Below are 71813 nucleotides of genomic sequence, written 5' to 3'. Positions count from 1 at the left end.
AGACCATTCAAGATGAAGTGGCCAGTTAACACCTCTGCAGTCATAGGACAAAAAAAGAGAGAAGAGCAGGAGGGGCCCAAAAGGTCACATGCCCCTGCCCAAATGCCGGGGGAGGGGGAGAGGCCAGCAGCCAGGGAGATGAAGGGGCGGGGCCAAAGCCAGAAGGGAAGAGGTGGGGGGGCAGAGCCTCTCCTCTTCCAGCCACACTGCCTGGGACACTGCCCGGTGCGGCACAGTGGCTGCATGCTCCCAGGCAGCTGCACTCTCCCAGGCAACTGCTGCGCTGCACTGAGCAGCATCTGGGAGTGGCTCCATATGCCAGGGGGAGCTGGCGCAGCGGGAGGACAGACCTCCCTCCGCCCCCAGGTAATGTGGGATGGTGAGAGTGCGGGGGCCCCCGGGCTGGGGGCGAGGAGTCATGTGGGGGGTCACGTGCTCCCCCTTTAGCTGGTATCCTCCCGGTGTCCCTCCCACATGTCACCTGTCCGAGTGTCTTTATTAAGTCCATGATATTTAGTGTCTAGCAAAGCTATGAATTTAAGCTCCCCAGCTCATCTTTTGAAGGTGTTGTGCAGACTTCCTTTGAGGATAAGGACTGAGTGGTCAGATACGGGGTGATCACTTTGTGAAAAATGTTCGTCCATGGATGATATGGTGATTTTCTTTTATAATTTTTCTGTCTGAGTTCATTTAAGAGCATAGTGATTGTTTTATTTCACTCAGAGAGTTGTCATTGGGGCTTTTGGTGCACTGGATGAGATACACCACATGTTATGACAGGCATGTGTAGGACCCATGGATCTTGAAAGGTGTATTGTGGGGGGTACTAATCAACATAATTTGGTCAGTCATGTATCTACAGAGTGTACTCCTCTACTGTCTTAAAAGGCATTCTCATTATTTCACTGCTTCAGTGTGATACATCAGGGCCAGAGGGCAGCAGGATAGTGATAGATGGGAGGTACATAAGCCCCAGGATGATCAGGGCCTTACCTGCGGACTGAGGAAAGGTTACTACAGGTTAATTAGAGTACTGGAGCCAATTAATGCCCTGCCAGAGACCTAATAAAAACCCCTGCTTCAGTCAGACAGCCAAAGGTAAGGAGAGCTGAGGACTGTTATTGACCAGAGGATCAGAGTACCAGGGGAAGGGAAACCCTGCCCAAGCAGAGCAGAGGGACTCCCCCAGCACAGAGGACCAAGAGAAACCCTGCCCAAGGGGAAAGAGAGTAAGCAGCCTGCGAAGATGAAGGGGTTGGGACCCAGAGTAGGGGGCAAACCCAGGTCCCTTCTCCACTCCCCTTTTCTCCCTCACTAGGGCACTAGCAGAGCTGTCAACTCCCAAGAATGGGGGCAAGGGGTAGCACCCTGACCCATCACACCAAAGAAAAGCGCAGGACCCACCTACAATAGCCGCAGCCATTTGCCACAACAGCTTTAGCAGTAATATTATTGGTATAAACTTCATGATTCATTGTTTTACAATTTCAAAGGATGTAAGAATTTACTCTGGGCTCCAGCTTGTCAAGCAAGATCTCAACAATCTCATACTGTGCACAAATCTGGTTGGGGAAGTTATTTTTCTATTCTACAAGATGCTGAAATGTAAATACAATGTGCCCTGAATGTACTTGGTTTTGAGTTAGTTTCAGTTAAAAACTTCAGAGAAAACATTATAAAAATAATAAAATGTATCAGGTGCCCTCTTTGTGCTTTATGTAATGAAAGGCATTACCTCTTGCCTTCTGTAAGGACCATAACATAGCCATAGGTGGTTTTAAGGAGAAGTAAGGTACACAACATGCACCCATTGCCTATCATTTTCCTCTTGCTCACTTCAAAGGGAGGGAAATGTTTTCTCAGCCTACACTAGCTACCTTGTTTGCTTGGAAAGGCGAACCATCAAGACAAGAACATTCACTTTTCTTACCCTCTTCAACAAGCTGATAGTAATCTCAACTGGTACGATTGCTCCCTCTTTAATATATTTTTCAATTAGTTCTCCATACTGAGAGCCTGGTCTTTTTCGTTCATCTCGAAGGAGATCGCCTGCAGAAAGGTGAGTGTACCCATATTTCTGAAATACATATAACAATAGTGTTAAGCAGATGAAGACTCCTCTGAGTAAGTACATACACTAAATTAACCTAGCTGTTAAAATTAAATTACATTATCCTATTAACAAAAAGGCAGGCTTACAGCCAATAATAGTTTGGTAAAAAGCATTCTATTTTCAGCCTCTTGTCATGATTTCACGGTATACCCAATATGTGCAGGAAGCCTGGCAGACAGTAGGACCTTGGGTAAAAAATTTAAAAAATGGTTACATGACTTTTGAAAATGAGACATGGGCTCCTTAGGCCTGGTCAACACTAAAAACTTAGGTTGGTTTAACTACGTTGGTCAAGGGTGCGCAAAATCCACACACCCCAAGTGGCACAATTAAACTGATCTAAATCCCCATGTAGACAGCACTAGATTGAAGTTTCTGCTTCACAGGGAGGTGGATTATCTTTGCCAACAGGAGAACCCCTCCCGTGGGTGTAGGTAGTGTTTACACTGTGCTGCTGTAGTGTTTTAAGTGTAGACAAGCCCTTAGTCACTTAGACACCTTTGAAAATTTTACCCCTTGTAATGAATTAGATGTTTAAAGTAAACCAAAAGACTAAAAGACACATGTTGCAGTTCCACCCAAAATACATGGCTATTTAGATATTCACTGGCAATGTTAGCCAGTAGATTAAATTTTAATTTAGCAAGTGAAAAGGAGTCAAAACAACTCCTTTACTTGGTAAGCTTAAAGGCAGGCTTGTATTTTAAAATAACTACCTACCTTTGCTGCAGATATGGGACTATTATATGTTTTGACTAGAGTTCTTTATTTAGAAAGGCAGCATGCTCCAAGCACAGTGCTGGAAGCCAGAAAGACCTGCTTTCTACTTCTGTCTATGACGCCTTCTGTGGCCTCGGACAAATCACTTATACTCTACTGTAAAAGCTGTGTGAATAATGGATTTTTTGGTCTGTTGGCAATTCCGAGAAACTGCTAAAAATAGTTTTCAGAGTGGTAGCCGTGTTAGTCTGTATCATTCTTTTTTTCAAAAGAACCAAACAAAATGTTTAATTTCATTTGAGCATTTTTTACATTTCTAGTTCTTTTTAAAATAAAAAGAAAGGAAATTTCAAAGTGAAAAGTTATGTCAAATAAAAAAAATTGGAGGAGTCCCATGGCACCTTAAAGACTAACAGATTTATTTGGGCATGAGCTTTCGTGGGTAAAGAACCCACTTCTTCAGATGCATGGATTGAAAATTATAGATACAAGCATAAATATACTGGCACATAAAGAGAAGAGAATTACCTAACAAGTGGAGAATCAGTGATAACTAGGCCAATTCAATTAGGGTGGATGTGGTCAACTCCCAATAATTGATGAGGAGGTGTCAATACCAAGAGAGGGAAAATTGTGTTTGCAGTGAGCCAGCCACTCCGAGTCCTTATTCAGGCCCAAATTGATGGTGTTAAATTTGCATATGAATTGTAGCTCTGCAGTCTCTCTCTGAAGTCTGTTTTTGAAGTATTTTTTTGTTGAAGGATGGCTACTTTTAAATTTGTTGGGGACATTACAGACTGTATGTACTATATGCTAACCCATAACCAAATACCAGGGTCCCCCCATACTCTGTGTGTTGCCCCCAATGACTAATGACTGACATGCCAAACTCTGTGTATCATCCTTATTTAAATATTCTCTAATAAACATATTGAATTGAATGTCCAGAGAGATTGAAGTGTTCTCCTATTGGCTTTTGTATGTTACCATTCCTGATGCCTGATTTGTGTCCATTTATTATTTTACATAGAGACTCTCTGATTTGGCCAATGTACATGGCAAAGGGGCATTGCTGGCACATGATGGCATATATCCCATTAGTAGATGTGTAGGTGAACGAGCCCCTGATGGTGTGGCTGATGTGATTGGATCCCATGATGGTGTCGCTAGAGTAAATATGGAGACAGAGTAGGCAACAGGGATTGCTTCCTGGGTTAGTGTTTCTGTGGTATGGTGTGTAGTTGCTGATGAGTATTTGCTTCAGGTTGGGGGGCTATCCGTAAGCGAGGACTGGCCTGCCTCCCAAGGCCTGAGAGAGTGAGGGATCGTTTTCCAGGATAGGTTATAGATCGTTGATGATGTGCTGGAAAGGTTTTAGTTTGGGGGCTGTACGTGATGGCCAGTGGTGTTCTGTTATTCTCCTTGTTAAGCGTGTCCTGTAGTACGTGACTTTTGGGTACCCGTCTCGCTCTGTTAATCTGTTTCCTCACTTCCTCAGGTGAATATTGTAGTTTTAAGAATTCTTGATAAAGATCTTGTAGGTATTTGTCTTTGTCTGAGGGATTGGAGCAAATGTGGTTGTATCTTAGGGCTTGGCTGTAGACAACGGATTGTGTGATGTGTCCTGGATGGAAGCTAGAGGCATGTAGGTAAGAACAGCAGTCAGTAAGTTTCCAGTATAGGGTGGTGTTTATATGACCATCACTTATTTGCACTGTCATGTCCAGGAAGTGGATCTCGTGTGTGGACTGGTCCAGGCTGAGATTGATGGTGGCGCGGAAATTGTTGAAATCCAGGTGGAATTCTTCAAGGGCCTCATTCATGTGGGTCCATATGATGAAGATGTTATCAATGTAGCATAAGTAGAGGAGGGGCGCTACGGGATGAGAGCTGAGGAAGCGTTGTTCTTAGTCAGTCATAAAAATGTTGGCTTACTGTGGGGTCATGCGGGTACCCATAGCAGTGCCGCTGACTTGAAGGTATAAGTTGTCCCCAAATCTGAAATGGTTGTGGGTGAGGACAAAGTTACAAAGCTCAGCCACCAGGTGTGCCGCGGCTCATCAGGGATACTGTTCCTGACAGCCTGTAGTCCATCCTCATGTGGACTATTGGTGTAAAGAGCTTCTACGTCCATGGTGGCCAGGAGGGTGTTTTCAGGAAGATCACCAATGCATTGTAGTTTTCTCAGGCATTGGTGGCGTATGCTCGTATCTGTAATTTTCACTTCATGCATCTGAAGAAGTGTTTTTTTACCCACAAAAGCTTATGCCCAAATAAATCTGTTAGTCTTTAAGGTGCCACCGAACTCCTCGTTGTTTCTGTGGATACAGACTAAGAGGGCTACCCTCTCTGATAAAAAATTGGAAATGTTTCATTTACAAAATGTCATAACAAAATGTTTTGATTTTTAGTTAGGGGTGGGTTTTTTTGTTGTTGTTGACCAAAACAATCTGGCAAAATCGAGGTGAATTGGCAAAATGTTTTGGTGTCATCCAACTTGCATATTTCCCAAAAAATGTTTTGGTCAAAAAATTTCACCCAGCTGTACTCCAGTTTCCCTATTTGCTACATGGGGATAACATTACTAACCAAATGCCTAACAGCATTGTGAGAATGAGTTAATGTTTGCTAATGCTTTGGGGATGTAACATACTAAGTAGTAGGAACTATATGTATATTAGGTAGTTTTGATGAAGTTGTCCTGGTTTCTTTATTCTTATTTTTTTTTAAATCCCCATTTTGTATGCATTTCAGTTATATGCTTACACTGAAACCAGAAAACTCAGCACATATGTTGAGCCAAGTGGCAATCTCCAGGGAGCGGGAGAGTGTCAGGATGCGACAGGGGTAATCCACAAGAGAAGCTAGTGTCTTCCCCTAGTGCTGATGTGCCAGTCCAGGCTAAGCAGCTAGACTGATGCTATTAGAAATCTCTCAATATACTGTATAGAAAGAAATACAGCAGGGAGTCCATACACAAACATATCATACAGATAGATGTTTAGACTAAATACTGCCATCACCCTTGTATTTTGTGGTCAATTAAGGCATTTAAAAAATATTGAAATGCTCTAACATAAAACCTCACCAAAAAGCATGTGCTAGACCTATGCTTTTCTAAGGCACCCGTCAACACAGAATCTAGACACCAGAAGTAAAATACGTGTGTGATCATACTGTACAGAGAACAGACTTCAGAGTTCAGAATGATAAATCCCAGCAGAAAAAAAGTTAAAAGGAGAGTTTTGATAGCTGTACTAGTGTCAGTTAACTACAGAAATGTCAAGTACAAAAGGTCTTTTTTAAAAGTAAGTTTTTAATATTACATGAAACTTTAACAAGATTACACAGTTAGTTCTATAAAACAGGTATTAGAGACATAACCTAGGAACATACCAAAGTAAATTACAATTCTAAGAATACAAAATAGAGTACGAATGTATATCTTTACTCTAAGTTTTAGTACAGAACAAAAAAAACAAACAGATTTTAAAGTTATCCGCTTGGCTGCAGTGATAGTCACAGCAGATTTCAAAAAAGGAGCCTGCGCAGAATAATAATGAGCATACTTCCCTTTTATGGCTGTGATCTTGGGATTTAAAAACTTGGCTACTAAATAAATACAGTAAACACATTACACAACTCACCAAGCAAGCTTAAAAACATTTCGTTGCTTTCCAACTCTACCCACAGAAGCCTGGAAAGGCAGTTTTGCTATAATCACAATTTAAGAAACTATATAATTACTTAAATCCCCCAAAACACTGCAGACAGCTGGAGAAAAAAATAAAGCATGAAAGATTTTGCCCTAAATGACCATGAAGAGAAACTCTAGCTATGTTCTCTATTACTTTACTGTACTTTTATTCAAACGGGCGTTGCATTTAGATATGCTTATTTACATATTAACTATGAACTGCAGAATCCATAAACCAGAGTAAAGCTTTGTATAAACAAGAAGTTTTACTGTCCAGAACCAAAATTAACATGTAGCTCTTCTTGCTACAATTAAAGAATTATGATATCTTTAACATTATGTTAAACATTAAGGAGAAAAGAGGAAGAAAAAAATAATCCCCTTGGTTTCATGGGATTACAGCACCATTTAATTTTCCTCAGCACTTTTTCTTTTCACGCAAGAAGAAATATTGACTCAATCTTTGGAATTCTCTTTGCAACAGCAAACTAAAATAGTTTTAAATAGTTGAACAGGAAAGAGCAAGACAGAAGTATTTTAAAGTGAGCTTGTTAAACAGGGATATTTCTAATTACATTAAATTCTAAACTGGAATGCTTTTCAGAATGGATCAGTTGGGCTACATAACAGACAGCCTGCTCCTCCAAAACTTGTTAAATTTTCAAACACCTTCCAGCCATCTCCCATGCTGCCTCTCATGCTTGGGAGGAGCTCCCTGTAAATATCCATAAAGCTACCTCATTATCTTTCTTTCAACTCTCCTTCACTGAGATGTCTATGAAAAGCTTATAAGTCTGCTGACACCACTGTCTGTGATGCTGACCAGTACTGTCCCATTGTATCTCCTTGTTTCACTGTTTCCATCTGTTGTCTATTGTCTTATACTTAGACTGTAATCTATTTGGAGCAGGGACCATCTTGTTGTTCTATTTGTACAGCACCTAGCACATCCATGGGGTCTTGATCCATGATTGAGGCACGTAGGTGCTATGGTAATATAAATAATAAATCATAGTAACTCAATGTTAAAACATCCATTTGTTGACTTTGATGAGAACAAAATCCAAAGGAAACAGTTTTAAATCTTGTAAATAAATGTGGCAGAGTCTTGATTTCCAATCTTTAAATGGAAGACTGCTGAGAAGTGATATTCAACAGGTTGCTGCCTGTCTTCATGAAGCTCTCTCTTTATGGCTCTCAGAGGAGTGCTCCCTCTTGTGTCATGCAAGGCAAGTATTTAGAAAATGAACTGGAGCTAAAGAGATGTATTTTCTCTCCCAGAAGCCAAGAAAGGAGATGTCTTTGGCAAAATGTTTGTCTTTCAGGGGTGTGGGTGTGTTTTTTAACACCTCTGAAAAACAAAAGATAGCTTTATTGGCAGGAGAGCCTAACACTGCTCGTTGGGAGTAGAAGTTTTTTGTCATTCATTTGCCAGTGTAGACATAGCCTTAGCTCTATTTGTTATGTCTCTTACTCCCAGGGGTGAAAGGACTTACCTGTACGCAGGGCGGCCAGGCTCCTGGACAAGGTGTGTGGGTGTGTGAGACAGCGCGTGCTCTGGGCCCCTGGAAGAGGTGGGGCCTCAGGAGAAAAGGGCAGGGCTGGGGCCGGACTCCCCTAGCCAGCCCTTCAGAACTGCCTGGCCCATGCCACCCAGGGCTCCGGCTGTGATTTAAAAAGCCAGCTGCCTCTTTTGCCTCTCACTCCCGTCAGCAGCCCCGCTGGTACGGTCCTTAAAGCGCTGCCGCAGCAATGCTTTATCATCGGCTGTGTACCAGCCCGTACCGATGACCACTTTCTTACCGGTACGCCGTACAGGCCCCTACTGGCTTACTTTCATCTCTGCTTACTCCTAAGGATTTCCCCTTCCTAGGTTTAATACTAGCAAAGTTAACATGTAATACTTTTCTGGTAGCGTATACAATTCAAGCAGCAGTGACTCATTTGACTCCCTCCTCCTCAAGTGGTCTTTATCCAATTACTTTAGGATACCAAACCAAAATGATTTACATTTTTAAGTATGGGGCAGCAGCCACATAAGCTACTTCGTCCCTGAGGCTGCATTAATGGCTTGTAATTATATTCCCTCCAGCTTTACAAAACTTCCCTATGGTTGTCAAGTATCAGAGGGGCAGCCGTGTTAGTCTGGATCTGTAAAAGCAGCAGAGAATCCTGTGGCACCTTATAGACTAACAGACGTTTTGGAGCGTGAGCTTTCGTGGGTGAATACCCACTTCGTCAGACGCAGGGTCTGCGTCTGACGAAGTGGGTATTCACCCACGAAAGCTCACGCTCCAAAACGTCTGTTAGTCTATAAGGTGCCACAGGATTCTCTGCTGCTTTTCCCTATGGTTGACGCTTATTTGTTTGCTGTGTACCAAGGACAGGATTTGACCCAAAGTAACAAAAAGGCTTTTTTGAAAGTTACAAGCCTTACATCCCACAAATAGTTTTTTTTTTTTTTTTAAATTAAGTTGAGTTAACAGTTCATAACTTATGGTTAAAACCCTTTTGTGGCTAAAATCTTAAAATAGAGAGACAGTATCCTTTTCTCTCTCGGTCTCTAATATCCCGAGACCAACACAGCTACAATACCACTTTATGAAATCTTAAATGTCAGTTTTTGGTCTGGACCAAATTTTTATAACCAAGTTATACAGTATGGAGAACTAGGGTATAATGGCACAGTGGAGAAACTATAACAGTACTCTGCCACGCATCACTAGAAAACAAACAAATGCTAGTGCCAGGACTTGCGGTTTCTCCTTCTGTAGATTAAGTAATATGGGTGTTTTTATGGTTCTTAGTCATTGCTTTCATGTGGGTGTGGACAAACCTCCATCACTTACGGCACTCATCATGCATAAAATATCCACGTCTACTCCATTTTAAAAGGCTCTATTTGGAGCCTTTTAGCCTTAAATACAGCATAACTATCCAACAGAACAGAATTTCATCATCCTGATTTTTAAAGAGGTCTGCTTCCGTATGTAAATAATTGTCAGGTGTTATTTATCAGCTATTCCCCCCACTCTTCTAAACATCTTTTCCACCTTAAAGTACTGTTAAACTAAAACAAATTCTAAATATTTAGAAAAGTTGCGTGAAATTCTATAATTTAATCATGTAATTGCTTAATGCCAGTTTGAAAATCTTTGATAGCAGAAAAGACAAGGATTAACTTAACACAGGACACACATAAAGCACATAAAGAGTCACTCTGCATAACTTGTGACCTCCATCACATTTAGCTGCAGAGCAAAATTTCACTTCTATTTTTGCTTATAATATAATTTGACTTTCACAGTTTACAGTGGCACAGAGGAAATTATCTGCCCTCGGAATTATCAACTCCCTGGTTGTACTGGTTGTATGTTTAGATCATAAACTCCTTGGAACATGAGATTGGATCTTTGGCTGACAATTTGTGTATTTAAACTACTGTAAAGCACCAGATTTGGTTTGAGATTGTTCTGGACCAAAAGATACAGAGAGTTTTTCTAAGGCAGGTTGTATGAAATGAAGACAGTTTAGACATATCATACTTTCTCATTCCCCAGTATTCTGCACTATAAAGTAGTGTTGAAAGTACACAACTCTGATAACAATCTCAAACCAAGATCTATTGACACAGTGCAGCCAAGAGGATCTGACCACCATCATTACTAGGAAGCGTTCAGATGGAAACTGATTCCACCAGCAGAGTAGCAATAAAATTGACACCTGAAGGCAAGCAAAAATGAGGCTGCCCGAAAACAAAATGACAAAGAACTGTGGAAGTCAACCTGAAAAACCTGGGGCACAGGTGGGGAACCATTGAAAGACTTGCTAGAAACAGACAGGAGTGGAGGAGCTTCATCACTGCCCTAAACACCAGAAGTGTAATAGGAATATGATGATGATGATGATGAAAGCATCATATACCTCTGAAATAGCAAACCAATTGTGCCTTTTATTGTAACCACCCTGCAGTATCTTTGCAGGACATTCTCTTAAATTTATGAATGGTTTATGTATGATTGCGTTCCACTCCACGATGGGGGGTTACCAACAACTTTTCCAGGAAATACAAACAGTAGTGGGCAATTAAGGCACGTAATTGAGGGGACCACAGTTGTGTTAGGTTCTGTACAAAAGATACAAAAGATATCTTGAGGAAAGGGGTAAGAAACAGAGGACACAGAACATATGCCTACAATGCAATAAAAGACCTGCAGCATGGCCACAGCTGGCCTGTGTTAGCTGACTCAGGTTCATGGGACTAAAAGTTGCAATATAGATACTTGAGCTTGGGCTAGGGCTAAAGCCTGGGCTCTGAAACCCTGCAAGGGGGATGGGTCTCAGAGCCTGGGCCCAAATGTCTACACAATGCAATTTTAACCCTGAAATTCAAGTCAGTGTTTGTCTATACTGAAAAAATTGCAGCAGTGCAGCTACACCACTGTCGTGCTTCAGTGAAGACACCTACTCCAGTGGGAGGGGTTCTCCCATTCAAGTAGGGACTCCACCTCCCTGAAAGGCAGTAGCTAGGATGAAAGGAGAATTATCCCACTGATTTAGCAGTGTCTATGCCTGGGGGATAAGGGATTACTTTAACTGCATCACTCAGGGGTGTAGATTTTTCACACCCTTAAGCCATGTAGTTATATCGACCTAATTTCCTAGTGTAGACCAGGCCTCAACTGACCCAGGCTCTGAGAGTCGATGCTGTGCGTTTTGCAATGTAAATATATTCAAAGAGGCCCTGGCAGAAAGGTAAGGGGAAATGGGACACGCAGGACTCTGGCAAGCACATTCTCAGCTCTAACTAGGGCTGTGATTAATATTAATCACGAACATCTTCCCGCACCCCCAATCTTACCTCTGCCCAGGGTACTGTGGATAACTTGCAATCAGAACGTGGCCTACATACACAAGAGTGTGTGACCTATCTAGTTGGTACCTCTGTGCTTCTACCACACACACCCTTGCAGAGATAGCCCATTTCCCCAGCTTTGCACTGAAGGAGCGAGGCCCCTAGAGGGTGGGAGTTCGGTCTGGGTGCACAGAAGGGAAATGTGGGGACTCCAACGTGCACTTGGAGAAACAAGTGAGTTTCTTTTAAAATACACCAAAAAGAGCCTCTTGAACCTTTAACCAAGACTGAGAGCTAGAACTTCCCTAACCGCCTAGAAACAGAACCTGAACCCCAGGGAGACAATTATAACGGGCCGCCTCCCACCCCCATCGCTGGGGTCCCCATGTTCAAGCCCCCACTCAACCCTGCAGGGCCATGAAAGTGAGATCCCGCACAGACTGAGCCACAAGACTACCCGTCCCGTCATGCTCCGCGCCGCCTCGCAGGGAAGATACCAAGAGCCCCTCGCCGCGTTGCATGCTGGGAGGTGTAGTCCGCTCGCGCTCTGAAGCGCCGGCGCTGGGGAGGGGTGTGTTCCCTGGGGTCACTGAGACCCTCCCCGCTGCGCTTCTCACCTCCACGATGCGGGCGCACTGGGTCCCCTTGCCAGCTCCGGGCCCGCCCAGGACGAACACAACCAGCGGCTTCATGAGGAGGAGGCTGCGGCGAGGAGCGGCGGCGGTTCGCAGGCAGTGAGCGCGAGGACCGAGGCGAGCCGCTACCACCAGCAGGCAGCGATAGAACATGCACGGCACGGGGGGGGAGGGGAGCGGGGCCGGGAGACAGGCCCAGGCCGCCAAACCGCCCCCGGCTGTCACACGCCGGCTGCTGACGTGTGAGGGAAAGTGCTTCCGGGTGCGCAGGCGCGCGGGCAGCTGTCTGCGGCTGGGGTGGGGCGGGGTGGGGAAGTGATGACGTGACACCTGGCTGGCGGGCGGCGCAGGGGCTGTGCCAAGTGCAGGAGGACCCTGCTGAGAGCGCGGCCCGTTCAGCGGCGGGGGGAGCACAAGGCCAATCCTGGCGGGTGTTCAGACGAGATCCGGGGGAAGCAGTGACACATCCCGCCGCTGAACGGGGGGGGGGGTCTTGCTCCCTTCCCGGCTCTCGGACCGCTGCGCGCTGAACCCCTGTGAAAATCCAATCTGGCTGCTGATCTACCCGTTTCCCCAGCTTTGCACTGTAGGAGCGAGGGCCCTAGAGGCTGGGAGTGCAGTCTGGGTGCACAGAAGGGAAAGGTAGGGGTTCCCCCCATGCCACTCAGGTATTCCTAGCCAGCATTGTCCCTTTTTTGAGGTAGAGCGACCAGACAGAAAGTGTGAGAAAGGCGGGGGGGGGGGGGGGGGGGGGGGGGTAAATAGGAACCTATATAAGAAAAAGACCCAAAAAACGGGACATCTGGTCACCCAATTTTGAGGTAGCTACTATAGCTGCCTCGGGAAATCAGTAAGGGTGCCCAATAGGCACTGCCATGCCAGCTGTTAGGTTTTCCTGGATCACAACACCAGGACATCCGGGAGGACCCTGAGGCTCAGGCTCCTCCTGGATCCTGGTTTTGGCACCTCAGTGGTGGCACTTCTTATCAGTGAGCACCTGTTCAGGCGCACCCAACTAACAGGAATTTCAAGTTTAGTGGTGTTGAATAAAAGCAGTACAGTACAAGTTCTGTATAAGTGCCAGGGAATCTTCAGGAAGAATGATATAATGGCAGATTTAGTGCTTGACCTTGCAGTAGGAGGCTTCTGGGTACACATCTAGCTCTGTTGATCTGTTTCCTTATTTCCTTGTGAGGGTATCGTAGTTTTGAGAATGCTTGGCAAAGATTTTGTAGGTGTTGGTCTCTGTCTGAGGGGTTGGAGCAGATGCAGAGATACCTCCTACTGCAAGACAAGTCCAAGAAAGAAACCAACAGAACTCCACTGGCCACCACATATAGTCCCCAGCTAAAACCTCTCCAACGCATCATCGGTGATCTACAACCCATCCTGTACAATGATTCCTCACTTTCACAGGCCTTTGTGGGTAGGCCAGTCCTCTCCCACAGACAACCTGCCAGCCTGAAGCATATTCTCACCGCACCATAGCAACTCTAACTCAGGAACCAATCCATACAACAAACCTCAATGCCAACTCTGCCCACATATCTACACCAGCAACACCATCACAGGACCTAACCAGCTCAGCCACACCATAACCAGTTCATTCACCTGCAGGTCCACCAATGTAATATACACCATCATGTGACAGCAATGCCCCTCTGCTATGTACCTTGGCCAAACTGGACAGTCCCCACGTAAAAGGAAACATGTACACAAATCAGATATTAGGAATGGCAATATACAAAAACTTATAGCAGAACACGTAAGTCTCCCTGGACACACAATAGCAGATTTAAAGGTAGTCATCCTGCAGCAAAAAAACTTCAGGACCAGACTTCAAAGTCCAGACTCCAAAGAGAAACTACTGAACTTCAGTTTATTTCCAAATTTGACACCATCAACTCATGATTAAACAAAGACTGTGAATGGCTAGCCAACTACAAAAGCAGTTTCTCCTCCCTTGGTTTTCACACCTCAACTGCTAGAACAGGGCCTCATCCTCCCTGATTGAACTAACCTCATTATCTCTAGCTTGCTTGCATATATATACCTGCCCCTGGAAATTTCCACTACATGCATCTGACACAGTGGGTATTCACCCACGAAAGCTCATGCTCCAAAACGTCTGTTAGTCTATAAGGTGCCACAGAACTCTTTGCTGCTTTTACAGATCCAGACTAACATGGCTACCCCTCTGATATTTGACAACAATATGAGTTAGCCCTGAGTTAGCCTATTTGTTTGTTGCAGTGAGAAATTATGTTTCCAGTTGCTAGAAGGCTGAAAAGATCCACCCAAGCCAGAATATGGGTTTAACAAAACCCCAGACAAAAAACGTGCTGGGGACAATTGTGCAAATGAAATTCCAATCTCCGGTGTGCCTTTCTCTTTCAGCCAGCAAACCAACCTCTTTGTCCATTGTGGGTTCCAGAGTGGTATCTTTCCCCCAAATCCATTCTGCCCCCAATCCTGCCCTGCAGCCCTACTCAATAGCCTCACATTCTAAACTTCTTATGATGAGAGGAGTCCCATGTAAAAGCTATGGGAATGTTTGGATTTCTTATAAAATAATTAGGGGTGTGTCTCTTTAAAACTCTAACCTCAGACAACTCGCCTGTTGCTGTGGCATCCAAACCACGCCTCCCTCTCCGTCCCCAACCAGGGCGCCTGCGCAGTAGCGCTTGCTCAGTGGGTGACCGTTTAAAGCAGTAGTGTTTTTTAAATCCCCCTTTGCTTGCGCGCGCTGGGCGGTTGGTTGCGCGGGGTGTCCCCTGATTGGTTGAGCGGGCCAGTGGACACGGCGTGCTGATTGAGCGACCGCAAAAAGAAGTGGGCGGAATGCAAGCTGCGCCTCCTGATTGGGTAAGAGGGCTTGACGGGGCGGGGCGGCGCGCGGCGCTCATTGTTTGGAGGGCGTCGTGGGGGCGGGAGGCTGGCGGTGCCGCCGTTGGAGCCGCCACAGGCAGAAGGGCCGGGAAGGGTCCTGCTCAGGTGAGTCAGTTACCGGGCTCCCCATCTTGACCCGCGGCATTGCCCCTACTTGCGGCGGCAGTGGGGGGTGAGGCTGGGGCGCCCCGCCTAGAGGGGGATGGGCTGGTGGTTGGGGACCGCGAGGCACTGGGGTCTCGGCCTGCGGGTCTGCTGGCCTCCCGTTGGCCTGGGGTGAGGGGATGCCAGCCCCCCACCCATACCTAATTCCCGGTCCAGGGACCTCTCCCCCGGCCTGGCTCATCCTGGTCCTGCGTGGGGGCCCGCGCGCGGGCTGCGGGCTGATTTTATTGGGTGACGCGCAGGCTGTGGTGGATTCATATGTCAGCCCTAGTAACCTTATCAATTACCTTGCAAAGTCCTCTGGCTGGTTATCGGCTTTGATGTAAATCAGTCACTTGAGAAGATGTGATTTGTGTTCTTGGTGTTTTCTGTGTTTTGTTTATTTGTGTTACTGTAGTGCCTGAGAGCCCTAGTCATGGGCAGGGCCCCATTCTTTAATGTTCTTTCTTTTGTTTTCCTTGCAGGGGATTGAAGGCAGCAGTCATGGAGGCTATTTATGCTGTTTCAGATCACCAAACAGATTCTAGGTATCTGCTCCTCTGCAGCGAAATTACTTTATGGAAAGCTTTTTTGATTTTAATATTTTTCCTTACAAGGAGTTCAAAGAAAGCACAAATGTCTTGATTCTTTGGACTACAAATAATGCAAGTTTATTATCTCTGCAATGAGCGATATGCCGTCATGAATTATTTGTATTACAGTAATGCCCAGTGACCCTAATCACGATAGGGCCCCCCACCCCCTTGTACAGAGTGCTGCACAAATAGATTTTAAATGGCAGTTTCTTTTCTGAAGATGTTACAATTTAAGGCCCTGTTCTGCAGTCTGATCTATGTAGGTGGGTCCCTGTGCCTCCACAGAGCCTCATCCTTACAGATCAGCTTTCACGATCAGGCCCTAAATATTGTAACTAGTGAGAGTTCTTATGTTTAAAATAACTGAGTTTGGTGACCGATTATCTTTGCCCTTAAAGAGCAGGACCTATTAATAACTGTGGGAAGGGGGGAGTGTGTGTGAGAGAGAGGGTGTGTGCAGAATGGTTCAGGCAGTGTACTTTTTTAACTGCCTGATCCCCTAACTAATTTATTTTTTTTAAACAAATACTTAGTTGGAGAATTGGGCTCCACCATTATTAAATACCCATTGAAAGTCCATTTCGTAGTACACAGCTGTGCATGTTATAGAAACCATCACGATAGAAATCCTAGTATCCATCTAAACAGTGAGGCAAATATGCAATAAAGGTTTAAACTGATTTTTTTATTATAGTTATAAATTGTCACTTATTTCTGATTGCATGGAAGTAGTGAGACTTGAATGTGGAGAGGCTAGAAGCTTGACAAACCAAGATGGGAGAGAACTTTCCATGCATAAAAAGAACAGGAGTACTTGTGGCACCTTAGAGACTAACAAATTTATTTGAGCATAAGCTTTCCATGCATAGTGACAGATAATGGGCAGAAGGAGAAGGAAGATGTGGAGATGAGATGACAAATGACACTACTTGGACAAACATAATTCAATTCTACAGAAGGCCACTTAATGAAAAAACATTAAAATTTTAAAGTTGCTGTTAGTGAGTGGCCTTCCTAGAAGTAGCACCTCTAAATAAACATTGGGAAACATTGGTGAGGAAGTTTTGCAGTGGTGTGCTGCTACTTTGGTGAACATAGGACCTCAGTTTCCAGACATCTCAATCTATTGCCTTTCACTAGGGTGACGACTGTCCTATTTCTGTCTCTTTTTCCACCTCTTGCTATGTATGGAATGTTTTCCCTATATTTTTTGAGCAATCCACAATCTTGTTATTTCAGACAGTTATGGACGAAATTAATCTCTGCAGGCCCTGTAAGCTAACAAAAAATATATACAATAATTAAAAATCAGTTATTCATTCTTCTGGGCTTCCCAGTGCATCCTACCTTCATATGACTCTCTTTGGCATAGGGAATGTCTAAATTTTATGTCTTGTACAGTGTGAAGTACATTTTTACACTTAAAAAAAATTTTTTTTTAATTGTGGCATGCTCCAACTTCTGTCTGTCTCAGTAGTTGCCAATAACCCACAAAACCCTAAATCAAAAACACTACATACATTCCACAGTTGAGCCCCACTTCTGCAAAGATCTATGTGCGGGCTTTACTTTAAGCTCGAGTCAGGGTGGATAAAAATTGATTGTTGATTAATTGCAGTTAACTCACGTGATTAACTAAAAAAAATTGCAATTGATCAGCTTTAATTGCACTGTTAAACAATACAATACAAATTGATTAAATATTTTTGGATGTTTCTCTACATTTTCATATATATTGATTTCTATTACAACATAGAATACAAAGTGTACACTGCTCACTTTATATTTTTTTATTACCAATATATGAACTGTAAAAATGATAAAATAGTATTTTTCAGTTCACCTCATACAAGTACTGTAGTTCAATCTATCGTAAAAAAGCAGCTTATAAATGTCAATATTTTTTGTGCTTTGTTTGTTACATAACTGCACTCAAGTGAAACAAAGCAAAACTTTAGAGCCTGCAAGTCCACTCAGTCCTGCCTCTTGTTCAGCCAATATATATATCATTCTGCCATATATTTCATGTTATAGTAGTCTCCGATGATGACTCGGCACATGTTCATGTTAGGAACACTTTCGCTGCAGATTTTACAAAACGCAAAGAAGGTACCAATGTGAAATTTTCTAAAGATAGCTACAGCACTCAACCCAAGGTTTTAGAATCTGAAGTACTTCCAAAATTTGAGAGGGATGAGGTGTGGAGCATGCTTTCAGAAGTCTTTAAAAGAGCAAAATTCCAATGCAGAAACTACAGAACCCAAACTACCGAAAAAGAGAATCAACCTCCTGGTGGCATCTGACTCAGAGGATGAAAATGAACATGCATCGGTCTGCACTGCTTTGGATTGTTACTGAGCAGATAGCGTCATCAGCATGGATTCATGTCCTCTGGAATGGCGATTGAAGCATGAAGGAACATATTAATCTTTAAAGCATCTGGCATCTAAATATCTTGTGACACCATCTACAAAAGTGCCATGCAAATGCCTGTTCTCACTTTCAGGTGACATTGTGAACAAGAAGTGGGCATCATTATCTCCTGCAAATGTAACCAAACTTGATTGGCTTGATTTGCTGACCAAGAAATAGGACTGAGTGGATTCGTAGGCTCTGAAGTTTTAGATTGTTTGTTTTATTTTTAAATGCAGTTATTTTTTGTACTTAATTCTACATTTATAAGTTCAACTTCATGATAAAGAGATTGCATACAGTACTCGAAAAATACTATTTCTTTTGTTTTTTACAGTGCAAATATTTGTGATAAAAATAAATATAAAGTGGGCAAATATAAACTGGATGCTTATGTGTCTAACTCACTTTCTGAAGTGCAGTATTTGAGCTGTAAACAGTACAGGAAGTATTGGTCCTTAATTCAACAAGACTTTGTTAAATTAAAAAAAAAAATTCTGTGAGCTTGTTGGGCTTTGCACCTTTTTAAAAAGAGAATCTAAAATGCAGACTTAAATTGACTGACAGCATTTTTTTAATGAGAACCAATCCTCCATCATAACCAGCATGTGAGATGAGTGGACTGAGGTAGGGCATCAGAATAGAGAAATCTCTTTCTTGTGGCAGCTAAAAGAGTGTGAGGGGGATTTACATGTATTGTTTTGATTAATGTAAAATATTTTAATGAAGGAATCCTGAGTTGGTCTTTAGTCAAATGTTAGCAGTGGGTTATGAACAGTATTATATGGATTACTAAAAGATTATTTCTGTCAACTTGGAGAAATCTTAAAATAAAATTTGTAAGACTTTGTCAAGAAATTTGAATGGCTACAGCTTTTGAATACCTGTTTGTGGCTGTGAACTTGGAGTTCTGTAGTCACAACACTCACAGTAATACTCTTTCTGTGTAATATGCTGTTTGACTTCAGATATAATTATGTTTCTTTAAATATGCTTCAAAACATGCTACTTTTTAATGGAGCAAATCCTATGTAGAACTATCAAGGAAACTGGAAAGATGACCTTTTGGCAAGTTTTTTCTTAATCTGAATTTAAAGTGAGAGCTGAAAATCACTTATTTCCTGGTATGGTTTATTCTTTCTAATGTCTTATCTAGAACATCTTCATTTCCCAAGCTTTATCTAAAAATAACTAGTGCCTTGGCATTCACACCTAAGACCATATGAAGGAATTGTAGTAATTAACCCTTTAAAATGGCAAAATAAATGAAATCTCATTATCGTCCTTGTCTGTTTCCTAGGAAAAGTTTTATTTCTTCAGCCAATATGACGTTCTTGTGAGATGTTGGTGGGGGGTTTTTTCTTCCTTCATCTTCTGGCCCGCGACCTAAACCAAATAAAGTGCAGCTTAAAAGATTAGGCTTAATATATTTCTGATTATTTTTTTTCTTTTGCAGAATTGCTTCAAGCAGGATGATACCATTCAGTTTTCCTCTATCAAAATGTGCACTTTGGGATCCAACACCTGTGGGAAATGTTATTGGCGCGCACATCAGTTATTACAGGTATGAGTAAGACTTGTTCTTCTTCAAGATACAAATAATTAAATTACAAGGGAGCTCTTCTGAGTATGTGCAGAACACTGTTCTATAAGTTGCATCCTAGGTATTCAACCTTGTTACAGACTATTCCAGTATCAGTTCATCATGTGTGGATGGTAAAGCTTTATTGAATTGTATTGTGCTGAGGAAGATTAACCTTTGTAGGGATCTGTTGGGATCTGATGGGATTTTGATTTCCCCAACCCCACCCTGCAAAAGCAGTTCTGTGCTGGAACTCTACAGCATCTCAGTGTGGGACTGCGAGGAAGGGCTGTTGGCAGCATCTCTTTCTCCAATGGCAAATATCCATCTTTGTTAGTTTTGTCAGAAGCAGTAAATACTTGTCTTCTCTGCTTGCGCTTCTGGGGAGAGAAAAGAGGTTTGCTTAACACTGCATTGCTTCCATAGTTTTAGTAGGAACTGTCCTCCCAGGGAGGCAAAAAAAACAATGGGGAGGAAATCACAGTGAGCACAGTATAAATATCTAGCTAGAGGGTTTCTTCCTTCTGAAGGACTGGGGAGTCCCTTCCTTGTGGATCAGCACTATCAACAGGTTTGAGAAGCCCTGGTGAAAAATACGCACCCCTCAAGGGAGAAGGTGGAAGGAAACTATAAAGTATAATGATGATCGCAAACCTCTTGTTTCTTTGAGCCAGTTGTCCTCTGCCGCTACATGTCTGCAGGAAAGAGTGATCCTGATAAAAGCAAACTCCAAAATGCTGAACTAAGTTAAAACTCAACATGGAAATCCTAATTAAGTGAAATGTTTACAATCCTGTTAACATGTCAAAAGTTCTGACAAATACTCTTTAAAATAAGTCAGAAGGCAAATCCTGGCCCTCATCAGTTCCTAGGGCAGTATGTGTCAGATCTGGGATGGAGGGAGGGGAGATGGGAAAACTTGTTTGCACTGGCATGCCCTTGAGAATAAAAGCTGTGACCCTCATGATTTAAGAGAGTCAAATGGTAAAGAGGGTGTCAAGTTTGGTTATTCAAACAAAGTCCATTAACATTAGGAGAGGAAAAATCCTGCAACACAGCAGTGCAACAGCAGAGAGAATACTCTTTTACCAGCCGAAGTGAGTACTAGTTGAAGGCAACATGGTTGCCTTCTGGGCAACCTAGAGATGCTATGGGTGCTTCACAAAAAAATAAATCTAGATAACTGCCTGTCAATGACAGAAAAATGTTCTTTTAATGGAGGATTAATCAGATTTGTACAAAACCTTCTTCTTTGAAATTAAGCATAGAACAAAGTGAGGCATAGTGTGCAGGGGGCATTGGAGTAGTTCAACGTGTTCCTTTTCAGTTGAGCAGGCTGTACTTGTGTTACACCTCTGCCATTTATGGATTGTTCTCACAGTATTCCTGAACCCTTTACAAGGTAGTTCCAAAATAGGCATTCATTGGTTAAAAATATGTTAGACTTAAAATGTAACGCTTTCCTAACCATGACCAAGTAGGATTTGGGCCACACATTACAGCATTCTCACAGACAGCTTCAGTCTACAGTCATCTCTTGACCTTATGTTCTTCACAGACAGCTCACAATCAAAACTAGACATGCAGCTTCAAGCTAAAAAATTTCTAAGAGACTTATTGCACCTAGATTCTACTATTCTTCCTGTTACTCTAATATCCAAATCTCTTCCTGTTTAGGGCATACGATTGTTTCATTGTGGTAAAATATTGGTTTATTCTTTGAAGTAGTTTATTCAGGACAAAAAATTTATATATTTAAAACTTCCTAACTGTACCAAAAATATTCTTGTTATATAATATTCATAGAAATCATTGTTAATGTTGGTATTAAACACATTCATTGTCTGTCTCTCCTTCCCCCCCCCTGCCCCCCCCCCCCCAAGAAATCCCAAACTGTTGATGATGGAGAAAGCTCTTCGTCTTGCCTATCGCCATGCTAAGCAGAGTGAAAGAAAGTTCTTTTCCTGTTTTTTGCTTGGGACTCTTGCAGTGGATGAAGGTAACTTTTTTTGTTTTTTAACCTACATGAATGTTTTATTAAATCGTTTGTCACTGGCTTGCATCTTTCTGCATTTCTGGAGATTGAACAAGCCTCAGTCAGTGAACTGAACTTGATGGTTTTGGTATGCTAGATGCAGTATACTTCTCCACTTCCACTCTTTTTACCATGTTTTTCCCCACCCCAGACGATGAAGGTGTATCACTGACAATAGACAGATTTGATCCCGGTCGAGAAGTAACTGATGGTTCAGGGAAAGTCCCCACAGCACCTCTTCCTGGAGACTTCTTGATTCCATGTACAATTAGTGCTCAGGGATCTTCCTCTGGAGATCTTATAGTGCACAGTTCTGAAGACTTCAACTTAGCTTTTAAGGTAAGCCACTCCTAGAAACTTTCTGATCTCTTAAAACAGTGACACAGAGAGAAGACTAGATGGCTTTCGGTATCTTTTCACCTCCCTGCCATTCATCTAAATCCAAACTAGAAGAGCAAAGGCCAGAAGATTACTATTTAATGGCCAATGTGAAGAGAGCTGTTCTCAGTCCACATCATGATTGTCACCAGTAAGCTCCTTTTTTGGCAATCTCAATAGAAATTCCTAAGACAAGATGAGCATGAAGACAAAACTCCTTTTCGTTCCTAGCTGAAACTCTCTCTCTCCCAGAATGGTGGGATAATATGGGAAGAGCTCGTTTTATTGATGGTGTCAAATCATTTTTGTGGCTAACTATTTCCATCTTCAAGGCAATATTGAACACTAAAGATCCACAAAGTGCGCAAAAAAAAAAAAAAAAAAAAAGCCAAAAAACGGAATCCTAAACCCTCATTAGTGGTTGATTTACAGTGTATAAAGAAAGTAATGCATGATTTTGAGTGGATTTTTTTGTTTATATATAAGGAACATCAGTTCTTTAGCCCTGACCCTCAAAAGCCAAAGAGAAGAAAAGAATCCTCTTTGGGTATGTCTAAACAGCAGTTAGACACCTGTAGTTGGCCCTTGCCAGCCAACTCTGTTTCATTGCAGTGTAGACTTCTGAGTTCTGGTATTGTCCTATCTTGCTGGGGTCCTTGAGCCCAAGCTGCAGTCCGAGCCCTCAAGACTACACTGTAACATAACAGCCCCGCAGCCTGAGTCAGCTGCCACAGGCCAGCCGTGGGTTTTTCATTGCAGTGTAGGCATACCCTTTGTTACTGGAGAAACTGAAATAATTACATCACAAGAGACAGCAAGATAAGACAGCTTTCCAAACCTTCTGTTACAATAGGACGGGATATCTAGTTACACTGATTAGTTTTGCTGTTTTTGAGAATTTTATTTCAAACTCTGATTTCAACTGAAGTCTGAGAGCTAATCTTAGGTTTCAGTCTATTAGGATTTTTTTATCCTTCTCTAGTTCTCCAGTTGGTCCTTCAAGTAAAATGAGTAAGGCAAGCCCTGATGATGATGACTTCCCCCCCCTCCGCCACAGTTAAAAAATAAAGCAGAAAAATGCCTCATTCTTTTTTGCATCAAAAAGTATAAGTAGTAAAAGTTTCTCTGATCATCTTTAAAGAAAGAAAGAATCAATTATACTATTCCTGTGCTTAAAGTTGAGTATGTGCTTAAGTCTTTATAAGATCAGACCCCAAGATGAGTTTGTGTGATTAGTTTAGGACCCAGTTAATTTAAAACAAAAATGTCAGGAATGCTTTGGTAGGGCATGTTGCACCTTGTTTTGTTTGTGCATCCCTTAATACCCAAAGTATTGAGAAAGTTATCTAGACTATGAAAAACATTTAACGTGTTAGTGTGTAGAAACAGTATACCAGTAACTACAGATATGGTACATAAACAAAAGATAAGTTACATAGATAACTTGTGAAATAATGTGGTAAACTATCAAGAATGTGTGTAAACAGGATAACAAATGTAAATCTAGTAGGCTTAACAGCTGAACTAATTTCCTTTTCTACAAATTGTATAAATGAGAGCTGTACATCTTTAAATATTTTAAGCCTAGCTTAAGTAAACCTCTTCCTTGCCAAACTCTTCTGGGAGAGAAGGGATATTTGTTTTTCCCCAAAGAGGATACTTCAGCAAGTATAGCTGCTGTTCAAGGAAGCAGAGAATCTCGGGTAGCTAAACGTTTTTTCCTGCTACCCTTGCCTTGTGACTGTACTTATAAGGTGACTCTTCATATCTTGAAAAAGCAATTTGTTTCAGTGAATAATTTCCTTGTGATTGCACATCCATTTGTGTTATGAGGGTTTCTTGGATGCAAGCAATTGTCCTGTTGGTAGGTTTTTGATAAACTAATTTTTTGACTCTCTGTTTGTCCTTGTGAATTTTTTGTGTGTTCCAATTTAACATAGCTAACTGCGCATTTTCATATATATAGGATGCATTTCATATTACTATTTACTATGTTCAATACAGTCATGAGCTGTTTGAAGAAGGCGCTGATCCTTTGTGTTTAAACAATTCCTGGCACGATGTTGGCCCTGATTCATGGCAGAGGCACCTAGGCATTACTGTAATATACCTATTATGTATAAATGAGGTGTATAAAGACTAATCTCAGCACTTTTTGCCTCTCCTAGGGACTCGAACACAGTTTGTGCAGTAGAGACTCTTTGGATCTTTCCAAACTGCTCCCCGTAAGAGTTCACATTGCTTCAACAGAGAACATGGACAATCTAAACTTTGATTTTCACTGGGCAGCTGTTACTATAACAAATACTTTAGAATACACTCCTGTAAAATCTGTCCCAATTATTCCTACAGCCCTGGCAAGAAACTTGAGCAGTCATATGAATATTGCACAGATTCAGGGGACTTATAAATGTGGGTAAGTTCAATGTTAAAACTTTCAGGCATGAAGTGCTAGTCAGTTGAATGTCCTAGGATCAGTTAGGTGGTGCAGGGAAATTATCTCCCATTTGTGTCAATGGCTTAGCCTTCTGCTGTCTTTATGAGGAAGCAGGAAGGTATAAAGAATATTATTTCTGATTTAGCTTTCAGTATCTTGAATAAGAAAGCTTACACAGTGAGCACAGGAAGCTAGTCCTCCTGGAACAGGAATCGGGACATTCTGCACCGTTCTATTCAACTAGAGCCATTGCTTTTGACTTTAATAGGGGGAAGATCAGTCTACAGGACGAAAAAGAAAAACAATGATAGTTTTATTAGCTTTAAAAACAGTCTGTAGTGTTTTTTTAGATTATCGTATCAATATAAGTGCTAGACCCAGAAGTGAAGATCAGACCATTTCACTCAAAGCTCACCAATGTTAAACGCATTTGTAAGTACTCACAATAAGATAACATTAGAGAATCTTTATTTTTGTCTGATTGTTCTATTGTTAATAGGGTGCACTGAGAACTTCATTTATGATCTACATCCAAAAATAAAATAGTTTGAGCCTTCAGTGCTGTCAGGATTTCTGTCCTGGATCCTTGACCATTCAAAATGTAGACTCTTCCCCCTCCCCCCCCACCTCCTTTTATAACTTAGAATGTGACTCATCGTACTACTTTTCTGGGTTCATCAGCGCAACCAGTATATTAAGCTGACTGTAGTGGTCTCAATAACAGCTTGGTGAGTTATTGATAGCTAGGAAATAAGCTTGAGAATATCCATTCTTTCCCAAGATATGAGTACTTTTGCCACCTGAAGCTTTCATACAGCATCTTCTGAAAACACGCTTCCAGCACAAGATTTTGTTCTTACTTTAAATGTTGTTCTGGAGTTCCTGAGTCCTAGAACAAACACTTAGCCTGTTATGTTCCAGATACCTTACAATGGACCAAACCCGAAAACTACTTCTGGTGCTGGAATCTGATCCCAAGGCTTATGCTCTGCCATTGGTTGGAATGTAAGTATTTGGCTAGTTTTGTATAATGCCTTCTCCTGATACTAGTAAAGTTTTGTCATTTACTTGGATGAGTGTTTAGTGAAGGGTATAACAAATCCATTTCTAATGGCAGGTTTTTCCTTTTCCCTTTAGTTGGTTGAGTGGCATCACTCATATCTACAATCCACAGGTCTGGGCCTGCTGCCTGCGTTATTTGTTCAGTTCTTCAATTCAAGAAAGGTAAATGGCTTAAACTTTATTTGATGAAAGTCTTGTTTGAGCTACTTAACATCAGATGCTATGGAAAACTTGCTTTTGGTTTGATCGTGTGCACCCCTTGGTGGAATGTTGGCTCTATATAAGTGTAACTGGGTGAAATTGCGTGGCCTATGCTAGTAAGGAAGTCTGACTAGAAGATGATGTAATGGTGCCTTTTGGCCTTAAAATCTATTAATACAAAAATAAATTACTAATGTTCCTAAATATTAATTTCAGAAAATTGGCAAGTTGGGTCAGTATCTGTCTAATTACTTTTGGGAGGGGGGAGAATAGGTGTTAGTTTTTAAAATGGAGGACTGCGCGTCCCAGTTCTTATTTTCCTGACTCTTAAGGGGCTGATCTCTTCTCCTTTCCATTCCCCTTTGCAAACAGACATTATTTTAACAGTTCCTAGTACTCTTTTCTCGTGTACCAGTTTTTGGTTTGTTGTCTACCATTTTTTTACTCATGTTGTCCTTTCCTGTTCATATAATCCTTCCATGAACTTCCAGCACTAGAAATCAATGCTTGTTTTGGAGTCTTAACACTAGCAATACATACCTGTTAGCTATTTGTCACTGGTAGTGTTTTTTCCCCAATCCTTGTGGGACAGAGTGCCACTCTGTTCCTGTGGGTTAAAAAATGCACTGCACTTCATGATTAAATGCTAAGAATGTAGTTCTGTGACCTGTTTGTACCATTCATTAAAATTAGAATTTATTGGCCCTGAAATTAAACTTGAAAAACACAGTTTGCCATTATCTGCCCCCGAAGGGACAGTCAACTTACAGATATGTACAAAATTTCAGACAGTTCAGATTTATGACAAGTGTTACTTGTAACAATAATATCTATAATTGCTTAAACTGAAAATTTTAGAGGAAGATTTTGCTATTTCTCTGTATTTGATTGCACTTCAGATAGTGTACTCTTTCTCTGTATAGTCAAGTTAGCAAGGGGGTAAACTGTCTAACTAAAGACCGTTAGACATTCAATGGGGGAGAAAAATAACTTAATTTTTTGTTTTTGTGTTAAATCAGGTTGTACTGGTTTAAGGGTGCTCTATCACTTAATGGAATTTTGAAATTAGCCACATCAAAAAATTTTGACTTTTCCCTCTTGATTGTCTTTGTTCACTTCTCACAAACATAAAGAAATAGCCAACCTGCAAATGAAATTATTTTCACGATGTTTGAAAACTAACTTATGAATAAACTGTACCGTCTATAGTCTACATTACTTTTTCATTTGTTCTTGATCTTGGGTTTCTTTGTTTCAAATCCTGAATTGGACTTAAACATTCAGTGTTATTCAGCTGTAGAAAATGTTAGCATCCTCCCCAAACACTCATTTCAGTATGTTCAATAGAAGAGTTCTTCTGAGTATGTAGAAACAATTGAAATACTTTATTTAAAATGGAGGTTCACTGCTTGAACTTTTAGAAGCAACCTAGCGATCAGTTAAGATGCTACAACATTGGATCTTAAAGCACAACAGTTCTGTCTTGACATCTGTTCTGTGAATGAGTTCCGCCATATTTGGATGCTAAGTGATCTAGAATAGCGTTTTGTTTTGTTTTTTAAAAAGCCCACTGTCTCCTTACTGTTCTCTCCATGTACAGCATCAGTGAAAGGTCTAGCTGTTTTTGTATGTAGTTCCATACAGAATTCAGCTAAAAATGAGTATTGATATGTTTCATCTTGATTAGCCGGATGTTCCTCAATTTTCAGTGAACCATACAGGAAGTTTAGTTGGCCAAGTGGATTTTTCCTGTTTTGTAAAAATAGGTAACTTTTTTTTAAATGAATGATTTTTCTTTTACCTAGGGTTCTTTCAGAGTCTGGAAGTTTCCTGATTGTTCTCTATTCGCTGACCCACAAGGAACCAGAGTTTTATGAGTGCCTTCCGTATAGTGGGCAAACTGAACCAGGGTTTCAGCTACTAACAAGTAAAGAAACATTACATCTCTTCAAAGTAAGTGGCTTGGTTGACTAATACATCTTCGTGTATGTTGTATTTTGATAATTAAAAGCTACATTGTAGCATAAAGTTAGAAATTACTAATATGACTTGCACAAATACAGTTAGTGTAGCTCTAAATCTAAGTTTATTACAGTAATTACTCTAATTTCCTAAGTTATGAGAGACTTATAACCCAAGATGTCTTCCAAAGTCCGCAAATTGTTTAACTATCTAATCATAGCAAGTGCGAAAAAATATTCTGCATATGGACAAACACCAAGAAGTTAAACTTGTCATGGCACAGCCCCTCCTTATGTATGATCAACAAAACTCTGGGACATAACAGATTTAGAAGTAATATAAGCAGTGTTATGCCACTAGTTTGTGTCTCCCATGTACACTGTGTAGGTGGAAGAACAATCCTGGCTGTTGCATGATAGTTCTGGAAGAAGTAGTAAATTGTGTTGCCACACCCCTTTCCATTTTATAGGACCTGAGCAAAAATGGGAAAATGTCAGGAATAGTGACTGGTTTGTGGCTTTCTTGCTGTTTTTAAGAGTCCAACTGCTATATATAAGTACATGAGAGATGAGGTAGGTGCAGTAATATCTTCTGTTGGACAGCTTCTGTTAATGAGAGAATCAAGCTTTTGAGGTTGCTCCAGAACCTTGTGTCTCTAATATCCTGGGACCAACACGGCTACAACAACATTACATACAACAATATAAGTATATCTTCATTGTACTATTTTCAAAGGAAATTTAAATTGCATCAGTAGTATCCAGCCTTTTCAGCCTGAGGTCCAGAAAGGTTAAGGGGCCACAGTCAATACCTTAACTCTTCTCTGGGCTGAGGCAGAGCCAGTCAAGCTCCTGGCCTGCTCAAAGTAGGGCTCCTACTTCCTGGCAGGGAAGTAGGTGGAACAACAGTCTGAGTTACTGTCTCCTGCAATGCTGAAGGCTGCCAGGAAGGGAATTGCCGAGCAGCTACAACAAGGAAGGGACAGCAGCTGCTCACTATTCATGGTTCACACCAGATCTGCTTCTAGAGCTGTGGGGGAAGCAATGTGAGACAGGTGGGAGGCATCCTTACAGACTCCCTGTAGTGATGAGCCTGATTCATAAACTTGAGTGGCAGATTTGCAGGGTATTTTACAGGGAATGTATTTTTTAATTGGTAACCAAATACAAACTTTCTTCTGTTTTTGATAGCCATTATATAGCACGTTGGGGCAGCTAGTTGGATGCCACTGACTTGCTTCAAATTTCATTAATGCAACCCATTATTTAATTTCAGAATGTTGAACCTTCAGACAAGCACCCTATTCAATTTGAGCTGAATGCAGAAAAACAGAATGCAGAAACTGAGTTCTTCAGCAAAGTTTCCATGAATCTTTCCATTAGAAGGTGAAGAATCTCTCTCAAGTGTCATATTTACACAGTCTGTTTCCAGCATCTGTTATTGGGTGAAATTCTTAACCTGTGTTATGCATTTCAGGCTAGATGGTAATAAAATGGTCTTATCTGTCCCTAAAGTCTATTAATTATGGATCACTTGCACCTTACCTAACTTAATGGCTTTTCATGAAATAAGGTCTACAAGTTGACCATATGTTTCTAGAGAAACTCCTGCATGTACCTATACTAGATATATTATTGGCATTAAAGGCTTTTACACACTTAAGTGGATGTTTCCTAAAATATAGATCTCCTCTAGTGTGCTGTATGACACTTAGAGTTGGTGAGTTCCAGTTGTCCAAAGAGAAATCTGTAACAGAAAACAGCTTGTATTCGTAAAATGCCTTTTTCCTTATTTGTCAGAGCTGTGAGATACGCATAGCAGGAATCTTGGTTTTTATAAATCTATCTTGCCATCAAAGCTTGTAGCTAACAATAAGATGGTCTTTATTCTACTTAATGCCATATTATATATCTTTTTCCTCAACTCTTCCTTCCCTGTCAGTGTCTTACAGTGGGCCTGATAAATCAGTGCCTTGACTTAAAATGTCATCTGAAATACTTGTATCTGTCAAAGATTCTTTGACTAAAAACTAGATGATAATCCAGAAAGGGATATTTATTTTTTCCACAATTTATGGCATCCTTAGATCTCTTTTTGCCATCTCACACTTCCTAGCCAGTCAGAGGAGAGATGTTTGTCAGTGGTTCTTCCAAACTGGTAACAGTACTGCTCTGTAGATCTCCTGGTATGGACCACAAGTGAGAAATAGATAATGTGAGGATTCATGCACTCTGTCAATGTTAAAATACATGTTACACCAGGGGTCCTCAACCTCTTCGTCTGGCAGGTGCCAGACGAAGGACTGCTGCGGCAGTGGAGCAAGCAGTGTCATCAAGAGGCGTCCCCGCTGAAATGCCGCCGAAATTCGGCGGCATTTCGGCGGGTGCTCTCCCGGGGGCCAAGATGTGGGCGCCACGTTGGGGACCACTGAGTTACACAAAGGTCTTCTATTTTTTAGTCCTCCTCAAGGCTCTTCCCCCAGGAAATTGTCAGTAAGTGATCATGACTCAGGTGTGGAAGATGAAGATTTATCTCCAAGACCAATTCCAAGTCCTCATCCAGTGAGTCAACAGGTAACTTCAGTTTTTCTATACTGCCTCTCTTCCAGGGATTCTGGGCATTTCTAAACATTATAGATGACTATTTCCTAACTCAAAAAGTGTGGCAGGGAACACATGGGAATTCTATATTTGACCGATATTATATTTCTAACAGATGAAGAGGAAGTGATCTGAGAACTAAAAATTAATGGTAGCTTGGGTTTAAGTGATCATGACTTTAGTCTGTTTGTACAATATACAAATGCTATCAAGTCCAGACCAATGATATATAAACTTGGTACTTTACTAGGGACAGTTTCACAAAGCTGAAAACAATTATGACTCAGATCAGCTGAGAAAAATAACTTAATCAGAAAAATGTGAAGAATAATTGGGAATCATGTAAGAACATTTTATAAGATGCCCAAAAAGCCACAATCACACAAATGAGGAAGAAGACTGTACTGTTTTAAAAAAACTACCTGTTTTAGAGGAGAAATGAAGATAACTATTTTTTTTTTAGTTATCAATATAAATCAGAAGTTAGGAATTGTAGACAATAAGGGAAGCAAAGGGAGATGAGAAATTTATGGCCAGCAGAGTTAAGAATAGTAAAAAGGAGTGTGGTTTTTGTTTGGTGGTTGGTGTTGGTTGGTTTTTTTGTTTTTGTTTTTAATGTATCCAGAACAAAAATAATCTCAACAATGGTATTGGTCCATTACTAGATAATTCTACTATTTCTATCAGTAACAATGCAAAAAAGGCAGAAATGTTCAATAAATCTTTCTGTTCTGTGTTTGGGGGGAAAACGGATGATATAGTCTCGTCGTATTGTAGTAACACACTTTCCATTCCAGTAGGATCTATGGAGGCTAAAGAAACGAGTTAGATATTTTAAATCATCAAGTCCAGATAACTCGCTCTTTTAAAACTGTTGAAGGCAAACTGAGGAGCTCTCTGGATCGTTAATGTTGATTTTTTTTTGTCAATAAGTCTTGGAGCACTGGGAAATTCTGGAGGAAAGTTAACGTTGTCCCCATTTTTTTAAAAGGGTAAACAGATGTGCTCTAGGAATTTATTTTGGGGAAGTTCTATGGCCCGTTATACATGTTAGACTAGGTGATCGCAATGATACCTTCTGGCCTTGGTATCTAATCTCAAAGTGATTTGACAAACATAGTTTCACCACACCTTGGGGGAGGGAGACATGACTTTTGTAAGCTATCTACTTGGTAGCAGAACTGGAGGACCCAATAATCTTGACTCCAAGTTCGGTCTAATCCTTATTGCTGGTAATATAGTTCCTTCTGATGAAATGCTGTAAAGTGCATTAGCAGTTGTGAATAGAAACTCTCTGGTGTTAGGCGTGAACCTGCAGGGTAAAGCCAGCGGAACCATACTTGCCCTGGAGTTGTTAGGGAACAGCATTATCTTCTCCCTTTTGGCAAGGGGAGAGGCAGCAGAAAAACTGACTAAAGAGTATGTTTCTGGGTGGGAAGATATGAAGGTCCCCTGTCTAACAGGAACACCTGTTTTTTCCTCTAAATTCTGTTCTGTGCTCCAAAAGCTATAAAATACACCCATTCAAAAAACTTAAATACCCAGAAATCAGTAAATACCTAGTAATTCTAGACTTTAACTTAAAATCCCCAACCTTCAGATTTTTTAGCTGCCTGGGCTGGGAATACTGTGAAGGGCACATTCCATCCTGAAAGGGAAGGACCATGCTACTCGAGCAGTCTTGCGGTTGTTTCTCTCCCAAACACCCATCCCCCAGAGTAACACATTGACTCTGACTCTGTTAGACCCAACATTTGGGCCTCCTTAGTGGCAGGAATTTTGCCTCAGAACAGGGCTTTTACAGAATTCCTGTCTTCCCACTCTTGGCTTTCTGTTGCCTTGAGTGTGTGAGGAAGAAGGCTTATTGACCTGAAGCACTGTTTTTCTGTGTCATATTTATTTTGGCTAAAAGTTGCAGAGAAGTTGTGCTTTTAGAAACATAGATCAGATAAGGTGACATGATGGTTCCCAAGCTAGCTTGACTTCACTCTTATAACTTTCTCCTATCCAGGTTACTAAGATCCTTCCTTCGGTTCCTGAACTCTCCCTTGTCTTTGGCAGCTTCATGGAACCAAAACCAATGTCTCAGCCTATGGAGACCATGAATAACAAAAATCAACCACTGCTGGTACCTCAGCCTAATAAAAAGACCTATTCAACAGGACCATTATACCAAAATCAATGCTTTGATAACAATAAACAAAGCTTCAGCACCCATGCTAGACATTCTTCATTGAGAAGGTTACAGAGCCAATTAAACCAGATAACTCCAACTTTAAAACTTTGCAGAGGAAAGCAGTTGCCACTACAGCAACAGCCTAATTGTAGGAGAGTTGGCCTTCAAACAAGAAAGAGTTCTGGATCTTCTTCCTCTTCATCATCCCCTTCCCCTTCAACACCTTGCAGTGGGCCCTCTCCTGATACATCTGTGCATCAACCCAGGATGCCATCTGAAAGGCTTGTATCAAATCCTGATAGAGCCACACAAAGAAAAGGGGAGCCTCCAGCAACGAGACCCTCAACATCTAATTCTAAGCAGCCTCATTGTGCCACACAGCCTCTCCAGTACAACTTTGCTTTTTCACATCAGAACTCAAGAAGACCAACAGAACTGCAGATGCCTGTCCCTCAAGTGCCATCTTGCTGTCCAGCTGGTGTATGTAGTTGTCCACTTCATGGACATATCCAATACAGTTCAACAAATGCTTGGCAAGGGCTGGTTAAAATGGGCACCAATCATGCAGAAATCCAATCTGATGTTCCTCAAGAGAGCGCGTGTTCAGTTTTCCATCAAAATGTCACTTGTCCAAATATTTGCTGTAGTCCAATACATACCCCAAGTAGTTCTGTTACTCATGGGTACAATGGGAAAATGAGGAGTTGTTCTTCCCTTGGTAGCAGTTTATCACCTGGATCAAGACTTTCTTCGCATCCAAGCCCTTGCCATCTCCAATCTTGTGCAGCACATTCAGAATGCACACATGCACCTGCCCCTAAAATGGGGTCAGATAATGGAATGATGGGATTATCTCCAGATGCTTACAGGATTCTTACAGAACAAGACAGGCAGCTGAAATTACTTCAAGCTCAGGTTTGTTCGGGAGGTTTTCTCTTCTGCCCTCTTACTGATAGATACACTCTGGTAAATGTGTTCTGAAAATAACACTAATGAAAATAACTTGGTTATAGCTAACTATTTTTGGTTGGAATAAGGGATCCTGTCAAATTGGGACCCAGTTCTCTCAGTAGGCAGCTCTACTAATGATTGGTCTCTGTTAAAAGCAAATTGAAAGCAAATTCATTTGATTTTTCTAATTAGATTATTTTGGAATTACAGTCAAGTAACACAGGTAAATATTTGCTCTGCTTTTAGTAAACTGTTTTGTATTACTAGGAGATAGCTGTCTCTACCCATCCAGAAAGTAAACTGCACAGTTAAATGAGCCATGAACTAGTTTGGAATTCCATATAAATATATAGTGAAAGCACGGTGCATTCTAATGTGTTTTCTTCCCCCGTAACCAAATTTGCAACTTAATAGCTTATAACAGACTTGTGTGACCTCTTTTGAGAAGCACGAATACCTCCATTGTTTACAACATGCTGTTGAAATTGAGCAGGGTCAAAGCACTGGGGTTGGAAGTGTGCTTTTCTTTTGGTCGTCCCATGGAATTCCATTCAGGATAAATTAAGTTGCCATTTTCCTTCTATCATTTGCATTCCTCTGGCAAATTGTCAGCCTGCCAAAATGGTAGGTGAACAAGAACATTCTAAAGAGCCAGGCTGCTTCCAGAGCAGCTGTAGCAACAGGCGGTGGAGCCAAGCCAGACTCTTTCTCCCACTCCTCCTGATTATACCCCCTTCCTCCTCCATGGACTTAGCATGAGGTACCAATGGCCCATTCTCTTTATCAGTCTGACCCCCAGGATGATAGCCACCTCCTTCTGCAAGCTAGTGTAGTTCAAGTGTCAAGTTGAAGGTTCGGGGTTCAAATCCAGTGGATGATGCAAGAGGAAAGTGGAGGGACTATAGTAATAACAGAACTGGTTTGGTTTGGTTTGGTTTTTTTAAAGAAACTAGGAAATGACATTGAAATAATATTATTTAGGTTGCAAAGATAAGCACTCCAAGGTCGATGCTAGATTTTTGGTTGCACATGAAACCTTAAGTCTGCCCCCTTATGCATATGCATTATGACACAGTATTTAATTACACGATCATGTACTGTGTTTTTTCCACAGTACCCCGGCCTCCTTTAGTGAACAGGATGGATGCAGAAGGGGTAAATCTGACCTTTTCCAAGCTTTCATGTCCTTAGCTTTGCAACCTAAACAATGTTTTTTAACATGTTGGGAAGAGGGGAGCTATACAAAAGAAGCTAATGGTGGGGGCTTCTATTTGCACTATGCCTGTTAGGTACATAAAAGTTTTTTGGAGTAGTTCTGCCAGGAAAATAGACCCTAGAAATAATGCCAAACTCTCTAACGGTAACTAAAATACTGTTAAACTTGTCTTGTATTGCAACATAATCAGAATTTGAATCCAAATCTTCATTAATGAAAGTCTGGTATGGTAACTCGCTGTCAACTAGCATCCTGAATTTATTGTACTTGCAGTACAAGTGATACTCTCCTGATAACTGTTCCAGATCCAGCGTTTGTTGGACGCACAAACTCTTCAGCCTTGTGAGAAGCAGTTGGAATTTGTTGCCATGGAAACACAATCTTCCCAAGGTTTACACATGAGAAAAAGTGTGAGCATTGCTGTAAGCACAGGTAACACTTTTTTTTAATTCCTTTTCAGAATGATAATGATATAAACCTGTTCTTAATATTGCTTCGACTTGTGCCTGATTTTCAGAAGTGCTGAGCACCCACCCCGCTAGTCATACTCAGTCCGTTGTTAGGGGCTAAGCACCTCAAAAGACACGCCTGATTTTCTGGGAATTGTCATGCAAGGTCAGACAGGAGTTCTTTTTGACAAGGAGATGAAAGCTTTGCATTCAACCCATGACTCAGTCACAATAACTTCGGTCCCTTTCTTTGTATGCAAAATGATGTACATTTTCTTGCTTTAGGTGTAATAGTTCTAATCCCCTATGGCATACTATCAAATATTTATCCAGGACAACATTAAGGTTCTCCATTTTTTCCCAATACTATTTGTTAGGTATTAATGTCATATCCTTCTTCAGGGGGAAATTGACTCCCTTTAATGTCAGTGAGTCACACAACTGAAGCCAGTAGGCCATAAACTAATGTATCTGGTCCTAATAACCTTTTTTACAAGCTTGTGGCTGGTTGTGGAGTTATCTCCCACTCCAAATCTTACAGATGGGCACATCCCTTTCTTAAAAAGTGAATTTAGAGGAGTACAAGACTAATTGTATTCCTATCTAGTCGTTTCATTTGTTAAATAAAATGCCGCATTTATTTGCTATTGTACATTTAAGTAACACTTCTTAAATTGAAGAACAATGTTAATTTTTGCAATTATTTCATTAACTAATGGGGTCACTAAATGAAATTTAATAGGCAGCAGGTTTAAAACAAATAAAAGGAAGCTCTTCACGCAGCACACAGGCAACGTGTGGAACTCCTTACCTGAGGAGGCTGTGAAGGCTAGGACTATAACAGTGTTTAAAAGAGAACTGGATAAATCATAGTGGTTAAGTCCATAAATGGCTATTAGCCAGGATGGGTAAAGAATGGTTCCCTAGTCTCTGTTCATCAGAGGATGGAGCTGGATGGCAGGAGAGAGATCACTTGATCATGCCTTTTGGGTTACTCCCTCTGGGCACCTGGCATTGGCCACTGTTGGTAGACAGGGACTGGGCTAGATGGACCTTTGGTCTGACCCAGTACAGCATTCTTATGTTCTTACGTTAACTAAAGGCAACTTCCTCAGATTTTTTTTTTTTTTTTCTGAACGGTGTTTTAGAACTTAGATCATAAGAATAGGGTTGGAAGGGACCTCAGGAGATCATCTAGTCCAACCCCCTGCTCAAAGCAGACTAATCCCCAAATCTCTAATGATAGAACTGCAACCTGTTTAGCAGGCCAATGCTCAAACCACTGAGCTATCCCTCCCCCAACTAGTCAATTTAAAAACAAAAACTAGTGAAAATAAAACCAAATACAGCAATGGCTTTTATTTCTGTATAACTGTAGAGCAGAGGCAGGCAACCTATGGCATGCGTGCTGAAGCTGCATGCAAGCTTATTTCAGTGGCACTCTCACTGCCGGGTCCTGGCCACCGTCCAGGGGCTCTGCATTTAATTATTTAATGAAGGCTCTTCAACATTTAAAAACCTTATTTACTTTACATACAACAATAGTTTAGTTCTATATTATAGACTTATAGAAAGAGACCTTCTAAAAACGTTAAAATGTATTACTGGCACGCAAAACGTTAAATTAGAATGAATAAATTTAAGACTCAGCACACCACTTCTGAAAGGTTGCTGACCCCTGCTGTAGAGAATTAATTTATTGGAAAACAAGTGACCTTTTTGAAACTTAAAATCACAAACTGCATTAATTTTCCTCTGCTAGGTGCTAGCTTATTTTGGAATGCACCATGTGAAAAGCAAGAAGACTCTGTGTGTCCAGTTAAACAAGATGACACTGAAATATCTAAAGAAGATATAAGCATTTCTGTTAACAGTGAGCAAGATACAAGTAGTACAAGTATTGTCTCCTCATTAAAGGCTGTTGACATACCCAGCTTTGTAGAAAGTTGCCATGTTGCAGAAGAAGGAACTAACCAGGTTGGACTCAGGTAAATATTTGATTTGAAAAATCTTGTTTGTGGGTTAATAGTACTTGTTCACTGTTTAGTTTACTCGCCGTTTAAGTAATGTCATGTAGAAGCAACTGACTTTTTTACAGAACATTGTCGGTTGGCATCTGACTTAACTAAATGTTCTGTATAATTCCTTTTGTCTTTAATCCCGTCTCTGAAATCAGTTGTGCAGACGTACCAAATATAGTTGCCTATGGCAATCGGGCACCTTTGGTGGCAGCTGTAGCTGATGGCAGCAAAATCCCCCTAGGTAACTTTTTTTTTAAAAAAAATGCAGTGATCTTCCAAGCAATATTCTCATCCTCCCCTTAAATCACAAGGGGAAACGCTGCTATGCTTAGCATTTTCCTACATGAGTTCTCCACTGCAGAGGGTTGAAGGTCACGTGACTTGGTTATCTCCCTGGATTCTTTTGTGTTTCACACCTAATCACTGACTTTTTTTTTTCTTTCCCCTTGTGTTCTCGCTGTACTAAGTCAAAATATAGAATCTATTAATGTGGCACTAGAATAAGCCATTTTGATTACTTTTAAACCTCCCAGTCATAATTTTACAATGATGATAAGAAAATGTAACTCAAAGCACTTCCGGTATTAGAATGAGATTAGAGTTTTTCATGCATAGAGATTCTCAATCTTTTCCCTTGATAAAGAATCAAGTGTTTTCATTTTCAGAAGCTACATAAATATAAAATCCTGATCCAGTACATTCCACAGGTGTAAAAAGCTAAGTGAAGACATACCATTCAGATCAGATTAAATTACATGTCTAAAAATAGTCATACTGGAAAAAAGTTAGTCATTAAACTGATAAATTATATGGATTTCTAACTAACTTGGGGCTCTGAATTGGAATTAGGGAAGAAGCATGCACATGTAGTTTTAGTTAATGTGAGCATTGGCTCAATCAATCCTTTTCTAACATGGCTGGTTTTAGAGAGAACTCTCTCGAGCACTGTTTTCTAACTTGGCTTTATACACATGTGAACTATTTTGATGATTTCTTCAAAGGAAGAATGCACAGTAGCATTGGGTTTTACCTGTTTGTTTTTGCTGGGGATAATGAATTGCTTCTCCTTGCAGTAATTGATAACCTGCATTGACTATCTGGCACAGCACATGATTTAAATCTTATCTCTTTCAACATGCACTGTTGATTGGTTTGGGTTCCGATATTTCCGCTATCGTTCATGTTTGTTTCTGGGAGTCACCCACAGATCTGTCTGGGACCCCAGCATTATCATTCCTTCTGATCTCAACTGTTACACATTTGTAGATAACACCCAGATACAGTAGTTTCCCCATGCCCTGTGATAGTTCACTGTGGCATATCTGTCTTTCTGATGTGTGAAGACTTTGAATCAGATTCTTCCCTGAAGCTCCTATTCATGTCAGTAACAGTGAAATTTTTCATCTGGACTTCACTTATCTTATTGTAGAAACCAATTGGGTGCGTAGTACTGTGAACATACCATCCTTTCAGCCAGGTTGATATCTTCACTAAAACTAAAGTATGTGAAAATATTGGTATGTGTTTACAGTGAAACACAGTAACGATACTTGTCACTAATATTTATGTTAAAGTGACTTTGAACTAAAAAGCAAAACAAACAGAGTCTTAAGGGCTTTGAAGAAGGAGTAAAGTGCTGACATTTTGAAAACGTGGATGCAGCAGGTGAAACAGATTAATGTCAGAGGGAGGATCATTAGTTCATCTAGTCTGATCTTTTCTGTAACACAGGCAACACAATGTCGTCATGATGAAAGTATATCTATCAGACCAACATTCAGTCTTGTTTTGAAGACTTACTCCTGGGGGGAATTCTGCATCACTACACGTGTGCAGAATTCTTGTCCTCCACAGACTTCTTTGCTTCCCTGCAGAAAAATGGCTTCTAGCTGTTTGGTTCTTGTGCCCTTCCTTTTGGTAGATTAGTAACCAGTATATCCTCCCCATGAAGGTACTTGTATACTGTAATCAGGTCAATGCTTGATCTTCTTTTTGATAAGTTAATCAGAGCTCCTTCAGCCTCTCTGTAAAGCACTTTTTTCCAGCCTTTAAATCATTTTTGTAGCTCTTTGGTGCACCCACTCGTCTTTTCAACATCTTGGAGAACAGTAAGAGAAATTGAGAGATGATATAATTTTCCAAGATTTAGTTTCATAAGTTACTTTCAAACAAAGTAAAAAATCAATGGTGTATTAACTCATTGTTCTGTCTCCTTCAGAAATGAGCTAGTTTCCCCAGCATGTGCTCCAAATTCACCGTTGGAAGAAAGTGTTAGCATGTGTTTACAGTCAGGACCCATGGAGGGAGCTAACTACCACATGGTGGCACCAAATGAACCACAAGCTGAGCATGCTGGTCCATCACTACCTAGACATCCATCCGATGATAATCAAAAGTTTTACCAGGATATATTGGTAAAAGTATTTTAACACAAACCCTTTAATATCTGCTTGTCTTTCATATCTTACAATTATTTGCCACTTGTCCTTCATGGTGTGTTCTCGTAACGAGAATAGGTTCCATGCACCACACTACTGTGGCTTTCACATCGCTGAAACTGTGTGTGGTTGTCACATGCATCTCACCTCTTCATGTTTTCTGCAGTGCAAAAGAGAGACAAGCTTGTGACTTGCTTTTCTTGGAGATTTAAATACTCATTCTGCCCTTCGCTCCCTTCTATGCATAAATGTTGTATCTTCTTTTTGCACACCACTTAATACACAACATTTAGTGATACCAATAGTTAACTTATTCTGACAAACAAGTCACATTATTTTCAGATCTAGCTGTATGGTAGTTTGATTTGGGGTAAATATGCCATAGATAACACAAAACAGGATTCTGTAGTAAACTCCTTTGTCATGTTCCTGTGCCCTTGACTAGTTGGTCCACACATGCTTATGCTTTTTCCCCTATGTAGGGTCAAGTAAACCACTTCTTAAAGTCATCCTCTGAAGAAAGTGATCCTCCATCTACAAAACAAACAATGGTCGACAGTGATGGTACCACATGTCAGAATATTAATGACCCAAAGGAAAGGAGTTCAGTATCTGACCCTGGCCTGACGGATAAAGAGAGCATGATTAGTGCAACCCTTAAGCAATTAAGGAACCTTGGTGTGAAAATTGAATCACCTGACAAAATGAAGAAAAATGCACACAAAGTAGAGAATGCCAGGTAAAGTGTTAGTCTTCACTGTTCATTCTCTTCAGATAGAAAGACAAAGAGGGACCAAGAGGCCCCAGCGAGCAAGTAGTGTTGCAGAAAAGGCCTAAAGCATTACCTCCAGGACCATGTTTTTGATACTCGTGTACAGGGAACACAAACTTAGTCTGACCTTTTTAGCCTAGTTCATGCTAGGCACTGCTTAAGCTGTTAGAAGAGAATGGTGGGAAAAGCTGGACTCCATCCAGATATTTACACAGGCACTAGATACAGGATAGCCCCTTAATTTTTCTTTTGAAAAAAGAAAAAGTAGTAGTTCTCAAACTTGGGTTGGGCAGTGCATAGCTAGCCACAATGTTCCTGCTATCACAGGTTAAACCACATTATTCTTTAAGGAGTGGTGTTTGATGCTGGATATATCCCAGTACAAAACTCTGAGGATTGCTAGAGGCTTTCTTAACCAATGAAACTTTTAAAAAGTAAAATCCAAGCATCTCTGTATGCTGTGTGGCTGTTTCAGGCACTCCTTTGTCTTGTATTTCATTGGTGTAAGTTTTAGTTGTCATCAAACTTGTGCATGAGACTAAAGCTCGAGGGACAGCAAACACATGAGATGAGGACAGACCCAATCAATAAAGTAATATGGAGAGCTTAGAGCAGTGGGGAACTGGAGGCAATGAGAAGAGGTACAGGCCTGAACCCATGGAGAGGACATAGATTAAAAATGGAGGATGGGAAGATAAAGGTTACCAAGGAGCCAACCCAGCTGCATTAAAGCAAGCTTTGTTTTCATCTTTATGCGTCCTTACTGTGACCATGTTTCTTTATTCATGTAAACTAAAAGTTCTGGCTGCTGCAAAGAAGGTATAGTGGCAGGCAGGCAGGCACGGGGGAGATGTCTGTCTCAAGAACTTCTCCTCAATAGGAAAAAAATGGAGAATTGTTCTAACTTGCATTGCAGCAAGTGCTTTTACCAAAGTTTGGCAGCCTGTATTACTGGCTGTATCAAACTTTCCCCACCATCACTCTCAAGCTTGTATTCTGTTAATATGTTCCATTAACATGCTAATATGTGTGAAACTATAAAACAAACTAGAGGTCTCTTTTCTTGATATACCTCTTTTTTTAAAAAAAGAAAGAAAAAGTCCTCCCTTCTTCTGTCATCTTTGTGGCTGATTTTGAGATCTTCACAATTGTCTCCATCATGGTAGGGAACAAGCTGAGAACCAGGCCCCTCCTGCTTATTTTTTGGTGGTCTGTTTTTCTCACAAGTCTGTCTCTCTACACGTACCACTGGAGTACATGGATCCCTTCAATTTTTGATATTGGGGAAACTGGATTTATTAATCTGAAGCACATAGCCTGTAATAGATGAAGTGATGAACACCAGTATCTTGGAGCCTGTCTTGACTGTGTATTTTTAGGGTTAAACATTACAAGAGTTTAATGGAGCAAGGACAGGAAAGAGTGAACTTCCTTCACATACTGAAAGAGCTCTTTAAAAACTATATCCTTCCCAGTAACAATAACAGTCTCTCAACTTCTCTTTTTAGGCTTTTGGAAATGGGTATATTGGAAAAATCTCTAGATGTCCTGGCATTATTTTGCCGCAGAGACAAAAAAGCAATCCTTAACCAGTTATTGGTGTATAACAGAGGCTGTCTTCCATCTGGATAAAAATATTGGGCTACATTGCAGTATATAAACAATAGTCAGCTCTCACATTAGTGCTTTTCACCAGTAGATTTCAAAGCAATCATGAAAGAGTCCAATATGAGTCCCATTTTTATAGGTGGAGAAACTGAGACACAGAAGTGCTGTACCTTGTCCAAGGTCACCCAGCAGGTCAGTGACCAAGCTGGGAATAGAACTGAGGTCTTCAGAGTCCCAGGCCAGTGCTCTAACCACTAGGACACATTGCATCTCGGGGTAGGGATCAACTAACTATTAATTTAGTTTTTGGGTGGCATATTGAACTGTTGGTCTTAACTTAAAGTCCTGAAGCTTGCCTGAGGCTTCCTGTCACCATGTTACGCCACTGAAGTTGTGATCAGCAATGGATCAGGGATTATTATTCTCAATCCCCTAGTGCAGTGTTTCCCAAACTTGGGACGCTGCTTGTGTAGGGCTCCCACTGGCTGCAGTTCACTGCTCCAGGCCAATGGGAGCTGCTGGAAGAGGCAGCTAGTATACCCCTTGGCCCATGCCGCTTCCAGAAGCCCCCATTGGCCTGGAGCAGCGAACTGCAGCCAGTGGGAGCTGTGATCGGCCAGACCTGCGGACATGGCAGGTAAACAAACTGGCCTGGCCTGCCAGGGGCTTTCCCTGCACAAGCGACGTCCCAAGTTTGGGAAACACTGCACTAGTGGATCTTTTTCTGTAATGTAGATTCCCATTAGGTAAGATGCACAATCGTACTATGTGAGGTGTGTGTGTTAATTATGTGAACAAATAGCCTGCTTAAAAGCCAGATGTTTCAGCAAGTTTAGGAGGGGGGGAAATACACTTCAGGTGTTGGTATTCTGAAATGACATGAACACAGTTTAAAGCTAAATTAACTCAATTTTCGATGCTTTATGTTTTAGCGTATTGGCCTGCATAAATCCTGAAGCAGTGGTCTCTGGACTAAACTATATGTCATTTGTTAATGTTGGCATGAGTGGGTTAACTCCCAATGGAGTTGATCTGAGTATGGAGGCAAATGCAATAGCACTCAAGTATCTAAGTGAAAGTCAACTGACACAGCTTTCTCTCAGTCACACAAGTGAAAAAAAACCTGAAGATTCATCTTTCCAAAACCTTTTACATGCAAATATGGACAAGAGCATGATGGGTCTTAGCTTAATTTCACCAAACAATATGTCCTTTGCAACCAAGAAGTACATGAAAAGATATGGGCTCCTACAAAGCAGTGACAATAGTGAAGATGAAGAGGAGCTGCAAACTCAGAACTGCAGCATCTCTAACATTAGCAAGAATGAAGATGTGTTAGAGAGTAACTTTAAGCCCATGTTGGAGGGCTTTAACTTCTGGAAAGAATCTTCTGAAGGAGTTTGTGAAAGATTATCCATTAACCTGAAACCTTGCAAGGAGTCAACTGGAAATTATTCTCTGTCAAAATCCGATGGTCCTGTATTAAGAAATATTACAAATGAGATCTGGCCTCCAAAAATACTACATCAGCCACATGAGAATTCACAGCAGATTCTGAAGGACTTAAAGCCAAAAACCAAACTTGTAGCTGGGAAAGTAGAGTTCACTCAGCAACCTGACAGGGAGAACCTGGGAAATGTTCGGATCTTCTCTGAAAATCTACAAACTCCCACCCTTGAGACATTAAATCAGGCAGACAGCATGAGTTCAGTTGGTACTTTTCTCGATGTAAAACACCTCAGACAGTTGCCAAAATTGTTCTGAACCTTTTTTTGGGGGGTGGGGGGAAGACTGGCAACCAGCATTTCTTGGATTTGAAGCCTTCTGAAGGTTGGACAAGATTAGAAGAAGCCAACGATTACGTTGCCTTTATAGGTTACTTAGCTTTCTTGGCAACAAAGGACTAACAAAACTGAGTGTCATACAGAGCTGGTCCACCAGATGCTCAGCTGACCAGGATTTGGCTGTCAGATTTTTAAAGTACATATGTATTTTTGTTTACAGTTTGGATACACCTTTAATATCCAAAAGGTCAATCAATTTAGAATAGTCTGGACATAAGCTGTGCTCCAATATATTTTTAGTGATGCCTGTTTCTTAACTTTTCAATTATTGCATTTTTTTTAAAGCATCATTGATATTTTTATACATTTGTACCAACATTGAGCTATAGGGCATATGTATAGGTAGGAGTTTAAACTCAAATAGAATGAACACATTGACTGACTTTAAAGTCTACCCAAGCATATGGCAGGGTTACTGTATGTGGAAAAACAACCTTGACTTTAATTAGTATAAAATTATTTAAAATTCAGCCACAGTTGCACATATAATAGACATTAAATGTATCATGAAAACCCAAGAAGGTCAGTAAAATTAGCACTTAATGTTTATACCTTTTTTTGTGGTTTTTTTTTTTTTCTTTCTACTGACTGAGTGTCTATTTATTTGGAAAGTACACATTAATCATAAAAGGCCAAGCAAATCCATTTGATACAAAACTAAACTATTGATCTGTTGCTTATTTGTGTTTTTGATGTGGTGTTTAATCCTTGTTAAAACACTTACAATATAGCAATCACAGTTAACTGTTAAACAAGTGACTAACCTTTAAAGTAAAATTGCAAGTATGCTGTTTCACTTGGTTTTCAAACTTTTTAACAACTGAGTTCAAAAAAGACAAGCAAACTAATTGGTTTACTTTGTTTTTCTGTGTTAATATGTAAATTAACCTGTCATCAACACTCTGGAGCACATTACTGAAATAGCCTTTTCTTTTTTTGTAATCCTATAAGATATATACATTTGAGTTCATGAATCTAATAAATTATTCAATCTTACTTTAACTGGTCCATTTCTGTAATGAGCTTTTTAGATTTTTTGGTTCAATATTTTGTCGTCACTAGCTTCACTTAAGTTATTTACAATCTTAAATATAACTGAAAATGGCATTTCATGTACTGACTTTAATGGTAACCTCTCTACCTACTTTTTATCAGGTGCTCTCCAGCCATGTAAAAACAATTCTTCCTGAGCTCTATTAATTCTGGCCTGGAGCCTAGCTTCTGCTCAGGACTCCAAGAATAGCAATCAATTGTCATAGTCAATAGGAACCAAGTGCCTGATCTAGCTCCTGCTGAAGTCCAGTGCCACTGAATTCAGGGGAAGTTGAAGTCATAAATGGGAAAATAAACTCCTCCCTAATGGAACTAGAGCCATTTAGTGTCTTGCTGATAAATCCAGCATATTTATGCTAAATCAGCATTTAGTTACAACTTGTTTGAATGGAGGTTAAGTCCATTCCTGGCTGTTAGCCAGGATGGGTAAGGAATGGTGTCCCTAGAAATCGCTTGTTCATTACCTGTTAGAGTCACTCCCTCTGGTGAACCTGGCATTGGCCACTGTCAGTAGACAGGATATGGGGCTCGATGGACCTTTGGGCTGACCAAGTACGGCCATTCTTATGTTCTAATGCAAGGTGGATCAATGACAGGCTGTGTATGGCAGTTGATCAACCCAGATTTCACCCTGCTTCAGGAACTAAGAACCCCTACCTTCTTTCCCAACTGCTAAATTAGGGAGCAACAAGAATTGCTTCCTAGAACTCCTTTCACTTTAGACCACCAAGCAAGCAATTGCTTTACCTCTGAACTCTTAGCAGGGATTTAGTGTTGTGAAAAAGTGCTACAGTAGAAGCAGCAAGCTTTGTCCCTGCCACTGTGCTTCCACTGTGACCTCAAAGACTTTACAGAACAGAGTAGCCCTACAAGGGTTGGCTAGGGGTTGTGGAGAGCAGGCTTCATCAACACCACTTCCAGTGCAAGTTTTTGCAGTGTATAAAGAAGATAATCTTACTCCTTCTTCTCTGAATGTGATGTGAACCCTCTGGAAGTCTGGCTCTCTACTTGGCCCAACTGGAATTCAGGGCAGTAAATATATCTTCTGTTACAATTCTTAAGAATTTTTATTCTAGTTATTGTAAGCTCATACTTTAGAACAGAAGCCAGGGACTAGTGGTGGGATCCATACAGGGGACTTAGGCATTGCAACACTGAGCATCATGGTGCCTAGAAAATCCAAGAACAATATTATGATCGACAAAGCCGAGTTAGATGCCTAAGAATGAGATCCAGCTTGCTAGGTGGGTAGCTGCCTAAGCTAACCAATGGGAGATGCTGATTCAAGGGGGGTGGGCTAAGTCCTGCCCTCTCTCACAGATAGGCACCTATCAACGCTAGTGATCTGTGAACAGGAACCAGCTCCCCAGAGTTGGACATCTTAGGAGCCTACAACTTTTTGCCGGAATGAGTTGGGTGCCTGTCTTGCTCTACACAAGAGCTGGAGGAGGTGCCCACCTTATAACTTTTAGCCCAGAGGTTAGAGCACTCACCTGGGATATGGCAAACCAGCTTCAAATTGCCCCCTCTGGCAGAAGCAGGGGATAAGATTTGACAGCAGTGTTCCACCTCTCAGGAATATGCTCTAGCCACTGTGAGAGATCCACACGTCTGAATATTCCTTTTCTCCTGTTGAAGCTGTTCCACTGTGCATAAATAATTGAAAGGGTGATTGGAATGAGGAAATTAGACACCTCCCCACAATTACTCTCCCAAGTATTTATCTGTAGTGGAACATTCTGATTTCTCTGCACAGGGCTGGCTCCAGGCCCCAGTGCGCTAAACACATGCTTGGGGTGGCATGCCGCGGGGGGCGCTCTGCCAGTTGCCAGGAGGGCAGCAAGTGGCTCCAGTAGACCTCCCGCAGGCGTGCCTGCGGAGGGTCTGCTGGTCCCGCGGCTTGGGTGGAGCATCCGCAGGCACGCCTGCGGGAGGTCCACCGGAGCCGCGGGACCTTCAAGCAGCAGAGCACCCCCCACAGCGTGCCGCCATGCTTGGGGCGGTGAAATGGCTAGAGCCAGCCCTGTCTCTGCAGTACAAGTCCCTTTCTCAGCAGAGCCCAACTTTCCTCCTAAGAGGAACCTAAGAGCTGGTGGGGAGGAAGGGGGGACTGGGGTGGTAGCTGGGAGCAGGCTTTCAACAGGTTAGTATGTCTCCTTGTTAACATCAAGCTGTCACTGAGGGTGTCTCTACACAACAACTAGACAGCTGCATCTGGCCTGTGCCAGCTGGCTTGAGCTGTTTCATTGCTGTGTAGACTTCTGGGCTCTGGCTGGAGCCCAAGTTCTGGGACCCTGTGGTAATTAGAACTGAAGAAAGTACTGAGAATATGCTGTAATGAGTCCTGCGTTGTGCCCTAGGGCAATGAATAGATGGCCTCATGGGTTTTATCTCAATTTCTCCTTGTGTGCAACCAAGAGATCAGATGCACTTTCCAGCTGTAGCCTTCTGCCTCTGTCCTCTAGACCTTTGGCCCTGCTGGCTGTGGTTGGTATTTTTTAGAGCTAGCAGGGTTATTTTTTGTGCAATTTGTTAAAATAAAGCTACGATCTTGTCTTCAGTTATACTCCCAAGTGGGGCTAATGGAAGAATAAAAATATTGGTAAGATATTGGCTTTTAAAGCAAAATATTTAATGGCATCATCTAGACACCAGTGCTCCTTAACCTATATATTTCTGTCCATGTTATGACCAGTTCTATCTTGTCAAAGTGGATTGTTTAATGATCAACAAGAATATTTGTTGGCTCTTAGGCCCTTTTCCCCCATTATCTACATATTTTGAAACCCCTTTGGAATATGGTTGAAGGTACAAATCTCTCCTAATCAGGTATAAGCCCACTAGCTATCTGGATATGTTTGCTCAAATAATAAAATGGTTTAATGTTCTAAAGCTGTCATTGCTAGATTTCAGTTAACATCTCATGAACATTGATGAGGCCATTCATACATTTGACTGTTTTGTTTTGTTCTGTTCAGTATTTCCCATTGGAAACTCAAGAAGATGCCAACTGCATTGGTTTAGACTGTCAACATTCTGAAGACTTTTTTTTTGTTTTTAAGATCTCTAGAAAGGTAATTTTAAAAACAAAAGCTCAACTGCTAGAGCACAGTCTTGAAGCAGGGGTTGACAAGACCCTGAATAAGGATAGACAGGAACCTGATCATGTCATTTTTCAACCACTCGAAGAAGAAAAAATGGTTATTTACCTTCTCCTAACTTCTTCTGTGAGATGTGTTGTTCATGTCCATTCCAATACCTACCCTCCTACCTCTCAGTTGTAGTAGCTGGCAAGAAGGAACTGAAGAGGGGTGTCAGGTTGGCAGGACACTACGCTGAGCACCAGGAGAGCACAACTCCAGGGAGCACCTAGACTGCCCCTACAGATCTTGTTAAGGGCAAAATCTTCCGGCTGCCATGCACACAGAACATGCACACCTGATTGCAATAGACATGAAAAAAACATCTCAAAGAACAACAGTTATATGAAGGTGGTTAACTGTTTAATCCATCCAGACTCTGATGCTACACTCAGTGAAGGTGGGAGGTGTTAATATTGCTCTCTGCTGCAATAGCCACTTGGCATCTCCCCTGAGATCAGCACTCTGGTGTCCTAAAATTAACTAGACCCAGACAGATTATTTTCTAAAGAGGCAAGATGTGTTTAAAAGGGGAAGATAGGTTAAATAATTGCCCTGGTCTCTAGGGGGCAATTATAAGTCAGGGAAAACACTCCCAGTGAGTTCAGTGGGCTTTGGCTCTGGGGCAGAGTAGAGAATACAGGCCCGGTCTGTTAAATGAGGGTCCTTTTCCATTAGCCCACCTTGTTTTCACCCTCGGTGTCCATCCCTGCAGAGAATACCTTAATGATAACTACAGTAAAAGGGGCATTGGTATGAACCTCTCCAAGGCAGATCCCATTAACACGGCACGGGGCTGCTGAAGGTGGGGTAAGGCGATGGATCCCCCTTGTTCATCTATACAGTGTGTGATACAGAAATGAGGTACAATGGATGCGAGTGGGGCCATGGCTATATGGATCGGGAGGCACACACAGGGCTTGACTTCCTAATCTCCCCTCCCAGCCCAGTCTGTTCTATCTTTAACGCTTCCTGTTGCTGAGAGGAGCCGGGCTGAAACTGATCGTGCTTCCTGGATGTAGCTGGAAACACGCACAGCAAAGACTCCGCTAGTCGTGACTGCCCCATATCTTCCCCCACCCCGCCCCATTCACACTCCACATCAAACGCAGGGCAGGAAACCCATCAATCCAGCCAGCCCCGGGACGTCTCTCCCCCCCGGGGCCTCGAAAAGCCGCTGCAGGAGAGTTGAAACGAAGGAAGCTCAAGGGCCCTTTTCCCTTCCCCTCTCAGCAGTTGGTACAGGTGTGTGTGGGGGCACGTGGCTAAAACATTTCCACGCGAGGAGACCGCAGCTCAAGTGCAAGCAGGGAGCCCCCAAAGGACGGCTTGGAGTTGGCAATGAAGGGAAGGGGGGGGGGAGGGGACGGGAGGGGAGGGGAGATGAGACATAATTTCTGCTCATCCTTCCCCTGGCCAGGGAGAGAGAGATCGATCTGGATCTAGCCAGAGCAGGGGTGGCCGGTGGGAAAACAACCAGCCTTTGGTTTAGCCCCGCGTGTGTTTTACGATGTGCCACTCTGCAAGCTGCCTTGCTCAAGAGCCTGGCGGCGGGGGGTGCGTTTCTAAACCGCTAGCAAAGGGCCTTCAGGGGGTTAGTTTCAAGGGCCCAGTGGCGGAGACAAGAGCAGAGGATGGGGGAGGAGGGCAGGATTTGTGGTTGAGCCTGGGGGCCTCGTGCCTAGCGGGATCGGGCCCAGGAGCGGGAGACCCCTGTCTCAGGAGGCTAAGTGAAAAGCTCGGGGGCGGAACCTGCTTCCTGGCAGGGTTCCTGGCTCCCTTAGAGGGGATCACATCCCCCCTCACACCCATTCCCTTCCCCGCCTTTGGGGGGTGGGTAATGCTAATAACGAATTAATCGCTGTTCGTTGTTGGGTTCCGCTGACCTGCACGGCCTGGCGTCCCCCCGCTTTCTGGTATGTGAGTTTTGGGGAGTCCCTGCTGCCCGAGTGCGAAATGCTCAGAACTGGCTCTCGTGGAGACACCAGCCTTTGGGTGGAAGGAGAATCGGCCGCAAAGGCGCCTGCGAAACCCCAGCCAAACCCGATCTTTTCTCTTCCTGGTCCCTCGCCTGCGGGGGGGTGAAAGGACCAGGATTCTGGTGGCTTTGCGTGGCCCCGTGTCCTTGGATCCTTTGCTCTGAAATGCCCAAGGCACCGCGTTTGCCTTCTCTGCCTCACACGATTGACGAAGCTGGCTGCGTTTTAGGAAACGGGTGATGAGATCTCTCGCAAAGAGCCAGGCTCCCACGCCAAACCCTCCTGCAGACAAATCCCTCAGGGCTGGGAAGCGGGAGGTTGCCAGGTAGATGTGGGTGGGTAAGAGAGAAAAACGTGGGTCTTTTCCTCACATAACCGCTGGTAAAACCCAGGCAGCTTCTAACTACGGTGATCCAGCTCAGAGACCTCCACGGCACAGCCATCAACTCTCCCCTGCCTCGTGTCTTTGCTGATCAAACAGAAAACCGCTGAGATACAAGCGGCCACCACATTGTTCCAAGGGGGGTGGGGGAAATGAATCAACGTTGGGGGTTTAGTGCCCCAGCACCACACTCTGTTTCGCAGTCATTCCCCTGAAGGTTGCTTGGCCATTCCGCAATTGTAAAAGGCAGCACATGTGCAACCGAATCACGATCTAATCCCGGGCAAACCAGGGTGGCATCATATATTTGGTTTCGTTATTTACTTAGTTGTTTTTTGTTTTATTTGTGTGTCACTCTCGGTGTTGTAATGGTGATTAGTTGATTAGTAGGGTTCATTCGCGTGTATGTGGGACCTAGGCCTGTGGGCTACACTTTAATACTGAAAGTGAATAGATTGGTATTTCAATCGAGGTAGTTAGCAGGTTTGTAAAAAGCTAGTGTGGACCCTTCCCCACATGATTGATCCAGATTTATTCTTCACCTTGTGTTAATCATAGAATCATAGAATCTCAGGGTTGGAAGGGACCCCAGGAGGTCATCTAGTCCAACCCCCTGCTCAAAGCAGGACCAATCCCCAGACAATCCCCTTGATACAGTGCATATTGCATGGTTTAGAATTTAAAAAGCCAATATATTTCTCAAGGATAGGGGAAAATACCCCCCCAAATCCCTGCTGCCCTCCAACTTTAAAGGACGGCGATCGTTTTCCACCTGATCTTCTACTTTGTAAATGGCACTAACTTGCTATCTTGGCAGATCATTCTCTTCCAGCCATGGCTTATTGTTTTAAAGAATCAGATTCTCTCCCCCTAGTCCTTTCCACCACACGTTTCACAGACCAGCTACATTGACGGAGCACGATCCGAGAGGCTTTTGTGTTTTCCCGGTTTCAGGATGATTATTTCCCAGGATTTACCGTTTATTTCTCACACACTCCCCGCCCCACTTTAAATCCCCGAGCCCCACATAGATTGCAGAGTCTTTTCCCACCCCTCCCTAAAGCTGATCAGATTAAATTAAAACTAGAGATCCCCCCTCCCCCATTTATGCTTGCAGTGAAGAAATTTGGGGGGGGGGCGGAATCTTACTTAAATGTTCCCTGTCAATTTGCTTTATTTACCCTATTGTCCCAGACAGCTCTCCCCCCCCCCTCTATATCTCCAGCAATTTATTTTGGCTTATTAAATTTAATTAAGAACCGAGTAGGTGTTCCATATTTAATCAAAAAAATGCAGGGGCATAATAACCTCCAGGAGGACTAAAATAAAGAATTGCTATTCAAATGTGGGCAGTCATGGTGCATTTTTTATTATTTTTTTTCTACGGTGTCTTTTTAAGAGCCTCTGAGCATACACACAGAAAAAGCTATAAGGCAAGCAGTCCTAAGTTATTCCTATGCATATCCCTGCAAGAAGTTCCCGCTTTCCTTCGATAAAATTGCCAAATAATAATGAATCATTTCATAAATAATGGGTTTAGAAGCTTATCAGGGCAGGCGGGCCATTGCTGGGGCGTTATCTCTGTTGGCCACATTGCTCTAGGGTTCCGTTCTCCATACTAAATAGGAAACTGGACGTGATGTGGAATTAGATCCTGCTCCAGTGAAGCCACCCAGCACTACCGTAAGAGACAGAAAGGGGTGTGTGTGTGGGGGGGGGGGGAAATATAGCAGCGATGAATAGGCCACAAAATGGCTCCATTCACTTTTACCAATGAAAAGCAAATGGTGAGTATATAGATCTATGCATATATAAAGGAGACAGCGTTGTATTTTGCGCATTGTTTCCAGGGCTTCCTTTTGGAGAGAAAGCGAGCATTTTCACGTTTGTTGCGCAATATATAATAATGCGCAACAAAAATTAAAAAACAATTCTCCGTTGTTCAATGGGTAGAGGCGAGGGGGGAAGGGACGGATCTTTTTTCTTTTTGGGAAATTTCGTTGAGCAAATTGATCCCAAAGCAGCCGGATATTTGATGCTGCAGAGAGAAGGCAGGATTAACAACCCTTTCTTCGGGGCAGATGCAGAAGCGAAGTATAGATATGGGTGTATAGGTTTGGGTAGGGTCGGTTTTGTTCCTTTGCATGGGGATCTGGTTTTGCTATGGAGCCAGTTCGTCGGAAAAGCCCTGTTTGAATCTAGCTGGCAAGAAGCAACTCCAAAATAATGTTTTATTTCGTTCTGTTTTTGTTGGCGGTGGTGCTCCTGGAGGGGAAATGAACGAATACTTGGATTAATGGGCACAAATTTCCCGTCAGATCCATAGTTCTAAACAAAGAATCTAGGACGGGGTTACGACCAGCACAAATTACGCAGGAGAAGTGGAAATTAAGACATTAAAATTATAGGATTCACCACCCCCATGTCTTTCTAGTAGCAAATTCGATCCGAAAGACACAAATTCAATCCGGTTCTCTGCTGATGTTTTAAAAGTATGAAATATTATGAAGGCAAAGAGAAAAATCTGTTGGGAAGGGTTACTTATTTATCTTCCTTCGGAGAATGAAACGATTATTATTTTCTGCCATTGCATTTGAACAGGCTCGGGAAAAGCTTTGTGAAATGATCAGAAAATAAGGTGCTTTGGCTAATGGCTTGTTGGTGATTGTCTGTGTGTTTCGCTGTTATTCCGCCTTGTATATTTGTGAAGGGAAAGGAAGGATGTGTTTAAAATTGCTGATTCTTTCTTGGTTTATTGTACGCTGGTTTAACTCGTTGAAAGAGATCCCAGAATGAAATATTTCCACTTCGCAACTTTATGGAGAGAGATGTGGACTAGACAGACATTAGGCAGAGCTCTCGACCCAGGGAGTTTATGTATCCTTTAGGATTACAACCCTTAAGCAGGCACAAAGACCGGATTTTTTTAAAAAAAATCGTCCTGATTCATGATTAATTTCATGCTATAGGAATCGACAGGAGGGAAATATTTCTGTTGTGTGGGTGAGACTGAAAATAACCGATATTCAGGATTGGATCCCATCTCAAACTTTCAATGAGAAATCCTGACAAATACTGTACTATATAAAAGCTTCAACCTGCCTATTCATCCCCGACTGGCTTTTAGGTTTAATTTCTAGGCCCTGCACTTTTAATAGCCTGTCTGCAAATGTGCAGGCATCGGTTTGAGAAATGCCAGCTGAAGACAAACATCCTGTTTTCGGCTCTAGTCCGGTAATACAAATACATCGTTTGTTTTATTTCGACCCATGTGTGTGATGGGATATATGTAGAGAGAAATCTTTATGTTATAAGTCTATATTGGTAAGGGGTTTGCATCCATGTTAAACCCCCTTATTAATAGAAATATATGAATATCAAGAACAAGATATTTACATATATGTTACATGTAATATAAATTTGTTATATATATAATTAAAACAAATATTTATAAACGTGTTTTAATTATATATATAATTATAAATTTATATATATGTGTGAGTGTATATATAATTATAATTTAATCAAAGAGAATAAATATAGTGTGCATAGATAGTGTTTCTGTCTATATACCCTGTGAATAATATAAACATCCCTATATACATTGAAACTCAATACTTTTTAACGTGATATCCAAATTCCAAGCCCAACTGACACACAAGGGGGGGTGATATTCGGGTCCAGTCCCCCAGTCCTGATTGGCTAGGGTGGGTGTGCGGCCGGCACCCATAGCTACACACCTTTCTATCAGCGTTTGCTATCTTGATGCCGATCTCATTGGCTCCAGGGTTTTAATGTGCAGTTGATCTAAAGGAACTGGGGCAAGAGATCTCCCCCCGCCCCCGGGAATTAGCTGCGTTATTCCGATATGGGTTCCCTTCCTCCTTGCCAAGTCGTGAGTATCCTTGAGGTGAGAGGGGAGAAGGCAGCCCTGAGCCGGAGAGATCTTTTGTTGGAACAGGCCACTCGAGGGGTTCCTACTTCACTAGGACAGATGTGCCTAATGGCTCACACGATGCCATATCCCCACAGCCCCTTTCTGGAGAGGCGGCTGGGAAAGTGCCAGCGCCCTGGGATTTTCTCAGGTCTTCTCTACAAACGACCTGGTTAACTGAGCCCCGCAAAACCCAAGGACATTAAGGTTAGAAAAGCCGAGTCTGGGATCAGATCAGACTCCTGCTTTCGGCAAAGCACTGGGCCCCCTTTACTTACCCCAGCCCTGAAATGACCAAACCAAACTTCAGGAGGAAATAATAATTTCACAGCGTTAAATGCGTTTTGTGTAACGATACATCCATGTGTTTGTCTGACGGCAGACGAGCCACTAAACAGCTCCTTGCCCAGCTGATGGGTCCTGTCTCCTGCCTGCCTTGGCTAATGGATAGAGAAGGAGCCCATAGATTGTTTTTTAAACAACTTGACTTCAAAAGTACCTAACACATTTTGGATACGATCAGGTAGAACAGGTGCAGGATTGGGGTCTTTCGGCCCAAAGCCACGGGCCATTCTGCTTAAAACAAAAACCGACGGTGTAATATGTCCCCCAAATAGGAAACATCAAATGAACCCGATGCTGCTCTCTTTACTCAAGAATAGGCCCCGAGTAGACATTTGTTTTGGAGCAATATAACTGTTTCCCATTGCTGTCACATTTGATCAGACTCCACGTCCTGGTTATAGACAAAGCTAGTCGTTTGAAATGAATGGGAAGTCTGTCTGTTTTTTCTGTCTATCCACATACAGCCTATCTATCTATCTATCTATCTATCTATCTATCTATCTATCTATCTATCTATCTATCTATCTATCGTATAATACTCTACTACGTTAACACGGAAATACTAAATTCTTATATTTCTCAGCAAAACATTGCAATCATCGTATATAGATTAAGTATTACATTCTCCTCATGCAAGATTTTATATATATATATATAGTTTTATATATCCAAATTGCAAGCCTAATTTACGCATAAGGGGGGATTATAATATATATAGATAGATAGTTATATATATAATTATATAGTTATAGTTATATATAGAGAGAGAGAGATATCGTTATATAGTTATATCCTTATATATATAGTTGAAGTTATATATATATATATAGTGTATATAAAAATATACAGACACCGTATATATTTCTCAGCAAAGCCATTGTGATCACTCTGTTGCATGAGTAGAATTTCATACTTCAACTATATCTCCCTGTATAACAACATAAATATCGCAATGACTTTGCTGAGAAATACATACATTACATGTGTGTGTATTAGATTGCAATGGTTCAGTGTCAAAGCAATCAAACGTAATGCTGTGTTTAAAGCGAAGGATTATAATATAATGCTATATATTTGTATATAAACTTATTGTGATGCAATTTAATCGCCACAATGGCCCTGCATGTTATAGCGTATGTGTGTATATATGCGTGTGTATATAATGTAGGATACCCACACATGTAAATACTGCTATCCAGTGTGTGTCTGTGTCCAGATAGAAGTATAATCCCCCTTTAAACAGTTCTCGAATTAGAAATAGACACGTTCTTTCATGCTCTTTAGAGCTCGTAACAACGATGCATTCATCTTCAAATCAATAGTTTCCACGAAGGTTGGTTGAATTCAAAAGCGTAACCTGCGGTAGCAGCAAAACCGGGTTTCCATTGGAAATCTCGCCAACAAACGCCTGTTTAGCCCTGTCCTTTCGTCGGCATTAACTGAAATCAAACGAAAAATAATGTTTCATTTCGTTCTATTTTTGTTGTTGCTCCTGGAGGGGAAATGAACGAATACTTGGATTAATGGGGACCGAAGCTCTCGGTTTACCCTTCGATAAAAATGTGCTGTTTAAACACCATCACATCCACGTCTTCAGACCCTGGAGTTTATTCTCTCTCTCTCTCTGGACTGCAAAAAAATTAATAGAAAAGAAACCGATTCCAGCGGTGGCTGAGTCACCTGCCAGTGCAACAGCCAATGTTGGCTCAAGGAAAAAATTAAATGTGAGTCTTAAACAGGCAGCACAGAGATATTAAGCTAAGGCTAACGGTGGAAGGAATATGATCCCTGGGCTTTGGGGGATTGCACCCAGCCCATCTCTTGGCCGCCCCTGGCTCCGGTGAACCCTCATCTGTTTAAGGACTGGGTGAAATTCTGGCTCCACGTAGGTCTAGGGGCCTTTTGCCATTGACTTGAAAGGGGCCAGGATTTCATTTTTCGTCCTGCACTGGCGGAGAAGCTGCCCGAGCGCTTCCGTACAAAGAGCTAAGTGCTCCCCTCTTCTGAGCCAAAGAACCGTTTGGTTAATTCTCCTGCTACGAAATCATTGCGGCAGGAGCCTGGCTCCCAGGCCGGAACAATGGGCTCCTTCGCGGCCCCGGTGTGTTTGCCTGGACGCTGATGTCAAACTGTCAACATCTGTCACGGTCACCTCTTTTCTGTTCCTTTTTTCCTTCACCCCTTCTTTCCCCCTCTTTTTATCCCTTTTCTTTCTTTTTCCCTCCCACTTTTCTTCTTTCTTTCTTTCCATCCCTCTCCCAAGCATCTTTCTTTCTTTCTTTCTTTCTTTTTCTTTCTCCCCCCGCTCGGCTGGGCGGTCTGTCCGCCTCGCAGGGGTGCCCTGGGCTCCCCCCACCCCCTCACCTCCTCTCCTCTCTCCCCCAGGACGATGGAGCGGCTGCCGGCGGAGCTGCCCCCCAGTGACCCGCGGGATGCCCGGCCCCTCCAGCAGCACGATCCGGGAGCGGAAGGCACGAGCGAGCCGGAGAGCAGCCGCGGGGGGATGGAGGTCCCAGGAGAGCCCCAGCTGCTGCTCAATGGGGTTTCCAAGGAGACGGGCCGGCCCTCCCCCGGGCCCCCCGCCGCCGCCGTGCCGGTGATCGAGCTGGTGCGCAGGGACATAAAAGGCCGCGAGGCGCCCGGCGAGGCGATGCAGAGAGCGCCGGGCGCCGAGCCGTGCAGAGCCCCGGCCGAGGCCGCCTGCGACGCCCGCATGGTGCAGCTGAGCCCCACGGCGCTTCCCCTGCCGGCGGCCGGCAGAGCCATGCTCTACAACATCGGCCAGCCGCTGGCCGCCATCAACAGGTCCGTGCCCTGCCCGATCTCCCAGTCCGTCCGTCCTGTCGTCTGCCTGGCTGCCCTCGCTCCGGCTGTCTCCCCACTAGTGTCCCACAGCAGCATCCGCGCCCTCTCCTCGCCTGAGATGAAGTCTTTAGTACCGTTTCTTCGGAAACCTGCAGGATTCTTTCTCTTCTTCTGTCTGTCCGACCGCTCTCTGTCTTCTTGTCCTGCACGTGGCTATCATCTATCTATCTATCCCTGTACACCTCCTCTATCTATCTATCTATCTATCTATCCCTGTACACCCCCTCTATCTATCTATCTATCTACCCATCCCTGTACACCTCCTCTATCTATCTATCCATCCCTGTACACCCCATCTATCTATCTATCTATCTATCTATCTATCTATCTATCTATCATAAAACCTGAAGTTCATAAGGACAGGAGGTTGTCTGGCAAAGGAACCTTTCTCTATCCGGGCATGCAATATTTGTGTGTGGATAATTGTGGGGGAGTTTATATGTATGTAATTTTGCAAAGCAAAACACCTGTTGTAGCCCTTGAACAAGGGTAATTTTTATATATATACTGCATACGTTAAAATCATATTAAAATGTAATATTTTAAATGCAAAGGTGTAAACGTAGCCAGTGCTATATTTATCTAATGGGCAATTTTTTTGGTTCCTTGAAGAAATCTCTCAGCTCTTTGCACGGGTGAGATGTGTGCGACCCTACAAATAATCATGACAGTGGGAAGAGATTGCTTCAGAATAGGCATTGTATGTAGTGTGTGTAAATGAATATACATACACCCTACAATGCAGTTATATAATGCAATTCAATTCCATTTTCTCTCATTCAATACAAATTAATAGTAGTTTAGCATATGTGTGTTATATATCATCTCGAGAAACCTGTTCCAGAGATCAGGTAGCCCCCTGTCTGAAAAGACATGCCAGAAAGTGCACATAAATGTATTAGAATTCTATCACATTGATTGGAAGACCTACAGATTTTTATCCTGGTTACTTAAGACAGATGTCTGTTGTGCTGCATATGTAAGTGTATGTATAATGTGTATATGTATAATGTGTATATGTGTATATATATCTGTACACACAAGTGCATACATATATCCTCAGCTGGTATCAACTGGCATAGCTCGATAGATTTGAAAGTCCCTTTGATGTCAGTGGAGCTATGCTGATTTACACCAGCTGAAGATCTGGCCTATAATATCTAATAGTTCTTCTTCAAGTGGCTGCTGCACAGATGCCCATGGTGCTTCCCAGGAGCGGAAATGTGCAGAGTCCATCTCAAAGAACCCTGGTGACAAGGGAGAACACTTCATGAAGTGTGTCTGTGTGTTTTCCTCATTTTTTTTCTAACTTTTTCTTTGGACCTTGTTTGCAGTGGGTTTTTTGGAGAGCCAGACAGCTTCTCAATGTACAACAACAACAGAATGAAAAGAAGACCATCTCCTTATGAAGTGGAGATCAGTGATGGTGAGAATCTTTTATTCTGCCCCTGATGGTGTATATCAAGTGCAAAGAGGTGTAGATGGTGCTTAATGTTGGTGACATAGAATATCAAGGTTGGAATGGACCTCAGGAGGTCATCTATCTAGTCCAACCCTCTGACAGATTAATGTCCTAGATCCCTAAATGGTGTCCCCAAGGATTGGGCTCATAACCCTGGGTTTAGCAGGCTAATGCTCAAACCACTGAGCTATCCTATTCTATCCCATCCCTCCCGTGGGAAGGTTGCTTAGACCAACATGTGTTGGGATAAAATACAAAGCACTAAAAGGATGAGGGAGAGGATGACATCACTCCTACTGTCTGATAGCATGCTCCTGCCCTGGTCTTGACTCCTGGATAATGGAACCAATATTTCCTGCTCCATCTGGTAACCAGTCTGATGATGAAGGACTTAATAATATTGCCCCAGTTCAGCAATGCACTCTAGCAGGTGTTTAATTCCATCCCTGTTCTGCAAACCACTTAGCTCTTGTTTAAGGCTATGTCTACAGAGCCCATGCTGGCCTAACCCCCTAGTGTAGATAAAGTGTACAAAACAGAAGGGGTTTTTCTGCCAGTGCAGGAACGCCGCCTTCCTGAACAGCGTTAGCTATGCTGACCGAAGTGGTCCTCTGTCAGCATAGCTGCATGCACACGGGGGGTTTTATCAGCATAGCTACATTGTCTAGGGAATGTGGGTTTTTCACCCCTGGCCCTAACTGACATAGCTATACCAGTATAAGTTTTAAGTGGAGACCAGGCCTAAATCCCATTGTAGCGAGAGAGACTTGTATACATGCTTGAGTGCTTTGCTGAACTGGAGCCATTCTTCCGAGGTGCAGTAATTGCAAAAATACGTCAGCGAGTCACCATATATAGAGGCTTGCCTTGTGCCAGAAGCTCTGAAGCAGAATTCTCCTTTGAAATTGACCGGTTCTGCTTCCAGACTGATGACCCAGAGTTTATAATGTATTTTTAAAAATCCTTCAAAGTACAGAAGGAATTAAAAAGCCTAGGATACTATCTCACTGCCTGCCCCTGCACAGTCCTATTGGTTTCAGTGGGAATGGCTGTGTGAGTAAACACTCCTATGTGTGTATGTTTCCAGTCAAAGGTCCTTGGTTTTTAAATCAAAGCCTAAAGCTCTCCATGGTGACAGATGTCTATATAAATGAGATGAAAGGATAAAAAGAAAATGCATTTTAAATGAGAAAACATTGAAATCCACAAAAGCCTGGAAATTCAGTTACCTTCATTTTTCTTTCTTTTTCGCTAACCTATCCAAATAAAACCCCAGTCCTCCACGTTTCAAAAGAAAATGGTGAGGCTAACACAATGCTTGCAAAACATCACTCCAGGCTCACTGCATTGATGTTATTCCCTTTCCCTCCATCCTCTGTCTGTTTGTCCATTTATATTGTAAGCTGATTGGGGCAGGGACTGTCTCTCGCCATGTTTCTGCACAGCACCTAGCAGAATAGGGTCCGTATCTTGGTTGGGGCCTTTAGGTTCTACCATTATATAAGTAATAATTAAGGCTGACAGATAAAAACACAAGTGTGTATCAATGTCATTAGAGTCTGAGCAAGAGTTTTAACCTTACCGCAGAGTTCACTTGTTTTTAGCTTAGATGTGAAGTTTTACTCATATATAATACACTCAATAACTGTTTAGATGAGCAGTACACATATAAATGTATTTGAAAGAAAACTGAATATGTATTTACTAGATAATGTTTTAGGTATAATCATTGGGCCTGATCCTGTGCATCTCAAATTGGTTGATTAAGTATTTGCCAGATCAGGCCATTGAACTAGGATAATTTTGGAGAGTGTATCTCAGGGAGCAGATTGGGACCCTGAGCCTGCAAACACTTATGCATGTGAATAACCTTAAAGTTACATGAGTGAGTGTTTGCAGGCCCAGAGGGCCTGATCGAAAGCCCACTCCAGTCAGTGGAAAGATTCCAAGGGGTTTGGGATCAAATTTATATTTAGCAAGTCAAGTAAATAGGGCAAAATTGTGCCCCTAAACATGACCATGCAACTTCCACTGACATCAATGAACTGCAGCTGATACAAGAAAGTGTAATGTCTTCAGAAAGGTTGTGGTTCATCTGTCAAGGAGTATTTCATATCTGACAAGATTTGCAACATGGGGCATTTGAGGGGAGAAACAGAGACATTAAACTAGGAGTGGTCTTTGGGACATAGAATGGCAAAATAGGCCTGGACTGTTTCTCCTAAAATAGGGGCAATGTAGGTATGCAAATTTCAGTTTTTGGATCAATGGCAGCTGTCAAGCTTTGCAAGTCAGTTCGATTTAAGATCAAACCAGAATGAGCAGGTGGAGAATTGGCATTCACAGAGGCAGGGGACTGGATAGCGCATCAGTGAGGTACAGAAATGAGAGTATGGTGGTCAATTTTAGGCCTTTCAGTTGCTTCCTCTGCCAACCAGAATAGTGGCTTAATCTCGCCTGTTTAAAACCTGCACTTAGAAGAAACTGATAGCAGACAGGCCAGTCACTGACCCAGAAATATGTCTGAAGATTCTAAGACAACAATATCTATTGCAAGCAGAGTCTCAGTAGCTCCTGATGTCAGCTGGGCAGATTTTTCACTGGCTCCCCCGCCTGCAATGCCTGCTCTACTTAGCTTATTGGATCATGAGTAACAAACCACCCGGCTTCCTGGCTTTCTCCCAGCCTTCATGTTCACCCCTACAGGGCTCAGCCCTGAACTGCACAAGCTGAACTGCTTCAGAGAGGGAGAGTTGGGAAGCCCCAAAAGTAACTCCAATCAAAATCCTTTTTCGTGAAAACATTTTGTCGAAGTGTTAAAATGTTTTGACCGCTCTCCAAGCCAGCTGCAAAACAAATAAATACATAATGTTCACAAAAAGTTTTGAAAACTGTTTGCAAAAAAATTCTGTTGGGATTTTGAAAAATGTCTTCTGCTTCTCCTTTTGATTTTTATTATATTTAATAAATTATGGAGAAAGCCCTATTCAATCTTCCGAAATACTTACCGGATAAATTTCATTTAGAAGAACACCTCCGTTTTTCACGACCTATCCACAAAGCATCCTGTGTTATCCATCACTTAAAATCTTTAAATCAAGAAAGGATGACTGTTTTTCTAAAAGATATGCTTCCGTTCAACCATAGTTACTGGGTTCAATGCAGGAATCCAGAGATGAAATTCTACACCTGCATTGTGTCTGATGTCAATGCAGGAATCGGGGTGAAATTCTACAGTCTGCGTTATGCCTGATGTCATCTTAGATAATCACAGCATTTTTAAAAATTTATGAATGAATTCCTTAGGGGCACCAGCGAACTCAATGGTTATTCTGTGCATGCAAGATTGGACCCTTGGTTATTTTAAATTTTTTGTTAGGCTAGTGATCTCTAATATTTTCCCACTCAAATTCAAAAGCAACAAAAGAGATTTTGTAATATTAAACAAAACCCTCTCTGCATGAGAATCTGATTTCCATGTTTCTTGCTATTTTTTTTAAGCTCAAGGGAGTCTGTTTGAGTCTTGGAATTGTGCTTTGTAACAGGAATGCTGAGGTTATGTCTACACTGCGTTGTAAACCTAGCTCTGTGGGAGCTGCACTTGGTGTTTCCACACTCATGCTCATGCTTGAGTGTCCAGACTGCATTGTAAACCTGGCTTTGCAATTGCTGGACCTAGGCCTCACAGCTGGGCTGCCAGTACACGCATTCTGCAAGGTCTGCAGCTTGAGCTGTGTCCACAGTGCAAAATGACAAGGCTTGGACCTGAGTCCCAGCAGGAATCGGCCTCTGGCCCACCCCCCTAGCAGGGTCCTAGAAGGCCCCAGTTCCTGAGTGCTTGCTGATCCAAGCCAGACTGATTTGCACGTAGATGGAAAAGGGCCATGGGCTTAAACCTGAGTCAGACCCTGGGCTTAATGTGCAGCATAATCATACCCTGAGAGATCTTTAATGATAGGCTAGCAGTGCAAATTGCCCTGCTATTGTTGTTATTTGGGTCATGGTATTGCCTGGACACCCCACCTGGCATTGGGGACCTGTGTTCAGGGTGATGTACAAATCCAGAGTAAGAACCAGTCCCTGTCATTAAGATCTTACAACTGCATTTAAATGCTCAGTTGTGGTGCTCTTTGGGAGTGGAAGAATGGTCTCATGGCTTAGGTGCTTGACTGGGATTGTGGAGATGTGGGTTTTAGTCCTGGCTCTGCCAGCAACTCCCATTGTGACCTTGGGCAGGTCACTTTGATCTCTCTGAGCTTCTCCTTTCCATCTGTACAATGGGGCTGAGAGTGCTTCTGACCTCCCAGGGCAATCAGGAGGGTAAATTCATTCATGCTTGTGAAGTGCTTAGATGCTACAGGGATGGAGGCCTAAGAAAACTTGAAAATTGCAGAATTAAATTTTTACTTAATCATGGTGATTCTTGCTCTCATGCACAGGTTGATCACCAGATTTGGGGTCGGGAAGGACATTTTCCCCCCACGGCACATTAGCAGACACCTCGGCTTTTTCGCCTTCCTCTGGAGCATTGAGCATCTGTTAGGATCAGGTGGGCGTATCCCACACGATCAATTTCCTGCGTATGCAGGGGAGGGGGGAAGCTGGGGTGGGCAGTGATGGACCTCAGTCCTTCCCATTTTCTGTGATTGTTCTTGTTGTTATTTTGGGTGGATTTATTTTTAACGGTGGGGAGGGGAAAGGGACTATTGTGCATTTCAACTATGCAGCTCCTGGTAATGTGACTGAGATGTGTCTATTTGCTTATACGTAGCTGATTTGGTTTGGAGGGGCCAGTAGCTTGACTCTGTTGCAGCAATGACTGTGGTTGCTTAGAAGTGTTTCCAATTGCAAAGCCCATGGAATGGATTTTTCTCGCAACACATCATGTGTCAGTGTTTTCTTTTCCCCAGCCAGCATTTCATTTCCTAGCATCTGGGATTTCTGTCTTTTCTGATCTTCAGGGTAGATTTATCAGGAGGCAGCCACATTTTACTAGTATGTTGCAACAATATTGTAAGTGAGCTTCAGAGCACGTGGTCTATTATCCATTTGCTATAGCTGAACTCCCCAGCCCAGGAGTCCATGTGCATGTTAACAACCAAAACACGCACAGTGCAGTGGGCACATGGCTAAAGCCAAAGTGTCCCACTGGTAGGCACAAATATTGGGTGATGATGGAACACTGGGCAGTCTAAACAACTGACCACCGGCAGGTGCATATTGGTCAGTGACTTATTCCCACCATGATGCAGTAATCAGACAAGGGATTTCAAGAGATTAGCGTGTGGTCATGTGTCTGTACAAGGTCATGAGATCTGTCATTCAGTGTCACCCCCATCGATATTACACATACATTTGTCCTTGGTGCTGTGCTTTTCCAGGCACATCTCTCGTCTTTAGAGTGGTTTTTGCCATGGCAACCCTTCCAGAGGCTCATGAGGTCTGCTGCTAGGCCCCCTCAATAACGATTTATGGAAAGCAAATATGTAATAATGATACTAATATACTATGTGGGTACTATTTGGGTAGAAGTTGCACTGTCCAATAGTTGGAATGAATGCCCACTTGTACATGCTTCCACTGGTCCAGGGAAATGGGATGCTGAGACTGCACTCTAACCTGGATCTTATGCATGGCAGGACCCACTGATCAATCTTTCCCCTCCATGCATACAGCCCCCCACCAATGGCAGTCGGCGTTATGTTCACACATTGAAAGGAGAACACACTGTCAATGTTGCTGTCTACCTGGTCTTCTGGGATGTTACCTGTTTTAGGTTAACACACTCATTCTAAAACTGGCCATCGGGTAAAACTAGCAATTTTGAATGGAGTCACTGCTGGCCAGGCTAAATTAACAGCAGTATGTTATTGTTGTTTCCCCTCCGACAAAAGTAAATCAAAATAGAATCAGGTTGAGGGTATCCACAGGACAGGAAAAGCATGGTCAGCGACCGCATCATTGTAAGGTGCTCCAGCTGCTTTGCCAATGCTCCACAATGCTGACCTGATGGGAAAGCTTCTAAAACTGGTAGGGCAGTTCCAGGATGATTTGGTTCCTGGTCTCCATTCAGAATTCCAACAGAGGCACTCATTTTTGTTTGTTTGGTTTAAGAGTTGGGTTTTATTTCTGTGGGGGAGAGACGCTGGTTTTGTAATGTGGCTACCTGTTCCCAAGGAATTGGTCTGAGTACCAGCAACTCATTTCACGTATGGACACGTAACAGCTTTAAGCTCCCTACCAGCTTTGGGTTTGTATCAAAATTTTCAGTTCCCATTGGCTTGAACGGAAGTTGTGGCAATTCTAAAAAAACAGACCACTTCTGTTGAGATGCCTACCTAGGGAAGTAGGTGCCTAAAGTTAGTCAGTCACACTGGGAAATTTTGACCATTAAGTGAAATGATAAATAATCTGTTTAATGGCTCCCCTAATCATGCACTATTGTAATTTCAGGTCCTCATACAAAAGTGGTCCGCCGTATTTTTACCAATAGCCGGGAAAGGTGGAGACAACAGAATGTCAACGGTGCATTTGCAGAGCTTCGTAAACTCATTCCGACCCACCCACCTGATAAAAAACTGAGCAAGAATGAAATTTTACGTTTGGCTATGAAATACATCAACTTCCTGGCCAAACTGCTTAATGACCAGGAAGAAGAAGGAAACCAAAGGAGCAAAGTGAACAAAGACACTGGGATAGTCCAAGAGGATCTCCTGCAGGACATGTTGTCTCCAAATTCTAGCTGTGGAAGCTCTTTAGATGGAGCAGGGAGCCCCGACAGCTTCACAGAAGAACATGAAACATTAGATTCAAAGCATACGAGGAGTCTTCATCACTCCATTCTTCCTGTAGAAGGCAATGCCCAGCGATGACGACCTTACAGATCCCTCTTAAAACACAAAGGAGGGAAAAGTAAACCCTAAGTCTCTAGGTCTTGGAATTACACTGTATTTTCCCAACTCTACATCTCCAGAAAGAATATTTCTAAAGGTCACAATCCCTGAACTAAAAGGACAGCAAGTTGATGGAGAACAAGACCAAATCAAGTGGACATTCAACATTTAGGTACTTGATCGGATGGAGATGAAAGTCATCTTATTGTACATATTGTTCATGGATGTAATACTGGATGGGGGGAGGGAACATTGCTGACGCCTCCTCAATATCAAGTGATTTGATAATGGTCTCTTGAAACAGAATAATCATGGCTCAGAAACAGGCAGCAACTCCCTCTTTCACTGCCAATGGAAGCTACGTGTTCCTTCCATTTGCATGTGGCACTTGGAAGCTACCAAAATCTCTAACAGTTCTGCAGCATCTCTCCAAACTATTCTAATGACGTATATGCAACTTGTCGGTGTGGAAGTTAGGACAATGCCTTCTTGTTGTCCAAGAGCTTTTGACTTTACCTTTTTAAAGAGCTGAAAAATGCCTCCCACTAAAGAACTATTACAAGGAAAGAGACTTTTTTTTTTTCAAAAAACCCCCAAACCTTAGCCTAACTTTGTATTGTTTGAGGTGTTGTATTTATGATGTGGAATTTCTTCTGTTTAATAACCGTCATGCAGTATCCACTGAAAGAAAAGGTACATAGATGTTTCCTTCTCTCTCCCCTCCCAACTATTGTGCAATGGCTGAAATCCTGGCCCTGTTGAAGTCTACGGGAATCTCATCATTGGCTTCAGTGGGGACATGACGTCACCCAAGGATTACACATTTCAGTATGGATGAGCGGGAATTTTCCTTGCAATTGTTATCCTGGTATTTTTGTTTAAAACAAAGGCAGGGATGGAATAACAAATTGTGTGTGTGTAGAAGGGATATAAAAGAGATTTAATTATGTGCTTTGAATTGTTGGGTTTTACCCATTTGGAAAGGATGTTTTTTTCACTTACTCTCTCCCCCCCTGCTCCCCAGTCTGTTCATTAGTCCCCCGGTTTGATCCTGACACTTTGTCTACTTAAGACTTCTACTGGAGCCTTGTCTACACAAGGATGTGGCCATCTCTAAGAGTTCTCAGAAGCAAAGCAGTTGACCTGGACTCTGAGACTCACAGCCACAGGTTTGTTCTTGCTATGTAGATTTACACTAAGGCCTGGTCTACACTTGGGGGGTGGGGGGATCGACCTAAGGTACGCAACTTCAGCTATGAGAATAGCGTAGCTGAAGTCAACATATCTTAGTTTGACTTACCTTGCATCCTCACGGCACTGGGTCGATTGCCACGGCTCCCCCTGTCAAATTTGCTTCTGCCTGTCACCGAGCTGGAGTACAGCAGTCGATGGGAGAGCGATCGGGGATCAATTTATCACGTCTACACTACATGCAATGAATCAATCCCCGATAGATCGATGGCTACCCGCTGATCTGGTGGGTAGTGTAGATGTAGCCTGAGATTCAGTGCTTTTGCATACAGCAATTCCCAGGCATGCAGACATACTGTAAGTTGGTGGCCACATACAACCAGATCACTTTAAAACAGAAATTATCCTCCAACTGGAGACATCCATCGAAGGACTTAAAAAACGTGGCCTAGATTCTCATCTAGTGCAAATCAGAGTCATTCCATTGACTCCCATACTAAGTCAGTTTACACAGGCTGAGGAGCTAGACCCTGTGTATCTCATGAACAGCAGAACCTACATAGGACTCTCTCTTTTTCCCACTTGCTAATGCTTGATGGAGCAATCACACCAGAAACAAACAATCTCATTATCCACTTGCTCGACAGAGATTCAGAAAAATCCACATGACGCTGGAAAGTCCCCTTCTTTGTAAGGGAAAATCACTAGATGAGTACACTTCATACAACCCTATCTCTTATTTATCGTAGGTGTTGAGGTACAAGGCGATGCAGATATTTCCACGTGTGAGCATTTATAGCCATTAGTTTGCGTATTGGAAAGACAGGTTGTCCCAATTTTACTTCAGGGTACAGTCACTTCCTTTTTTCAATGCCTGTTTATGAAAATCGGTCGATACTATCTTGGAAATAATATGAGCGAGGCTGGGTTCTCTTGGTGTTGTGTGGGGGTATATTTAGGAGGATGCTCTGAGTTCCCCACTGATATTTTAGGGTGATCCCATTCCCGTAAATGGTCTTAGAATTCACTCCTATGCAGAGGGCCAGTGCATCGCACATATAAAGTCCTCAAATGGGGTTCAGTTGAGACTTACATTATGTGGGCATTAGTCAGGGTCATTTTCACCATCTGGTCTTATTTAAAGGCCAGACCTTGCTCCAAAGGGAGTTGTCACTGACTTCAACTCAGACACTGGTCAGGGACGCTTTCTGTGATGGAGGGAACTATATAGTGGGGTAAGAAATTGGAACCTGAGCCTGAGAGATGCTGAGGACTCTTAGCTCCTGCAGGGGGCGCTCATCACTTTGCAAGATCAGGGGCTCAGTAGTTTCTGGGGAAGGAGGGAGAGAAATTTTGTTAGGAAGATGAAGGCTTGTTCCTTTTTTTTAAGGGATTGAAATAATGACATTTTACCCCTTTTTGGATGGATATTCCAAGACAAGTCATTTCAAATGTTAGAAATCCCCCTTCCCCCCCTTTTTTTTGTATCTGAAAGGAAGACAAAAATGGTACAACTGATAATCCTTTTACAAAGCACGTGTATTTGTAGCCTCTTAGCAGAATACGGCTTAAGTATATCTGAGGTATGTATAGTTGTACTTTAATTGTGATTTGAATGGTACAGCTCCTAATTCTCCGTCTCTTCTGCCTGCTCTATGTCTTGGTGTATATAACATCATCCCATTTATGTTTGGAATCAGCACTTTCAGTCAATGTTGTACTCTGTGACGAGTTCTTTTCTTTTCCTTTTTAAAATTCCTTTGGTTTCTGCATTTTTCTGCAGAAGTTAAGTAACCAGCCCTGGTACCCTTATTATCTTTGTAAAGCCGATTAGGCAACCCACTGTGGATGTGCTATTTAGAAAACACATTTGTTGTAATGTGTGTGTATATATAAATATATATATATAATGAATATATCGAGAATATTTCTAAATAAAGTTTTACAAGTCAGCCTCTGTGCTTTATTTAATGCTTGTCATTCAGTATTTTCCCCTTCCATTTTCATGAGCTGTAACTGCAACCGGATGTCAGTGGGTGTTATAACAGAAGGTGGGAGTCGACTGCAGTCTCTTTAGCTCAAGTCGGAGGGAGTCCAGTATTGCCTACCTCAAGGATGAGTGTAGCTTTAAAAAAATAAAAGGCAAGATGGACTTAAAAATCGTGAGATCCTTTTAACAATAATAAAACACGTTCCTTTTCTCTGCCTTTTCCAGCTCTTCTCTGCAACCAGCAGGGCTAGAAATTTCACTTATTTTCAAAAATAAAAGCTGAGATTCTCTTGCCGCCTCTTGATTCCAAGAGCTGGGGATTTAGGAAAAACGCCAAACATCATGAGACACATGAAAGTTGGCAACATGGAGACTCATGCGATTAGTTGTGGTGGTCATCATGATACATTTAAGTGCAACACACTGGACACAAGTGACTCGGACACTGACCTGGGGTTGAGGAGACCTGGGTTCCAATCCCAGCTCTGTCCTGTGCCTCAGTTTTCCCACCAGGAATTAATAATACTGACTTTCTTTGTACTGTGCTTTGATATCTGAAGATGAAAAGTGCTATATAAGTAGTAGGTATTATTGTACTATTTCTAACTTCCAGGATTCAGCCAACTCCGATGTTAAATATTTTGTGTCTCTTAGCAGGAGCACAGAAGGGGAGAAATCCTACACATAGAGAAAGAATTAAATTAAAAGTGAAAGAAATAAGGATAATAGGAAGGGGGAAGGTGTTAAGGGAGCCCTCCTGTTTAATGTGCTCATTTCAAACATGGCCATTGTGACGAAGAGCAAATTAGCTGTGTTGCTTGACTGCTAAATGTTCCCATGGGGGAAAAGAATTCCCCCTTCACATCTGGGCTCACCACTTATTTATGAAACAAACTGACATTTTTACAATGGAGAAAATGGTGTTTCCATCCTATACTCAAGTCTCTGAGATGAGGGCTCAGTGGAGAGAACAGAAGAACATAAGAACGGCCATATTGGGTCCGACCACAGGTCTATCTAGCCCAGTATCCTGTCTTCCAACAGTGCCCAATTCCAGGTGCCCCAAAGGGGATGAACAGAACAGGTCATCCTCAAGTGATCCATCCTGTGTCGCCCATTCCCAGCTTCTGGCAAATAGACACCATCTCTGCCCATCCTGGCTAATAGCCATTGATGGACCTATCCTCCAGGAATTTATCAAGTTATTTTTTAAACCCTGTTATAGTTTTGGCCTTCACAACATCCTCTGGTGAGGAGTTCTGCAGACTGACTGTGTGTTGTGTGAAAAGATACTTCCTTTTCTTTGTTTTAAACCTGCTGCCTATTAATTTCATTTGGTGACCTCTAGTTCTTGTGTTATGAGAAGGAGTAAATAACACTTCCTTATGTACTTTATCCTCACCAGTCATGATTTTATAGACCTCTATCATATCCCCTTCAGTCGTCTCTTTTCCAAGATGAAAAGTCCTACTATTATTAATCTCTCCTCATATGGAAGCTGTTCCATACCCTAGTCATTTTTGTTGCCCTTCTCTGTACCTTTTTCAATTCCAATATATCTTTTTTAAGATGGGGCAACCACATCTGCATGCAGTATTCAAGGTGTGGGCGTATCATAGATTTATATAGAGGCAATATGATATTTTCTGTCTTATTATCTGTTCCTTTCTTAATGATTCTCAACATTCTGTTTGCTTTTTTGACTGCCGCTGCACATTGAGCGGATGTTTTCAGAGAACTATCCACAGTGACTCCAAGATCTCTTTCTTGAGTGGTAACAGCTAATTTAGACCCCATAATTGTATATGTATAGTTAGGATTATGTTTCCCAATGTGCATTACTTTGCATAATGAACTGAGTTTCCATTTAAACAAAGTTAACTTTTAGAAATGCTTTAATACGTGAGGAGGGTAATTGCTTTTTAAAATAGATCATTATCAAGAGACGTGTAGAAATAAATACTTTTTAAATGAGAGACCCTACAGCACTTACTTACAAACTAAGTTACCTACAATTATTGAGTCTGTGTGTGTCTGTGTGTGTGTGTGTAAAAACAGCTATACTGGGTCCGATCAATGATCCATCTAGCCCAGTATCCTGCTGTCTAAGCGTGGTCAGTGCTTCACAGGGAATGAACAGAAAAGGGCAATTTAGAGTGATCCACCTCTGTCATCCAGTCCCAGCTTCTAACAGGTTGAGACTTAAGAACACCCGGACCACGGAGTTATGTCCCTGACCGTCTTAGCATAGCCACTGGTGGACCTATTCTCCATGGACTTATCTAATTCTTTTGGCTTCACACCATCCCCTGGCGAGGAGTTCCACAGGTTGACTGTCCATTGTGTGAAGAAATATTTCCTTTTGTTTGTTTTAAACCTGCTGCCAATTAATTTCATGGGGTGACCCCTGGTTCTTGTGTTATATGAAGGGATCAATAACATTGTCTAATACACATTCTCCACACCAGTCACACTTTTGTAGACCTCGATCATATTCCCCTTATGCATCTCTTTCTTAAACTAAACAGTCCTAGTCTTTCCTTGTATTGTAGCTGCTCCATACCCCTAATAATTTTTGTTGCATTTACCGCGCAGCTCATTTTATAAGGGCTAGGATCACATGCATTACGTGGTGCAGTCTTGCTGACATGGACTGGACTAGTTAGATGTCTTTCCTACTTCTAATTTCTATGATCTTATAATAATTTGTTTGGATAAAAATAGCGTTCTTCTATTAACCATTCGCAGCAAATTATCTAAACGTGCCCCCTGGATTTGTATAGAGT

The 71813-nt window shown here is 42.1% G+C and overlaps 3 protein-coding genes across 7 annotated transcripts in view; 2 read left to right on the top strand and 1 right to left on the bottom strand.

Annotated features, from left to right (window-relative positions):
• CMPK1 (cytidine/uridine monophosphate kinase 1) overlaps positions 1-12334 on the bottom strand; it is a 19327-nt gene extending 6993 nt beyond the window's left edge. The window contains exons 1-2 of the mRNA XM_032805034.2: positions 12003-12334; positions 1931-2077 (exon numbers count right to left, since the gene is read on the bottom strand). Of these exons, the coding sequence (XP_032660925.1) occupies positions 1931-2077; positions 12003-12173 (318 nt within the window). The 5' untranslated portion in view covers positions 12174-12334. The remainder of the gene's footprint in view (positions 1-1930; positions 2078-12002) is intronic.
• A 2457-nt stretch (positions 12335-14791) lies between these two features.
• On the top strand, positions 14792-44801 carry STIL (STIL centriolar assembly protein). The gene is given in 18 exon segments (XM_032805038.2): positions 14792-14900; positions 14902-15014; positions 15539-15601; positions 19518-19625; positions 21527-21642; positions 21830-22017; positions 24225-24472; positions 25415-25498; positions 25631-25717; positions 27562-27709; positions 28994-29103; positions 30177-30291; positions 32330-33409; positions 34967-35093; positions 36873-37098; positions 39350-39545; positions 40052-40308; positions 42882-44801. Coding segments are annotated over 18 exon segments (4137 nt in total). The 5' UTR covers positions 14792-14861; the 3' UTR covers positions 43714-44801.
• A 4341-nt stretch (positions 44802-49142) lies between these two features.
• Positions 49143-68989, top strand: TAL1 (TAL bHLH transcription factor 1, erythroid differentiation factor). Of its 5 annotated transcripts, none has more exons than XM_075067591.1 (4): positions 49143-49231; positions 57012-57431; positions 58826-58917; positions 65407-68989. In XM_075067591.1, the coding sequence occupies exons 2-4, from the start codon at positions 57016-57018 to the stop codon at positions 65823-65825; spliced, it is 927 nt and encodes a 308-aa protein (XP_074923692.1). In that variant the 5' UTR covers positions 49143-49231; positions 57012-57015; the 3' UTR covers positions 65826-68989. The 5 variants fall into 5 exon arrangements, with proteins under 5 accessions (XP_074923692.1, XP_032660900.1, XP_032660902.1 ...); XM_032805009.2 differs by lacking the exon at positions 49143-49231 and adding an exon at positions 51968-52134; XM_075067590.1 differs by lacking the exon at positions 49143-49231 and adding an exon at positions 52180-53581.
• Positions 68990-71813: the final 2824 nt, after the last annotated feature.

Source organism: Chelonoidis abingdonii, chromosome 7, assembly GCF_003597395.2.
Source record: "Chelonoidis abingdonii isolate Lonesome George chromosome 7, CheloAbing_2.0, whole genome shotgun sequence".
Taxonomy (NCBI): domain Eukaryota; kingdom Metazoa; phylum Chordata; order Testudines; family Testudinidae; genus Chelonoidis; species Chelonoidis abingdonii.
The sequence above is the reverse complement of the archived record's forward strand: the minus strand, read 5'-3'. Positions and strand labels throughout refer to the sequence as shown.

Coding starts and splice junctions, on each gene's coding strand:
- TAL1 (XM_075067590.1), top strand. CDS start 53,517: ATGTGCAGGCATCGGTTTGAGAAATGCCAGCTGAAGACAAACATCCTG. Junction 53,582..57,011: donor CTGTTTTCGGCTCTAGTCCG/GTAATACAAATA, acceptor TCTCTCCCCCAG/GACGATGGAGCGGCTGCCGG. Junction 58,918..65,406: donor TGAAGTGGAGATCAGTGATG/GTGAGAATCTTT, acceptor TTGTAATTTCAG/GTCCTCATACAAAAGTGGTC.